The following is a 70,195-nucleotide window of genomic DNA, read 5'->3' as shown; positions in this document are numbered from 1 at the left end:
CCTAAGAGCTTAAAAGAAAGAAGAAAAACAAAAAGCACATTTTTATTGCAGCCAAGCATGAGCACACACACACACACTCACATACATAAATTTCATAAAAATAATGCAGGCTCTTACTATATGTGAGGTACTCTAGTATTCTCTATTTTTATATTGAGTCTTTGATGGAAATCTAACATACCATAATAAAGTGCTCAAATCTCAAAGGTGCCGTTTGAGGGATTTTTTTAGGGCTTGCTAATCTTTTTACACACAGCGTTATTGAGACGGGACTTATGTATCACAGAATTCGCCCATCCAGAGTGAAGGACTCAGGAGTGTTCAGTGTTCTTCCAGAGTCGTGCAGCTATCACCATAGTCAAATTTTGGAACTTTGAGAATTTCCATCAGCCCAAAAATAAGCCTCTTATCCAATATCTGTTCTATTTTATTTGATTTTTTAAAATATATTTTTATTAATTTCAGAGAAAAGAAGGGAGAGGGAGAGAGAGACATACACATCAATGCTGAGAGAGTCATGGATCGGCTGCCTCCTGCACGCCCCTGACTGGGGATCGAGCCCACAACCCAGGCATGTGCCCTGACCGGGAATCGAACCAGGATCTCCTGGATCATAGGTCAAGGACTGAGCCACACTGGCCAGCTATTTTATTTTATTTTATTATGCTGATCACAACCCATCAAATTAATTTCATTAGTGGTCACAACGACAGATGATAAAGCCAGTGTCAGGCGTTTTGCCAGAATATCTTATCCACTCCTCATGAGAGCCCCGAACAACATGTTTACTGTGCCCATGTCCCAGGAGAACCAAGGGGCAGAGTGAGCAGTGGCTCCAAGCTCACAGCACCCTGAGTGACAGGACCCGTCTGGCGGGCTCCCCTCAGAGCATTTCTCATCACACTGTGACAGCAGAGGCCACTGTCCATCCCCTGAAGGGTAAAGGCTGGTCAGGAGGGCAAGACAGGCCCCACACAGAATTCCCCAAATTGCTGGGAGACACTGGGCTTGGTCAGCAGGGTGATTGGAGGGTGGTGGCCATCCTCCCACTGTACATATCCCTGCAATCTCATCAGCACAACTTATTCATCTACCACGGGGTTTGATGGGGAGTAGAGGAGAGCGACAGTCATTAGGAGGAGGAAAGAGTATTAAAAATGAGTTTTCATCCGGCCGGTATGGCTCAGTGGTTGAGTGTTGACCTATGAACCAGGAGATCCTGGCTCGATTCCCGGTCAGGGCACATGCCCTGGTTTCAGGCTCAATCCCCAATAGGGGTCGTGCAGGAGGCAGCTGATCAATGACTCTCATCATTGATGTTTCTGTCTCTCCCTCTCCCTTCTTCTCTCTGAAATCAATAAAAACATATTTAAAAAAATAAAAATAAAAATGTGTTTTCCCCTTCCAATCTAGGCCTCTCCTGGTTGCGGATACCCTTAAGTAACTGAACCAGGAGCCTCGGTTTGCTGTTCTGTAGGCGGAGTGCATTCATCCATTCAATGAGCACATCCTGAACATGTTGAAATTGCCATCAACCGGGGTAGAGAGCACAGAGCTGTTTCATTCTCTGGTAGAAACTCAGCATCTAAGATGTTTACGCACAAACATCACCAGTTTGGATGCTGGGGAAGAACCAAGTTTGGTCCGTGCCCAAGAAAGCCCACAAGAGAGCTCGCACCCTGAGCACGTCTGTGCCTTGGTCTCAGATGAGCCCACCTGCACCCCACAGCCCCAGTTAAAGTCGGGGTCCAGGGCCCCGTGGAAGAGCGGGTGTGCGATGGGGGCCGAGCTGTGGAGGCGGCACTTGCAGGGCCGGCCGCTCTCCATCTCTGAGTCTGGCTTCATCACCCTCTTGCTCTCCGATGGGCTTGACATCTGTTTCATGGCCACAAGGGCTCCTGCTGCAAGAAGCAGTGCAGGGTCATAGGGCACAGCCTGATCCCATAAAACACAGCAGAGCTGGTCCCACTGACACTGACAAGCAGTACAGAGCGGGGGCGCCCAGAGGTCCCCGAACCCTCAGATCCAGGTGCCTTCGCCGCCAGATCTCCCTAGGATATGGGTTCCTTTGAACTTTCAAAGGTATGGAAGAGAGCCGGCTTTTTATGAGCCCTGCTGCAGGCAGAGGAAGCGGCTGTGTGCAGAAAGGTGGCCAATTAGAGGCAAAGGTCCGGAGCTGCTCCCCTGCAGGCTTGCTGCAGCCTGCCTGGGGCCGGGGCCAAGGCTCCAGGGCTCAGCTCCCGGGGGCTGGGGGGCCGGAGCAGGGCCCCTGAGCAAAGGCGAGAAGCCATTGCAAGGTGTCCTGTTTTGGAAGGAGTCTGCCCTCGCCCCCTCCCCCTGCTGAACTCTGGGAGACGGTGGCTTGGCCTGGTTCCCCATTCATTAGGAGTTGTGAGAAATACCGAGTAAGGCCAACAGCCACTCGGTGGTGGGAGGAAATGGCACGGTTATTTCTTCTCGAGCAGGACTGTGTTCCCTCCCTGGTTTCCCTGTCACTCTTTAGAGCCACACAGCCCTCTCTTCTGAGATGAAAGCTGGATGTACCACACCCAGGAGGTGGCCAATCCTCCCTGGCACTGAGCTGTTTCCTGGGACTCAGGACTTTCAGGGCTAAAACCAGGACACATTAGTCACTCTACTCACAGGTCCCTTGTCCCGCCACTGAGAGATAGCTTGTTTCAGCCGGGTACAAGCTAAACGAGTCTCTGTGGACAGAAAGCACCCCTGCAGGACAGACCCAGCCTCTTTGAGGTTAGAGGACAGGACGGATGGAGACATCCAGGCATGTCCCAAACCACACCACCAGCCTCAGCCCGGACCTGAACAGTTTCTGAGAGCAGAGCCTGGCCATTAAGCCTGCCCTTCCTCCCACCCAGCAAGGGCTGTGCCCCTCACCCCCACCAGGTCCCCAGCCCCCTGCAGCAGCTCTGCCCAGGCTGCCCAGGTGCCCAGGGGTCCACAGCACTGCCAGGCCTGTGCATCGAGCTATAGAGAATGTTCTTGTGGGGGTCTAACACTTGCTGGTGTCCTACATACTCGACTGGGTGGAAAGGGATGGTAGGCTGAGAGGCCCGTGGTAATTTTCCTTCCTAGTGACCCAGAGCCCACATGAGGCTTGTAGACGGCATCTGAAAAGTTAGAGGGAAGTAGCAAAGTGTTTGTGTGGCCTCTTCTTAACCTTCCAGTTGCTCAGCCTCTCTAGCTATCCTGGCCCTGCGGGCAGCCCCTGGGCGAGACTCATATTTGCAGGTATCCAGGCCCCAGACACAGGCAGGGAGGGAAAGCAGAGCCCAAGGGAGGGGGAAAGGAGCTGGATGGACAAAGAGAGAAAACAGATCCTTGCAAATAGTCAGGGTGCCCCGAAATCGCCTCGGTGTCCAGTAAGTAAGAATGCCTGGCATCCCCTAAGTGCCTTCAGGGCTCAGATCTCTACTAGCCGCACAGTGACTCTTCCAATGTCCCCATAGGCCACCTGCCCCAGGTAAAAAGCCCCCTCACAGGCGTGTCTGACTGCAAAGCCCTCAACAACTCTAATGCACCACTGTCTGTCTCCTGCAGTGCTGTTTCCCGAAGCTCGCAGGGAGCTCTGTGCCAAGGAAGGCTACTAGCTTCCCAACGGAAAGAGCTATAGGTGCCTGCACCCTTGAACTGGGGAAGAGATGCACCTGCCGGGCACAAACCCTGGCCCGAGAGCTCGGAAACGGCGGCCTGACGCCCCCTGCTGGCCCCTCCAAGAGCTGGTGAAACAACAGGCTGACTACAGGGACCTGGACAACGACGCTTCACAAAGAAACAACAGGGCAGCCATGCTGGGGCCGGCTCTGTGCTTGGAGCGTGTCATTCTGGAGACTAAGAGGGTAGAGGGGAGCATGTAAAACTGAAGGAACACTGAGAGGGTGTTCCTAAAATGCAAAGGGCCCCTCAGGTTGAATTCACAAGGCCTGAATTCAAAGTGCAAAGACGAGCAAGGGGTCTGATCCATGACTAAAAATTAATAAGAACCACACATAGTCATACAGGAAAGGTTAACAAAAACAATATGAGAGCACTTACTATGTGCAAGCACTATTCTGAGAGCTTTGCCTTTATTATCTCATTTCATCTTCACAGTGACCCTATGGGATAACATTATTATTAATTTATTTACCAGATGTGGAAAATGATGCACAGAGATGCAGAGTTACTTGCAGAAGGTCACACAGCCAGGAAGTGGAAGAGAGAGGGTAGAAACAGTGAGCGAAAGACCCGGAGGGGACAGATTATGCGCTTAGGGAACAAATAATTGTGCTCCCCTGCGTGTGCGCAGCGACAGTGTTCCCAGAGCGACAAGGCACTTGGGCCATCCATTGCTCTTTCCTTCAGAGAAACAACACGGCAGCCATGCTGGAGCCGGTTCTGGGTTTGGAGCGTGTCACTCTGGAGACTAAGAGGTTCCCCTGAGAACCAAAACAAAGCACGAGCACGTCAGACAGTCACGGTGGTTCACGTCTGTCCGTGGCAGAGAGGAAGGCCTACCCAGTCCCCTCCTGGAAGCAGACTCACCATGCAAACCTCCCCTGCCCCATGAGCCGAACAGCCCTGGGGAGCAAGGGGGAGCTAAGGAGCCTTAGGCAGAGCTGCTCCGCTATAGCAAGTCACCTCTCACAGTTTCTAAAAGGAATTTGTGTTCCAGGGACAATATAGATGCAAACTGACTGAGGTGCAGAGGCGCCTCTGGAGTCTTCGGCTCCTGAGAGGCCCTCTGAGGTCCTATTTCCGACTCGGTTTTCTTCTAGGCGGTGATGTTGTGCCTACTTGCCTAACAGGAGAGCTAAGTGGGTTCAGGGGGCAAAGCTCACGACAGCTGACCTCGGTGTGACTCCTGGCTCTTTATAAAGTGCAGGGCCTGCTGGAGCTTGGAACTGAAGACAACAGAGAACTACCCACGTGGGTCCTGGGGTCGGTGGTGGGTGGTCTGGCTTTAAAGAGGGGAGCTAAAGACACCCTGAGCCCTGACTTCTGCCCCAGCCGCAGGGACGAGTCGGTGAACTGGGGAGGAGATAGGATGTGGCCACAGGGATCAGCTTTAAATCTTAAAACTGAAAACGTCTTGGGGATGTTTGCGGGGCTCTAGCCACCTCACCTGCCTTCAGGTGAGGGACTCCCAGCTGACCTGGCAGTGTCCCCAGGGTTATGCAAGGGAAGAGCTCAGCATTTGGCAGCACAGTGGACACAGATGTGCCAGGGACATTCTGTTTACAAAGCACAAAGGGTAGAAGGAAGGAACAAGCCATTCTTGTGCCCTGTTCAGAGAGCTCCATTGTGTTTATCCAACGTGACGGAATTGGTTTCATTAAAGGCTCCATCATCGCCACCAGCGTCAAAGTCAGCTTCCTCCCAAGACCGGCCCCAGTCCCAGCACTGGAGGGAGGGCTCCAAGGCTCTGGGGCTCAGCCACCAGGGAGTAAAGCCTGCAGCTCGGATCCCCCTTGGAGCTGGGACAGGGCCGGCCACTGGCCAGACCTCACCCTCTCAAAGAATCACTTCTTTCCACTTGTCTGAGCAGAGTGGAAGCAGGGCCTCCGGAAACCAGCTGGAAGGGAGTTCACTGGGGCCTCCCTGTCACTGATTTATGGAGGCCTTTCAGGGCCAGAATGACACCATCCACCTTCAACCTACCTCCCACTAATTTATATTCTCAGAGCTTTAAATCATGGTGACAGCCCTGCAGGCGTTTGACCAGTCCCGGGCAGCCAGGGGCCTGCGCTCTCCCCTCTCCCCGTGGGCCCTGCACTGCTCACTGCATCCCACCTGCTCCAAACCATGCCCCCAGCTCCTCTCAGGCTCTCTGCTCAGTCAATCAGCAGAAACTACAGAATTCAGAACAAATGATGGATCTTATGACTCACCCTTACCATGTCCTCTTGCTAAGTTTCAAAGCAAACACCTGCTACTGTCAACAGAATGAATGTTAACTCACCAAGATACCTAAATTCTATCTTAAACGGAGTCGACCGCACCACTCAGTCTTGCTGGGCCCGAGGAATTTTCCAATTGCCCAAGGCATCTGAGCGCCCAGTATTTCCACCCCACCTCTCCGGGCTGGACCAAACCTTTGAAGTCTATGGCCTCTTGCAAGAAAAAAGAAATAAAACTCACAGCGCACTATGAAGCCTTATTATTTCTGAGGGCGCCACAGTAGCTCGCTCTCCAGACGGTAGCGATAGTTAAGAGCACAAAAAGCAAAGCAGGTAGAAGCAGAAACTGGGCAGGAAATGAAAACCAGGTTCACTGGAAACTGGAGAAAGGCTTTGGGAAGCGATGTGACAAAGAAAAGGGAAACTCTGGAGACTCCTTCTCTGAGGTCAGAGCCGCTCTCCGCTGCTGAAGATGAGCCTCGCAATGACCAGGCAGCCAGCAAGCATCTATCGTGACGTTGTGTTCGGAACCATTTATCTAGGCTCTTCTAGAAAAAGAAATCCACCCTTATAACTGGAATTCATCCCAACTGCCGCTGTAACCTTTCCTCTCCTGCTTCGGATGACAGGGGGGTTCTGTGTCTGACGCAGGAGGCCAGAGATGAACCGTGATCCCCTGATTCAACTCAAGGGGGGACACCCGGGAGCCTGGGAGCCTGGCCAGGACCCCCTTCTACTTGCTTCACGTCTGATGGGCTGTCAATCACTGTTTTCTCTAGAACCTCAAACAGGGAGTGAGGGTCGTGACCTACTTCCCAGGGTACAGTCGGGGTGCGGGGAACACCCTTCTAGGTTCTGTAGCACTCGGTTGTCCCCTATGGAGTCTGATTTTGAGTTTGATCCTAATATGATCCAAGCAGCAGTTTGGGGGGGGGGGGCTCATTATATAAAAGAGGGTCTGATTAAGACTATCTGAGTGGATATTCTCACTGGGGAAAATATATCTGAATCATTGACAACTCCAAAATTCCAATGATTCTAGGAGCCACCGGAATTGGGACAAGACACATCACACCTAAAGCGATTCAGGGACCAGCTACAGGTGGGGTGGGACTTCAGACACAGCCGAGGTCACATTGAGCAGGACCGGGCTTGGCCTTCTCAGCGGGGGGGGGGGGGGGGGGGGGGGCCGGGCCAGCGTTGGACAGGAAAGGGGGGAAAAGCAAAGGAGCCACGGTCTGGGGCACAATGAACAAGGACACAAAGTGGAAATGAAGCCAACAGGGTCCTGAGGACAGTGAGGCCAGGGAATCTTGCTCGAGGGAGAGGCGGCCGGTGAGGTCAGATGAGGTCCCCGACGGTGTAAGGGTCACTGGAGATCTATGAGGGGGAAATTAAGGTAGTGAAAGAACTATTTTACAAAGATTCATCTGGTACCGAAGTGGAAAGGGCAGAAGGACAGAAAGGAGAGAGGCAGAGCCTCTAGGAAGCCCCCGATGTCGCCCAGACCCGAAGCACTGAGGAGTTGGGGGGGGGGGGGCAGATACTAGAGACGCAACAGCAGAAAAGGCAAGATCGGTGTCCAGGTGACAACAGAAGACCGGAGTGAAGGTGACGGGGAGATTGAGCCTCTGTATTTCCAACTAACATGGTAGGATTTTTCATGGCTCTTCCCTACCTGCCACCGGTGTCGCCTCCAAATTCTGCCTTAAATCGGTCTGATCCTAGACTGAGCTCTGAGGCACAGCGTGCGGGAAACCGGTCTCTCTGGTGGCTGTTTTCATTGGGATAAATTTCAGATGTTCTAACAGAGACCCCAAAATAGTCAGGAACTAATGGAGACACTGACTCCCCTCTCCTGTAACAGTCCACACCTGGGCAGCCCAAGGCGCCCGGGGCAGCCCCACGTGTCTGCGACCGGGTCCCTCCCGTCGGGTGCCCTGCCCTTCCTACAGCCTTGCCCTTGCTGGCCGTCTCCAAAGGGACTTGCTCCACCCCCTGCACGGTCTAGGCCGCAGGAAGGAGCCCCTCAAGGAGCACTGGCTTGGGGCCATTTAGAGACCTGGCACTGAAGCTGAGGGGACAAGACAGGCTTGGAAACCCAGGTGACAGTCACGCTGTCCAGCGGGACTGAGAGGATGAGCCTTATCTGGGACGATCCAGTGGCCTGCAGGCCTAGTACTGTGTGTTCCTAGACTGTCTCAAAAAGGAAGTGTAAATCCACTTTCCATTAGTGTCCCTGGTCCCAAATGGCACTGGCGCTTGACCTTTGGGGATGGGGGGGGGTTCCTTTTGTCAAACTGTTTCAGTTGTATTTGAACACTAGCTTGACAGTGACTTCTCCTTACTAAGTGAGTTGGCATCTCCTTCTTGATGCCAGTCCCTCTTAGGATGTGCGTGCACGTTGGTGGGGGCAAGACAAGAGGAAGGGACACGCTGAGAACTTCCAAGTCCCCCACTGCCACACAAGCTGCCCCTTTCCCTTAGCAATTTTGAGCATCCGGAATTTTTTATCTCCCATTGTTCAGCCGCCCATTTTAAAGTGTTGGGATCAATGCGTAGAATCAGGGGCCAAGTGGACGGGACACCAGCACCTTCACCTGGCAGGAGAGCTGGAGCCCTGGCCAGTGGAGATGAAGTTGGCTCCAGAACATAAAGTGGCTCCTCTTTGCAGGCTGCTGGCGAAGGTCTAGCTAAACTCGGGGCCCAGCCGCCCATCCCGCTAGAAGATGGATGAAGTTTCAGCTGCAGGAGACATGTTCACAGCCGTGGCCAAAAAAAGAGACAGTGCCTAACCCACAAATCTGCAGCAGCCTCTCAGGGTCGCGAGGGTAAGAGCAGTATTTAGACTGGTGACATTCTGAGCATCAAAAGTAGACACTTACATTGAATTATTTCTGTCCTGGGCCAGGGTCAGGACTGTCACAGAGGATGTTTTGATTCACCTGGGGCGCAGGGTGGCCCAACAGTAAATAGTTTGGGTAAGTACAGTCAGCAGATAAGTAAAATAATGCCCATTTTTTATAGCTTTGTGAGCTAATGAGACAGATGTAATAATAAAGAGGCAGCTAATGTCTGTGCTTTCAGCATAGAAGGAAACTAATATTTACTACATATTACATGCAGGCACTTTATGTAAGCTATCTCATTTATCGCCCCAAAAATCCTAGAGATGGAGTTTGTTATTCCTGCCCCACAGATGGGGAACCTGAAGTTCTGAGAGGTTAAGTGACCCGCCCAAGGTCACACAGCTAGTAAGTTGTGGATATGAGTGAATTTTTACAGTGTAAATTCCTTCTGAAGAAAGGTGGTTTAAGGATAACCCATTCTGAATTTATTTCACCGTAATATTTAGGCCCTGTCAATATCCTCATTTTGATAGCGATGGATAATATAAAACGTAGGCCCTGGCCTGTGTGGCTCAGTTGGCTGGGCGTCATCCCAGCACTGAGAGGTCACCAGTGCGATTCTTGGTTGGGGCTCATGCCCAGGTTTCGAGCTCGATCCCTTGTAGGGGACACTCAGGAGGCAGCCGATCAATGTTTCCCTCTCCCTTCTTCTCTCTCTAAAAAAATCAATGAAAACATGTAAAAAAAATAAAAAGATAAAACTTAGAAGTGAGGCATTGGATACCACAGCCTAGGTCGAATGAGAAGCGATAAAAACACACGTTACCTTTGTGCAGACATGAAGAGGAAAGTACGTGTCCGTAAGACATAAAAAGGTGAGGACAATTGAGAGAATAACATACCCAGAATTTTTTATTAGAAAGCGCTGTATAAAATCTTGAAAGTAGGGTGTTTCTGTAAAATGTAGTAACTACAGATTAGAGAGATTAAAAGATCTACTTTAAAAGCAAATGAAATGAAATGGACAAAGTAGAAATACATGTGGCATCAACTTAGCTTATTAAAATAAATACGAAACCTGCCAGAATGACTAAAATTAGAGGACTGAAGAGACCCAAAGTCGTGAAGGGTTTAAAGCAACCGGAACTCTCAGACGCGGCTTGGTTGGAACATTAATTGGGTTTTTGGGAAAAACTGTTTCACGTTATCTGTTAAAGCAGAACATGCCCCTGCATCCTGACCCACGATTCCGCTCTTGGGTAAATGCCCCAAACAAAATAGGAGCACTTGTCCACCGACGCCCGAGCACTCGCACGGGTTTCTTTGCAACAGCCAAACGCTGCGACAACCCAAGTGTCTGGGCATCACATGTGGATATGTTCGATCTCTTGGCTTTAAGGTCCTCCGCGATTTCCTACTGTTTTCCGTTCCTGTGACTTCAAAGCTCACAGCCCCCAACAGGCCAAGTGTCTGCCCAGAGCCGGGTCCCCGCTGCCTGCGGTGGGAAAACGGGAGCATGTTGGTGATTCTGCGCATCGGGCAGCTGGCCGAGGGACAAGGGGCTGAGAACAGGGCTCGGGAGCCAGAGACAGAGAATGAACGGCCCTGGGGAGCTTCGCCGGCATTTAGGTTTCAAAGGGTAATAAACCTGGATTCCGTCCCAAAGGCTGTAACGAGCCCGGGACACCGGGGCTGTGATTTACAGAAGGAAGCAGCCCATCCACCGCAGGGCCAATAAATGTATAAAAATGTCCAGGCTCGCCCACACTTCAAAGGAAACGCGGCCAAACCTGGTGCCGCTGTTTATCAATTTAGCAAAGAGTTTTTAGATTTTTAAATATCAAGTGTTGGAAAAGCAGAGGTGAGTGGCCCCGCACGCCCTGGGTGAAAGGCACTTTGGCAGTAAGACACGCAGTGCCCTGACTCAGGCCACCTCTGTCCCCGTCCAGAGTTATCCAAAGAAACACTAGTGGGTTGGAGCAGAGATCACAGCTCCACGGGCCTCACTCAGGGTAATTTGTGATACAAAAACCTAATAGGAGGTTGGTTAAATAAATTACGGTACACCTATCCATTGGAAACGCTGAAGGGAAATCCTGAATGGCATGAGATGTCCACAATATTTTGCTAAATGAAGCAGCAATTTATAACTTTGTGGATGCACATGTAAATGCTGGGTGGGGAGAGTAGGTTTGCAGCTCTGAGTGCGCAAAACAGAGTTTATTCTTGCATTTTTATTTATTAATTATCGTGTTTTCCATACGAACAAACCTACTTTTGCCCCACCCTGTATATGTACAGAAGATGCACAGGAAAACAGGGGGAAACACTGGAAGACTATGTACCAAGTTGGTGAGAATATAGGATGTTTAAATTTTCTTCCTTCTGCTTACCTAGATTTTTTTTTTTTTACATTTAAAATTTATCTTTATTGTTGAGAGTATTACAGGTATACCATTTTCCCCCACAACTGACCCCCTCCACCTCGCTCCCACCCCCTCCCCAGGCCTTCACCCTGTTATTGACTGTGTCCATGGGTTATGCATATATGCATATAACTTCTTTAGTTAATCTCTTCCCACCCTCCATCCCCCTTCCCTCTTTCCTCTGGAATATGATCATCTGTTGCATGTGTCAATGTCTCTGGATCTATTTACTTCATCAGATTCTTTTGTTCATTAGCTTCTTCTTAAAGAAGACCCTTCAACGTTTCCTGTAGTGCTGGTCGGGTGGTGATGAACTCCTTTAGCTTTTTCCTATCTGTGAAGCTCTTTATCTGACCTTCAGTTCTAAATGATAGCTTTGCTGGGTAGAGCACTCTTGGTTGTAGTTCCATGTTTTCCATCACTTTGAATATTTCTTGCCACTCCCTTCTGGCCTGCAAGGTTTCTGTTGAGAAATCAGCTGACAGTCGTATGGGTGCTCCCTTGTAGGTAACTAACTGCTTTTCTCTTGCTGCTTCTAAGACTCTCTCTTTGTCTTTAACCTTTGGCATTTTAATTATGATGTGTCTTGGTGTGGGCCTCTTTGGGTTCCTCTTCTTTGGGAACCTCTGTGCTTCCTGGACTTGAAAGTCGATTTCTTTTCCCAGGTAGGCTTTGAAGTTTTCTGTCATTATTTTTTCAAATAGGTTTTCAATTTCTTGGTCTCTTTCTTCCCCTTATGGCACCCCAATAATACGAATGTTGGGCCTCTTGAAGTTGTCCCAGAGGCTCCTTATACTATCTTCATATTTCTGGATTCTTTTTTCTTTTTGCTCTTTTGGTTGAGTGTTTTTTGTTTCCTCATGTTCCAAATTGCTGATTTGATTCTCAGCATCCTCTGCTCTACTGTTGATTCCCTGTAAATTATTCTTCATTTCAGTTCCTGTAGCCTTCATTTCAAATTGGTACTTTATTATGTTATCGATTTTCTCGGTTATTTCCCTACAGTCTGCTTAAACATCCTTATAACCAGTATTCTGAACTCTGTATCTGTTAGCTTGCTTGGATCTATTTCATTTAGTTCCTCTTCTAGAGATTTCTTCTGTTCTTTCCTTTGTGACATGTTTCTTTGCCTCCACATTTTGGCTGCTTCCAGGTGTTTGTTTCTATGTATTAGGTAGAGCTGCTATGTCTCCTGGAATCTGTAGAGTGGCTTTGTGTAGTAGGCGTCCTGTAGGGTCCAGTGGCTCAGCCTCCCCAGTCGCCTGAGCTGGGCCTTCTAGGTGCTCCCCTGTGTGGGCCGTGTGCACTGTCCTGTTGTAGTTGATTCTTGGTTGCTGTTGGCGTCACTGGGAGGAACTGACCCCCAGGCCAGTCAGCTGTGAGGACCAGCTGCAATTATAGTTAAAGAGCTGCTGTGCTGGAGACACCCCTGTGGAGCAGGATTTACTTCAGTGGAGCTTTGGTGTTCACCAAGTGCGCCCCTTGAGTGTCACTCGTGGATGTGGTAGGGTTGTGATCCAGCGTGGTCGAGTCTGACCACCGGGTGCACTGTCTCTGGGGCCTCCTGGGAGGTACAGGGTCAGCCTGTGCCAGTGCCTTGCCCAGGGCCCCCCAGCATGAGCTGCACAGCAAACCGTAGTTGGCTGCTCCTTGTGCTGGGCTTGGAGGTGCCCAGGAGAGGCCCAGCTATGAACCAATGCAGCTGCCGCTAGTGCCAGGCCTGGGGCCACTTATCAAGCCGTGTGGGGCCTGCTGCTGCTTGTTTGAGAGATTTTAGGAAAGTCCTAAGCATGAGGCTCGGGAGGCCACTTGCACAGAAAAGCCCCTGGAAATGGCCTGGATGAGCTGCAGGTGGGGGAGGGGAGGGGCCTCCGGGAATCACGGGGCGGGGCCAAGGGTGTGCGTCAGGTGCTGGCGACTCAAACATGGCGCCTGCCCGCCGGCTGTGCGGGGAGGACTCGCCAAGGAGCCACGGCCTCCGCCAGCCCTTCTGCCTGGAGGAAGCCGCCCTCCGCCTCTCGCCCGGATCTCAGGCAGGTTAGTTCCTCCCCTAGTGTCCCGGGTCCTTTCCGGCTGCTCCCGGCGCTGGGCTCAGAGGGAGCGTCCGAGTGAGTCCGTGCCGGGCCCTTTAGAGGAGCTGCTGGGGCTCCCGCAGCCTCCGCGACCCTCAGGGACAGTCCCCGCTGGGTTCACAGCCCGGAGTTGTGGGGACATCTCTTCCCAGCCTGGAGCCCTGGGCTGGGGGCCTGCTGTGGGGCTGGGACCCCTCCCTCCTCCGGGAAAACTCCACCGCCGAGATTCCCTCCCGGGTTTCACCGGGTGTGGGCCGCGGCCGGGTCTCTGTGATTCAGCCCCGACCCTCCCGCGTCTCCGCCCCTCCTGCCGGTCTCGATGCTTCTTCAGCTCCCTGGTTGCGGGGCTTCTGTGCAGCCTGATCTCAGGAGGCTCTGAGTGACGGTGGGTCTGGATTTTAGCTGTAATTTTGATGTGGCTGCGGGAGGCGGCGGGTGCAGCTGTGACCTACGCCGCCAGCTTGTTTTTCCTCTGCTTACTTAGATTTTCTAAGTTTTCTAAAATGAATACTCATCACTGCTGGAGTAAGAAAACCAATAAGTGTTACTGTATTTAATAATATAAAGGCGCCGATTGAGAACTGGGTGCAGCCTGGTGGTCCCCCCACCCCAGGACCTCTGGCCCCCACGCAGCTCCTCCCCCTACTTCCCTGGGGCCCAGGGCACCTCTGGCCTCCTGCCCTCTGGGCTTTTGGGGCCATTAAAGCCTCAAGTCGTCTCTATACAAAGGGGGGAGCTTCTTATGCTCCCAGAAGCTTGGGGGAGGCGGAATGTGACCCCACCACTGTCTGCTGGTCCCCCTCCCCCGTGGTCCCCCCACACTCTGGGCAGGGTTTATAGTGTTAACAGATCAGTTCTCTGTGGGTTAAACGGAGCACGTGAGCCGGCAGCCACCTACCACAAGACGCAGCGTGTTTCAATAAGAGCACACTCGGGGTCCAGACGACGAGCCTCGTAGCACCTCACACACGTGGAAACTGGGAACTGCCCGTGAACGCTCGGTGACGGCGAATTGGGCAGCAACAGGATTCCTGCAGGAAGAACTGCTCTCCGAGGTCCCACTGCCAATGGCCACCTGTGGCTACTGCCCTGGGAACCGGCCCCACGATAGAGGCCCGGAGCCTATGAATAAGGGAGGAGACACATGCTTTGCTTCGTGATAAAGGATTGATGAGAGGACATCCAGCCCATCCACCACCATCCTAACTGCCACCTCATCAGCGACACTTCATGCAACAGTGACACCAGGTGACCCCGATGGAGCTGTGGTCTCAGGAAGCCCTGGGCACTGGCCGGCAAAGCCACCCCACGGTCAGCACCCTAACTAGGAGCAGGGGAGCCCACCGGAGCTGAGCTGTGCTCTCGCCCCTACCCCGCTCCCACCCATTCTCGCAGGGCTGTGACATTTACCTCCAACTGCTGGCTCCCCCCACCCCACCCAAGAGGCTCCGCGGGGCCACTCACCCATGTGGAAATAGAGAAATATTTCTTTTCTCCCCAAGAAGGTAAACGGGACATGAAAGGTGGGTAGCAGTGTGAGCGTGAAGAAGAAAGGAGATGAGATCCTGGGCAGGGGGCCTCTGCCCCCTGCCGGCGCTTGGCATGGCCCCCCACCCAGCCACGTGGATTTCACTTTTTCCAACTGACTGTCAGTTGACTGGTAAATACCTAGGATCTTCATTTCCTTAATTGTTTGATAATAAATAAACCTATACTTACCTGTCATTATCCTAAGAAAACCCCAATTTATCAAAAGAAGGGGAGGAGTCGTTATTTGGCACCTGAAGGAGTCCATGAGGCCTCTTTTAAATATGAATTTGTCTCCTACACCGGGTTCAGCCTGGCTTATTGAGATGAGAGCCCCGGTTAAATCAGGGCCCCTGAATAGTTCTCTAGGGCCTCCCTCCCCCCACACTATTTCCCAACGGCCTTTGTGTCGATCGAGTTTTATGGACACACGGACACCCTCATTTGTTAACTGTTATCACTGGCTGCTCTCGAGCTACAAAAGGCAGAGTCAAGAAGCTGCCGCCAAGTGTCCATCAGCAGGTCAGTGGGTAAAAAGCTGGGGGACATTTACGCAACGGAATACTACTCGGCCATAAAAAAGGATCTCTTACCTTTGCCACAGCACGGAGGGACCTGGAGAGCATTGTGCGAAGTAAAATAAGCCCATCAGAGAAAGACACGTATCATAAGATTTCACTCCTAAGTGGAATCTAATGAACCAAATAAACTAACAAGCAAAATAAAGGCAGACTCCTAGAGAGCAGAACGACAGCTGCCGGGGGCCGGGGAGGGGTCTGCTGGGGCGAGGGGCGTGGAGGGATTGAGCAAAAAAAGAAAAAAAATAATGAAAAAACTCATGGACACCCCAATAAATGCAATAACAAGGAAACACACAAAGTTGCAGCAGAGGCCATAAGGCCTACAAAGTCTAAAGACTTACTACCTGGCCCTTTAGAGAACAGGTTGGCCAGCCCCTGCTCTAGACACTTGGCACCCACCTTGAGCAGGGTCCCCAGCAGCTCTGCCAACACCTGTGTCACAAAAGCCGCCCAGACCTTACAAGGAGAGGTGCAGGGGGCGGGCACTTAGGGGAGAAATGGGGGATTGAGGGAAAAACCATCTAAGATCTTCGGAAAAAGAAAAGGCATCTCCAAAGCTACATAAATTCATAAGGAATTAGAGGTAGAAAATTAGAATCCCGACGTAGAGCTTTCGCTAGCGTCTAAAGCAGAGCACAGCTGCGACAAGCCAGCAGGCGTAACAAACGTCACAGTCATAGGCCACCTTGGATTCCCCGCGTGACTTCCTTCTGGCAAGTTCAAAGCACTTCCTTCTGGTCTCTCCTCCACCCTCGGAGCGTTCATGGGAACTGCTGTTAGGCGTATTTAACAGATGAGAAAACAGATTACGCCAAAGCAAAGCTGAATGTGAGGGGAGGGCTCTCAACTTCCTATGACAATGTAATTTTTCATCTAATAAACGTTTTAGGGAGCAAACGGGGGGGGGGTGCAATTAATAATTACGCTCGGATAACAGGTGGGACCCAGAATTGTCCCGGGCACACTTTAACTCTCACTTTAAAGATTGCATTCCAGAGAGAAACTGGAAAGAGGACACTTCTGTTTATGCGACTTTCATATAATGCCAGCAAACTTATTTCTTGGGGCTTTGGGATGCAGAAGACGAGGCAACAGGTTGTTCGGAAACCTCGGAGGCCCAGGATCCTAGGAAGGGGCTTCGAGGCCCAGTTCCAGGCCTGGGCAGCAAAGCAATTAGCCCATCAACGTGTCGTTGGGACTTGCAAAGGTGGGAGAGCTCCGAGGAGGGGGGTGGGAGGCAGGAAGCAGCACCCGCAGCCAGAGGCCCTCCGAAATCACCCCCAATCCTGACCTCCATGGGGGGTAAGTAGTTGTGACAGAGACTTTCACTATCCGCCTCTTCACAGGAAAAGCTTGGTCCTAATGCAAAAAACTTCAAAGTGTTTTGGGATTTATAAGACATATAAACATACCTGTTCAGGTGTTTGTTTCCTTTGATAATTCTGTGTTTTTCCTGCTTGGTCGTTTCTAGATGGTCTAAAGCATTTGTTTGGGTTGTAGGGTTTGAAATTCTGTGTGTTTGATGGTTTGGTAAATATCCTTTGCTTAAAGGAAGGTTTTTCCTGTTGATATGTGAGGCTGTTCGCTTCTGTATCCAGCATTAAGTGTAAATTTTGGTTGTCCATTAAAAAAAAAAAAGATATGCAGATATAAAATACATATGACAATAACAGCACAGAGGATGGGAGGCAGAGATGCAAGTACACTGTTGTATGGTTCTTTTTATTAATTTTTATTTACTGATTTTAGAGAGAGGGGAAGGAGAGAGAGAGAGAGAGAGGAACATTGACCTGTTGTTCCACTTATTGATGCCTTCACTGATTGCTTCTTATATGTGCCCTGACCGGGGATCAAACCCCAAACCTGTGACTATCAGGATGAAGCTCTAACAAACTGAGCCCCTGGCAGGGCCTGTCGTGCGGCTCCTGCACTATACGGGGAGACTGGTAGTTAAAGATACGTATCGTAGGCCCTAGACAACCACTGAAGGATAACAGTAAAACAAAGGGGCATATTGGGAAAGCCAAGAGCAGAGATCAATAGAATTGTAAAAAGTCTACCATTAATTCAAAAGAAGGCAGGAAAAGGGAAAGCAGAAACAGAACAGATGGGACAGATGGGGGGAAGGTGCGAGATAGTAGATGGAAACCGACAGCCTCAAAAATTACATTAAATAAATGGTCTACACACGTCACTTAAACGGCAGGGATTGTCTGGTAGCTCTTTTCACACAGCAAGCCTCGATGCATGCTGTCCTCAGGAAACTCACGTTAAATATAAAGGCATAAACAGGGTGAAAGTGAAAATAAGATATGCCAGAGAGACAGCACTAATCTAACAAGAGCAGCATCTATTGACAGCGGACAGAGTAGACTTCGGGACAAAGAATGCTGTCGGGGATAAAGATGAACTTCATGTTATGACAAATGAGTCCATTCTTCAAGGACACAGAACAAGGTCAAACGCGTGTCCCCTAATCACAGAGCCTCAAACACAGGAAGCAAATGCTGATAGAAAATAGACAAACGCCCAGCTGCCGTGGGAGACTCCGGCCTTCTGTGGGTAACTGGTAGAACATGTGGACAGACGGTCGGTCAGCAGGAAACAGAAGATTTCAACACCGTCAACCCAACCGACCCGACTGACCCTCACCAAACGCTCCGTCCAGCAACAGAAAACACATTCTGTCCAAGCGCACCTGGGGCGTTCAGCAAGGCAGACTGCATCCCGGCCTGGAAGACAAATCTCAGTCAATTTAAAAGGGCTGAATTCATAAGAAGTATATTTCCTGACCACAATAGAATTAAACTAAAAATCAATAGCAGAAATAAAATGTGACGGCAGGCCATGGATGTGCAGAGTGTAGAGAAACAGCATTCTCCTGCGTTGCTGGCAGGAGCGGGAATTAGCATAACCTTTCTGAAGGTGAGCTTGGCCTCTGGACCAGTTTACAACGTGCATCCCTCTCCCCCAGCTACTCTGTTTGCAGGAGTCACGCATGCGTTTGGCTGCTGTTATTTGGGGAAGGCCTGAAGGCTCTCCAGCGAACAGCAGGGAGGTCAGTTTCCTGAGCTCAAAGAGGCAGTGTCAGCTCTTAAGACGCAGAGTCAGACACTGAGCAGATTTCTGTTCCTATGAGGAGTGAGCCCTACTGCGCCATATCCACAACGTAAACCCACAATGCTAAGTGTATATATAACCTCTCAATAAATAGTAAATGACCCAGTGCTTAATAATCTCCCCCTCCCCGGCACCCTCTCCCTCTCTCCACTCATTCCCGGTGGCTCTAAATACCGGCGAACTACTAAATACTGAAACCTCCAAAATCTGTTTCTCAGGCTGACCTCTCGACTCATCCACCCACCTGCGCACTCAGCATCCCACTCGCACTTTGCAAGTCCTGACTTCTGCACACCCCCCTCGGCGGACCGTATTTTCCAAAGGTGGGCACAATCGCTCCCTCCCCGTGAGCTCCTCTGCACTGAGGTTGACCTCATTTTCAAATAACTCGCACTCACAGGCCCCAGGGGATAGGACTTCAACATACCTTTGGGAGAAGACACAAACTAACCCCCAACACTTTCACAAGCGGTGGGACTGGGCCTACGGTGGGGATCCTGGGCCTGCTCTTGCTTTGCCGCCCGGCGCAGCCTGGGAAACCCGGGTGAAAAGTACATCCAGGCATCCACCAGGGGGCACTGCTTGACCAGAAAATAACAGACACACCTGTGTTTTATTAAATCCCTTAGTGAATTTGGTCCTAAACTTTATTTCTTTAATGAGAAGCTTAAAATGGGACAGCCCAGAGGATTTTCGGATTTTCCACTCACAGGTTTCCCAGCAGCTTTGAAACTCACTTTCCTGCAGGGTGATTGGAGCCTCCCTGTGCTGGGAGATCCTTCAGGAAGGGAGGGAGCAGAGCAGAGTCCTTCCAACAGGGCGCTGCCGGGAAGCCAGGAGAACCAGCTTAGGGGGCAGGCACTCCTGCTGGATCCAAGATTTGTGAGATCACACATCAAAAAATAAGTGGAAACAATAGGATCGCTGACCCTCCAGCACCAGATCAACCTCCTACCTCTCTGGGGTAATTTTGAGCTCTGAAAAGCTGCCGAAGAAGAAAAGGTGATGTTAGGGCACCACGCCCTTGCTGGCCCCATCACCCAGCCCCTCCTTCCCACTCAGACACGTGTCCCACACACTTGCCCCCAAATTCCAGTGCATATCACTTCCCAAAGAACTCCCAAGTTCCAGAACCATATCCCCCACAAACAAAGTTTATGCAAATTTATGTGAAACTCTTTTAGGCTGAGTAAGAAGGCAGTTGGAAAGAAAATCACAGGAGCAGCTTCAGTATAAACCTCCCTGAGTCTGGCTTCCAGAGCGACTCACCTGTTCCTTGGGATCCTGGCTCTACATCTCAACACACATTGTGGGCTCAGCTGAGACGGTTGAGACTCAACATATTCTCAATGGTTATCTTCACTGTTTCCTTACAGGTGGTACCAGTATCTATGTATCCACCCACCCACCCATCCACCCATCCATCCACCTACCCACCCATCCAACCACCCATCCACCCATCTATCCACCCACCCATCCACCCACCTACCCACCCACCCATCCACCCGTCCATCCACCTACCCACCCATCCAACCACCCATCCACCCATCTATCCACCCACCCATCCACCCACCTACCCACCCACCCATCCACCCATCCATCCACCTACCCACCCATCCAACCACCCATCCACCCATCTATCCACCCACCCATCCACCCATCTATCCACCCACCCACCCATCCATCCATCCAACTACCCATCCATCCATCCATCCATCCATCCATCCATCCATCCATCTACCCACCCATCTATCCACCCATACCTATCCATCCATCCATCCATCCATCCATCCATCCATCCATCTACCCATCCATCCACCCACCCATCCATCCACCCATCCATCCACCCACCCACCCATCCAACCACCCACCCACCCATCCATCCACCCACCCATCCACCCACCCACCCATCTATCCATCCACCCACCCACCCATCTATCCATCCATCCACCCACCCACCCACCCATCCAACCACCCACCCACCCATCCATCCACCCACCCATCCACCCACCCACCCATCTATCCATCCATCCATCCATCCATCCATCCATCCATCCATCCATCCATCCACCCACCCACCCACCCATCCATCCACCCATCTATCCATCCATCCAACCACCCATCCACCCATCCATCCACCCACCCATCCACCCACCCACCCATCCATCCACTCATCCACTCATTCCACAAAATTTTGGGACACCTAAAATGTGTCTGTCCCTGGGGCAGGCACTACAAGGGGGAAAAATAAAGGAGAGCAATGACGGGAAGGTCTCTGCCCTCAGAGGGTTTACCTACCGCAGTCAGAGGGCTCCAGCCTCCTTGCCCAGCTAACACTATCGCTAAACTATGGGGATGGGGAGAGTAAAAGGAAGAAACCAAACACCTTGTGCTTTAAGAAGAAAATCAACCATCTCAACAGAGAAAATCCAGGAAAACTCCGCGGGCCAAGTTCCTCCCTAAGAAGGGGGGAGGGTGCCGGGGCGACAGTGAGCCTCAGGAAAGGGGGGGGGGGGTTTGCAAAGCTGCCCTTTCACAGCAGTGTTCGCAGTTGTCCCCTGAATGCAGAGTGTTGGCTGCTTCCCCTGGGTAGAAAGCTCTGGCTGATGGAGTAACAATGAGTCCTGAAGGGGAAGGAAGTGTCCCGCCAAAAAAAATATCTACGGACAGCTTAAAATTCCATAGTGTATTTCTAACCCATCCACTCAGACGTAAAGAGCCTGCCGCTCACTGCATTTAATATTCTACTTGTTTCTGCTTCAACCCAGTCCATTTTCCACAAGCAGCCGGTGCCCGGGACATTTAGGGATAAAACCACTCCCCAGGCCACACAGGGCTTCTCTAAATGGGGAGGCCACCTGCACTGGAAACACCAAGGTGCTTGTTTAAAAACAAAAAAACAAAAAACAAAACCATGGATACCTGGGCTCTGGCCCAGACTTGTGAACCAGGCCGTGCAGAGTTGGGATCCAAAACCCTGTGTTTCTAAGAGGTCCCAGGGGTTCACAGGTGCCCTACGGTCTGAGCGCCTTCAGGGCTCTGCATCTCACCTCTGAGAAGACAGCAGGGCCTGTCCCAAGGAAGGTGTCATTGTGATGCGTTTACTCTTCTGAGGGGCATTTGGTTGATAAAAAGTATGGTGGGTCGCCCGGCCTGTGTGGCTCAGTGGCTGAGCACTGACCTATGATCTACGAGGGTCCCGGTTCAATTCCTGGTCAGGGCACATGCCCAGGTTGTGGGCTCGATCCCCAGTAGGGGGCTTGCAGGAGGCAGCCGGTCAATGACTCTCTCATCACTGAGAGAGTCTCCCTTCCTCTCTCCAAAATCAATAAAATCATATATTATTTTAAAAGCGTTGTAGGGTTGACTTCTGCCTGGCCCCCCAAACTCATATGTTGAAGTCCTAACCCAGGACCTCAGAAAAGGGCCTTATTTAGAAATAAGGTTGTTGCAGATGTGACTGGGAAGAGGTGGGTCCTTAGGGGGGGCCTTAGTCCACTCTGACTGGTGCCCCTATGACAAGGAGACATGCCAACAGAGATGCGCACACGGGAGGCCACGTGAAGGCAGGGATCAGGGTGATGTTCTTAGGAACCCCAGGCACTGCCAGGGAGCCACCAGGAGCTAGGAGAGAGGCAGGGAACCCATCCTCCCTCCGGGCCCTCAGAAGGAACCAGCCCCCCGACACCTTCGTCCTGACCTTCCAGCCGCAGGACCGGGAGACGGTGCCTGCGTGCCGTTCGAGCCACCCAGCCTGCGGTGCTTGGTCGCCGCAGCCCCGGAAGGCTCCCGGAGGGAGGTGGGAGGGTGCAAACGCTGCACGTCTGCCGGCCAGGCCACACCGCGTCAGGGAAAGGAAGGGAGATCCGACCGACTCTGACCTAAGTCTCTGTCCTGTGAAGTCAGAGGCGGCGTCGAGAGACCCAGCAAGGGCCTTCTGTTGGGTCCCATGCGGCTCCCATCAAAGGCACGTTTCAGCAAGCCGATGGAGGGAAAGGGTACTTACTGGCCTCTGTTTGGGCCCAAATAAAGGGCTGGCGGCTAACGCAGGCGGACTCTGGAAGAGGGAGAAAGGAGGCAGGAGGTCTGGGGACACAGGGCACCGTGGGTGCTCCTCGCAGGGGGAGACCCCCCCCCCAAGCTCCCGGAACATACTGTGTTTTCCTAAGTGACAGCCAACAACCTCCCTCCTAAACCCAGCCCACGGAGGACTGCCAAGGGGCACGCAGGGGCTTTGGAGGGTGATCTAAAAGGCGGTTGTGGTTGTTAGGCGACTGTGTAATTTGTCAAAATTCATAGAATTGTACACTTAAAACTGGTGAATTTGGTTGCATGCAAATTATACCTCAATAAAGCTGATTACAGTGAAAGAGATCAGCCCACAAAGAAAATTCTGGTTAACTGTGTTTGGTTTGGTGGTTTTTCAGGGGGAAACTTTAAAAAGAAAGAAAAAAGCCTATATATATATATGTGTATATATATATATATATATATATATATATATATATATATATATTTAACAAAAAACAGGCTAAAAGTAGACCATTTGATTTGAAACAGTATAGGAAAAAATAGAAAAATAAAAGAAATGTAATTCTATGGTACTTTTATCACAAAATGAGAAGAAAACACATATATTTTAGTATCCTCAGTGGGGTAATCTGATATGCGAAATATAATAAAAAGAGGAACCAGAAAACTCATTTTTTCCAAAAACAGGACCGATGACATGCTGTCCAGTGTGGACTTAAGCTGAGAAGTGTCCTCCTGAGAACTAATGGGAGCTCTGCTGGGAGCTGAAATGGAAAGGTGAAGTGGGGCACTACGGCGTCACCGACCTGGGCCGCGTGTCCCCAGCTCTGACCCTGCCTCACCACTGTGCACCCAGAGCAGGTGGGGCACAGGCCCGTCAGGTGCGCAAGAGCCGGTGTGTTTCAGGAGCAAATTCAAAGCCTTGAGTTTCGCCTTGGAGCCTGGATGCTGACGCCAGTGTGATTCCCTCTCGGGGCAAGCCCGAGCTCCCGCTTCGCTTACGGGGTGCGCTGGGAATTGCCGCACCCACGGGCAGTTCTCACCCACATCCCTGTGCTCACGGAGCATCGGAGGGCAGTGAAGGGCCGTGGTCTGGTCCATCCCGGACTGGAGGGACATGAGGAGAGGTACCTGGTCGGGTGACGTGAGGGTCAAGGGAGGTGACGTAAGGCACCCAGAACGGGGCTCGGCTCTAAAGGGCATTATTTTCTTTAGGTTCTATTCCATTAAACAATTTGCTGCCCTTTGAAGCCACACCTCTGTGTTTTAGATGTTTTATACCGGATTTTTCCCCCCTCATATACATTATAGATGCAGAGGTGTCTAGCTTTGTTTGGCTTTAGAGAGAAAAAAAATCCCACCATTGAGCCATACTAACCAGGAGAACTGGGGCAAAATATAAGCCATCTAGACCTCAGTTTCTTCATCTACAAAATGGGATGATACCTTCCTCCTGAGTCTGTTGTAAGGATTAGGGTTTATGAGACAGGTAAAGCCCTTAGCTCTATATCTAGTGTTTATCACACTAGTATTAGATGATACTTTTAAATGGTTTTATTACAGCCTTTCTACAATTATATGGTGGCATATAAAAGATGAACTTTTAAATTTCTCATAAATCAGCAGGTTTAAAATTAAGTTCATTACATAATTAAGTCCATATTAAATAGAGAGCTGCTGAGTTTTATTTCACTCAGTCAACAACTATTTCATTCACTCAGTCAACAACTATTTAATTATTGAGGGTTTACATTCAACAACTATTTAATTATTGAGGGTTTGCTATTTTAGGCATGGGGATAGAGCAGAGGATAAGACAGATACGACCCCTTCCCTTATGGAGTTTATAATCTAGAAGGGAGCAGACAACATACAAATAGTCAGTATATGTGTTAGGTGGTGGTTTAATGCTACGGGGTGGGGGGGCCAAAGTAGTGGTTGTATGAAGCGCTGGGAGGAGTGGGATTGCTGTTTTATTTCTGAAAGGCTGCCTCACTGATGAGACACCACATGAGCAGAAACCATGAAGAATGTGAGGGAGCTACATGTAGACGCCTGGGGCAAGACCACTCCAAGCAGACGAAAAAGCATGTGCAAAGGTCCTGAGGCCCAAACCTGCTTGATGTGCTTAAGACACCAGAAGGCCTATATGACTAGAGCCAAGCGAGTAAGGTGGAGGGGGAAGGAGGGAAGTCAGAGGGAGGCAGACCGTGGGGATCTTACAGGCCATAGTAAGTGAGATGAGGCACTTTGAGCAGAGAGTAGCATGATGGGACTTATATTACACTCCCCCCACCTCCAACACTGGCTGCTTTAAAAGAGAACTGTTATTTTTGTTATCGTATATTTACATTTCAATAGGCTCACTCTAGCAGCTGTTGAGAAATTTGGGTGTTTGGTTTTTATTTTATTAGTATTAAGCAGCCTAGCAGGCATTCAAGTGGAAATATCGAGTAAGCGACTGTATATAGAAGCCTGGGCAAGAGAGAAGTTTAGAAAGCATCATCTTTAGATGGCATTTAGAGGGGCACGGACTGAGCTCAGGGTCAGAGACAGGACGCACCAGCACTCTGAGCTGGGAATAGGGAGGCAGAGAGGTAACCAGAGTCCTCAGGGCCCAGTAAGGAGCAGACAGAGCTGTGCAGAGAGAGAGCGCCAGGATTTCCTTTTCTAGTTGAGATATTTGGCTTTTATATCCGCAAACTAAATGATTTCTTTGGGTGGCTCTTCCAAAACAGTCTTTCCCAAAGGCCTATGTAAGTCTTCGTTCCACAGAATAGAAAACTGCTCTCGGCTTTGAAACAGCAGCTTGATTTTTATTTCCATCACCCTGTCCAGGTTTCAGAGATCTCGGGGTCCAGTTTCGGTCAATAACCCAAGGGATCCTATAACCCCATGATACCTTTCTTATCCACAGGAGTTTCTGGTAGAAAGAAAACTGGAGTCTAAATAATGGGATCCCTGTCTTTCTTCTGAAATAGTTTTAATCAGAATCAGTCCGCTCTGCTCTGGAGCGTCGGCCAAGCTAAGGTGCAGGAAGCCAAATAAAAAGCAATCAAGTATCTGAGCCACTGAACAAGAAATACAAAGTTACAACTCCCGCAGCGTTTCAGCAAGGGGCCTGCCCTGTGGTTAGAAAGCAAGGACATTCATTTGCTATTAGAACCAGAAATGAAAAATAAACTGTAGGGCCAAGGAGCCACTGGAGAAGGAGAAACAGCCTCAGGGAAGATCTGATGTCCATTTACGTGGAGAACGGAACCGAACGGACCTGGGGGAAAAAAATGTACTTGCTGGCATTTCCCCCACAGCCCACGTCACTCGGGAACCCAGCCAAGGCGTATTTTTAGCATTCCGCTGTGTCTTCTGAACAAGGCTGAGTCTCATGAGCTATGACGCGACCCTGACGGCGCTCAGATGAAGCAGACTCCCGACCACAATGTCCCGCCCGGTAGTAAGTGCGCATCTCTGCGCTTCCAACCCAAGGGGACCCCGAGTTCAGGTTCGGGCTCCTAACCTCGGCAGTGCATCCAGCGGAGGGCCAGGGCAGCCTCCCGCCACCAGCCAGGGCCCCGGGGTGGGGCGCACGGGGCCCCTCGGCGCCCGCGGTTTTTGCAGACTCGGGCTCGGCGCGCCCCGGGGCCCCGGGGGCGGGGGAGCCCGCGCGGCCGCCCGCCCCCCGGTTACACCGTAACCGCGGTCCCGCGCGGACCGTGCCAGCTGGAAGCGCGTCCCGTCCCGGCTGAGAGCCGCACGGGGCGCCCCCCGCCCCCCGTCCTCTCCAAGGCGCGTCTGCCCCGCGAGCGCGGGAACGCGGCGCCCCCGCCCTGGTTTGGAGACGTGGAGCTAACCACGTGCCGCGGGGGAAATTCTGGAGGGGAGTTTGCTGCACCTGAGCGCCACCAGGGTCACGTGTTAAAAGACACAGTTGATTAGGAGCCTGCCCGCAGCCCCCCACCAAGCGCGGCGCTGCGGCGCCCGCCCCAGCCCCCGCCCCCCGCGCCGCCCGGGCTGCGTGCGCATGCGCGGGCTCGGGGGCGGGGCCTCGCGCGGCCCCTTCCGCCCCGCCCCCTCCGCCGCCGCCTCTTCCCGGGCCGTCCCGCCGGCGCGGGGCCCAGTGCGCCTGCGCGGAGCCGGCAGTCCGGCAGGGCCGCAGCCGCTGGGAGGCCGGCGGTTGCCGTGGGGACCGCGGCCCCTCCCTCCTCCGGTCCCCGCCCCACGCCGTTCGCCACCGAGACGCGGCGGACGACCCCGGCCCCTCCCGCCCCGCCGGAGCTGCAGCCGCGACCCGCAGGAGGCGGTGCCGCTCCCAAGATGTCGCAGACGGCCATGTCCGAGACCTACGGTAGGCGGCGGGCGGCCGGGGCCCACGGAGGGCGGGCGCGGTCGGCTTGAACAAGTTTCTTCGTCTCCGCGCGTCGCCCCCCTCCCCTCCCCGGGGCGGTTCCTCTAAGTCCGGTTTCGGTGGCTCGGGGTCCGGGGAGGCCGCGCGAGCCTCAGTTTCCTCCGCGGCATTGTCCCCGCGCGGGATGCGGGGCACCTCGGGCGACGCCCGCACGTCGCCGCGGGCCCGGGACGGCCCGCTCCTGCCGCCCTTCCCGGGCTGGGGTGCCTTTCTTTGCGCCCGGTGACGGGGAGCCGTCGGTAGACGGGTCGGTTCCTCCCCGAGACTCGTGCCCCCTCCCCCCCTCCCCCTTTCTAGTTGCATTATGACTGTTTACAAATGTGTCTTTTTAAAACCACAACCGCCTTGGAGGCTTAGTCCTGTGTTTGATCTTTGCTTCCCCTACGAGCACCCACATTTGGAGGGGCCCGCAGGTTTTTTTAATTTCTTTTTTTTTTTTTTGAATAAACAAGCGCCTTCCCGATCCATATGCTGAGCTGCTCTGCTCGGGCTTCAGCCCTGCGTGGCGAGCGCGAGCCGCACGGTCCACCCCGGCGTCCTGTCGGGGTTCAGGAGGTGTTACCCGTCTCAGTCGCTCTTTCAGACGAGCGGGGCCCGGCGGGGAGACTGATTGGGAGTTTTACGGGCCCGGGGACAAGCTCAGATTGGGGAGGATGCCCCCCAGGGCCGGGCCGCCGCGCCCGCGTTTGTGCTGGCGGCCGCCCTGCCCCCGGCGCGTGTGCGCAAGGGCATCTGGAGCCCGCGCGGCGGAGGGCGCGCGCGGCTGGCACAGCCCGGCCCTCGGAGCTGTGGGGGATACAGTGTTAATCCCGTTGTGACACTAATGAATGGTTAAAAACCCTGGTCTGTAGGAATGTGGTCCTTGAAAGTATGTTACAAAGAAACCTAACCCAGCCTGGGGGCCGGGGAGACGTGAGGGGGTGAGCACAGCAGAGCCGCACATGCCCAGGCCCTGGAGGAGGTGGAGTTAGAGTAAGAGGCCTGTGGTCGAGGCTCCACAGCCCGTGGGTGGGGGTGAGGCAGAGAGGACCTGGGGGTCCCAAAAGGTCGCAGTGCATTTGCTTCGTGTTGAGCCACTCCTGTGATGGGTCCCTGCTTGGTGACACTGGGGGGCAGGGTGTGTGTTTCCTAGAAGGCTTTGGCGATCCCCCACGAAGTTGCTGCCTGCCTAGGGACCAGTGTTGTCAAAGGTGCAAATGCTCTGTAGCACATTGCGCCCACGTGGTCTGGTTTTCTCTGTAGAGAATCGCAATCTGATTTGTAAAGAAAATACATTCCCCTAGCAATTTTTGGTTCTGCTCTAGCTTTTGTTTATTTTCAAGTGCTCCTTACCCTACCCCTTTTTTCTTTCACCTGGAGGAGGTTAACAGGGAGGGGTTATGAGTGAGAAGAAATGGCTGAAAGAGCTCAGGAAATAGAGCTCTTATGTTTCATTTGTCTTGTGTGAAATGGTAACCTCGATAAAATGTAGCATAACTTTGGCATCTCTACTTCCCTTCAGAGTTCATTGAACTTTTGAGCATCACAGTAACTGATTCAGTTCTGATCATAAGTCTTTGATCATTAGGATTCTTGTTTCATGGTACCTTCCAAACATGTTTTTACTTCTTAACAACAGAATTTAATCTTTTTCTCTAATAGAAGAAATTAGAGGAAACTACTAGAAAATTAATTTTAGAAAGAGCAAGTGTGACAGTTGAAAGTGTCAACCTAAAATTAAAAAGCACCCCAGACCAAGTCCTAAAGCTGTCACCTTCTCTTATCATTGACCATATTTGCACAGCATGGTTCCCCAAAAGTAAAACAATCAAGCGCCCTCCTTCCAGACGTTGCTTCTTCAGTAGCTGGTAAAAAAATATTTGCCTAACCTTTAAACTCCTTACTGCTCTGGGCTCATTTTCTCTCTCCTGGAAAAGAAGGTTCTGTGGACCTTACCCGGGATAAAATGAAAAATAAAGAGCTAGCGCTTACAGTGTTAATGAACTGTATCTACCTGCTTTTTAGCATGTTAAAGCAATATTTCACTTTTCATGGACTGAATAGGGGTCACATTTTGGTGGCTTTGAAATCACTAATCACAGGAAAACTATGTACTTTATATAATATTGTAATACAAAATTACCATCTTAAATACATAGGTTTCAGGTGGAAACCCTCAATCTGAATTGCCCTAAACTGAAACAGTCTTTCCCAAACATTGTTAGATTCACAGCATTCTTAAAATCCTGGCCAGTTAGTGCGGCTTGGGGCTTCCCCAGGAACTCCAGCCATCTGAGACTTGAAAGATCGCAAATTGACTTTAAAGTCATTTCTGATACCAAGATTTGTGAGACAGACTAACAAATCAAATAGGTAGTACCAAGCAATGATGTTCAGAAAGGAGCCAAGAAGTATTAGTGCAGCCCTGGCCGGTTGGCTCAGGTGGCTGGGGAGGATCCTGTGCACCAAAGGGTTGCTGGTTGGGTTCCTGGTCAGGCCCGTGCCGGCAGGACGCAGCAGCCTGTTGATGCTTCACTCACACTGAGCTTCTCTCCCGCTCCCTCCCTCTCTTTCTAAAATCAATTTAAAAATTTTTTTTAAGTATAAGTTGTGCAGAAAATGCTACCAAAAAAAATAGTTTAGGGCTGAGGCAGTTTGAAGAGAGGAAAAATCTAAGACAAATCTCCATACATTGGAGTTTATTCTTTCTACAGTGAAAATACTTTATGAAACGAACACAAATTGTTGGTTCTATGCTAATAATTATTATAATATTCTCAATATTTTTATTTTATGCTTTATCTTGAAAGTAGTATTTACCACATAATTTTGAGAATTATTGGGAAATATATATATATAATTATAGGCTGTTGTGGGTTGAATTATGTTCCCCCAAAAGATAAGTTCAGATTCGAACCCCAGGTACCAAATACCTGTTTTTTGTGACTGTGGCCTTATTTGGAAATAGGGACTTTGCATATGTAATCAGGTTAAGATGAGTTCACATTGGATTAGGTGGGCTGTAATTCAGTGACCGGCATCCTTTTAAAATGAGAGGAATGTGGTCACAGACACATGCATGGAGAATGTGATATGAAGACAGAGCCTGAGATTGGAGTGACGTGTCTACAAGCCAGGGTCACCGAGGATGGCTGGCAGCCACTAGGAGCTAATATAGGAGGCAAGGAAGGGTCCTTCCCTAGTCTTCAGAGAGAGCATGGGTCCTACCAACATCTTGACTTTGAACTTCTAGCCTCTAGAACTGAGAGACAGTAAATTTCTCTTTTAAGCCATCTACTGTTTTTTCCAGGTACTCATTCGCCTAAGAGGGAAAGTTAGAACCTTTTCCCCCCTCCCTTTCTCTCCTGGAGGCCCAGGCGTCCAGCCAGGCATTCGAGATCATCGCACATACCTCTCCCTTCACAGCCGCATCCAGAGGTGGTCGAGTCCTGGGTTCTTCCTTCTAAGTAGCTCTCGCCTCTGCCGACCCTCTCCTGCCCACGGCACCCGCCTTGCGCCCTGCCACCCCACCCCTCACATCTGCAGCATCCTCCCTGCCTACCTCCACCCACGCTTCCCATCCACCTACCACATGGCACCAAAGCTAGAACCCATTTTCTATCCAGTGTTCTGATCTCCAGAGTCCAGTTGGTTTCTGAGTCTTTAAAACTGACCTCTTCACATAGTTCAGGTTACTGTTTACCCCAGAAGAGTCAAGGGAAGGTTAGGTTGAGGCCGGTTTAGTGGATTATAAAGCAAGGAAACCCAGCACCCCAAAGTTCATAGCCGCAGCTTGAGCTCACTGCACGGCCCGCACAGCACCTGGTCCGCAGCCTCTCGCTCCTGTGTGCAGGGAGGCGAGACGGCTGCCTGGCGAGGGTGACGGTGACGGTGAGCTGGAAGGGGACTTGGAAAAATTTATTTTAGGGTTCAGGCTGCTGGGACTTGTGCCAGAGCTTCACGGAAAAATCGGGATAAGTTCATGGCCTTTCCAAAGCTGTTAGGTCTCCTTGAAAAACAGTTTCGTGTAAGCACAGGTGTGAACTTCTAGCTGTAGTAATGGTATTATCTCTTCTGCTACTGATCATATCACCAGCGGTCTTTAGGACACGCCTCGCCGTTTGGGCCCCTTTCTGTAGAGGCGCCATAACAATTCTTCCACAAGGTTCAGTACCCCAGCGATCACTCTGACCAGATGTGACCCAGCAAGTGTGTGGATGGTCTTTGCTCTGGATATTTCTTCAGAATGAGAAGAAAGCTGATGTTGTTTCTTGGATTTTTTCCCTTAAATCACCACGGAGATTGATCAGACTGATGTTAGGTTTTCCCCCATCCCTAATAACTCCGCTAGAATACTTGCCAGTGGAAATAGTTTGAGGGAAAACCTTGGAATCCTCCACATCCTGTGACACTTGTCTTTGTTAACCCTCAGCCAAGGATACTTGTTTCATTGATATTTAGAGAGAGTGAAGGGGGGGGAGAAGGTGAGAGAAGCATTGATGTGAGAGAGATACATCGATTGGTTGCCTCCTGCACACGCCCCGACCTGGCCTAGGAACCAACCTGCAGCCGAGGTAGTGCCCTCGGCCGGGAGTCGAACCCAAGACCCTTCGGTGCTTGTGAGCAGCGCCAGCCGGGACTGTAACACTGGTGTTTGAATGTCACCCTCCCCTGCCAGTCTAGCCTCGGTCGGGGACTGTGCTCCTTTTATTTGATGAATACTTGACTTTTGCCTCCCGCTAGCCTTGACTTTTGCCTCCCGCTAGCCTTGAGTGTGGAGTAAAGCTCGTGGTGCGCGGGCCGCTGTGTAAGGGCGGGTGCAGCCTCAGGCGCGAGCCCAGCAACCCAGGCAGGCCACCCTGTGTCCGCACGTCTCCCTCCCCGGCGACCCCCTCACGGCTTTCCAGACAAAAGCCAGTTTATGTTGGGAGAGATTTGGCCAGTAAACCCATCCCTGGGAGTGATGGACACGGGACCTGGAGGAATAAAGCCACAGGCGGTCCCAACGCGCTCCCCGTGGGAAAGGGGAACCCTCTGCGACAGCACTTAGTGACCTTCGTCTGTCAGTTCTCACTGCTTCTCTTCCGTGCTGTGTTTTTGGCACTTAAGTCTTGAAAAGCAGCTAATTATTTAGATATGGGGAGGACAATATTCATAAAGTGCTAATAAATTATGAATGAGTGTATTTTAGAGGGAGGTTTGTCATTTTCAGATGAATTTTTAATCATGCAAGAAAGAAACTGGGGACTTAAAAACACAGCATCTCTCTTCCTTGTTACAATTAAAAATGTTATTATCTTAGTGTCCTCGGTTTTTATACTGTTTCTCTTGTTTGCCGTTTGCACTGGTTGTCACGGTATCCTCAGCAAACGCCCGGCCCCGCTTCCCACTGCCTGGGGCAGTTTGCAGTTCTGTTCTTCAGTTCAGGCAACTCTCGATTGTGACAAAGCAGATCTTTCATGACCAGGTGGTAAGCTCTGTGCGAGCCGGGGACTGAGCCGGGGGACTGAGCGGGGGACTGAGCCGGGGGACTGAGCCAGGGGACTGAGCGGGGGACTGAGTGGGGGACTGACCCGGGGGACTGACCCGGGGGACTGAGCGGGGGACTGACCCGGGGGACTGACCTGGGGGACTGAGGCGGGGGGGCTGAGCGGGGGGGCTGAGTGGGGGGCTGCTGAGGTGGCTCCCTGGGTCACGCGGTGCAGTTCCTGAGCCCGGCCTCAGGGAGCGCCACAGCCCGATTTGATCCCGTTTGGGGTGGTGCATTTTCCCCTCCGTTACAGACTGGGAGCAAAAGGCCAGGACAGGGGAAGTCTAACAGCCTTTCACATTGTAATCATATAAATGCAGCTCTGAGAGGACCTCTTCAACAGGCAGCACTGTCTGGATTAAAGGGGGCGCACAGGGCGCCCTTAAGGAAACAGTCCGGGTCTGAATCAGCTCAGTGCGTCCAGCGCTGCGAAGGTGCTTGCTCTCCGGAGCTGCAGGGCTCGGCTGCTGCCCAGCTGAGTGCGATTTTGTACCTGGAGAGAGAACGTGATGGTCAAATGGAAGCTGGTCGGCCATGGAGGTAAAAGATGGAAAAGACGGGCTTCAGCGTATCCATCACGCACCGCTGTGGGGACCGGTGCTGAGCCCAGACAGAGCCTGGGGCCCCCCACGGGCCACATATTGTGGTGACAGATGCATCAGGGGATCTGAATCTGTGGTCACTAAACATTCAGATGCCTGACATTTGGTAGTGAAGTGACATTAGGTGGACGAGCTCCCTAGTCCTAAATCCATGCTTACTTACCAGCCTCTAATTGACTAGGGGATCAAAAATAAATATTATGCTTAATGGAAAATTTCTGCGTAGTAGCTAATCGATTATTAACTCTTTCAGTCATTTATTCAGGTAGAATGCTTCCAACTGCAGTTGGTAAAAAACCCAACTGAAAATCCTGTAGGTAGAAAAATGAATTTTTTCAAATAAGCATAGATGAGGCTCCAGCGCTGGCTGATTCAGTTCTAAATGTTAACAACTGTAAAAGTTCAAAGTGGCCCATCTCTTTAATTCTGCTGGTGTATGTTATTTAGTAATAAGTTTAATTTTCCTTAGTTATGTTTTCCCAAGAACAGTGTAATTTCTAACTGTCTGTGACTAAAGAAGCCTTCAGGTCAACAGCCTTGAGCGTGTACTGATGGGAGGTTTTCTGGCATTAACCTGTTGTTTCCATTGTTGTCCCAGGAAATCTTTCCTCATTGAAAAGCCACTGGTGTGTCTAGGCAGGGTGATAACCCCAGCCTCGAGACCAGGGGAGGTTAGCACTCTGTCGTGTCTGATCCTCTCGGCAGTGCCGGGCAAACATGGGACCCATCTGTGGGGAACCGGGAAGGCCGGGCTCTCCCCGCCGTCCCAGAGCCTAGGGGTGGTGGGGCCGGAATTTGAACTCGGGTACGTCTTGCCTCACGTTGTCAAGGGTGGTCAGGTTCTTTCCTTTTCTGTTCAGAAATCATCTCCATAAAATCTCTGAGTGCTGGCCCGGATTAAACATCCTTCCTGGATCTCATTGCTCTGGTGCATGTTGTAGACAAACATTGGGTGTTTGATACGAGTCAGGTCTGTTCTGAACTCGGGGTGAGATTGGGCATGGGGTGGGGACCGCAGCTGGTGCCTTTATACAAAGACCTTCAGCGCTGGCGAGGGCGCGGGCACGGATCTGTGTGATGTAAAACTGCACGTTCTGTTGTGGGTCAGGTCTTGCTCCAAACACAGTCCAGAAAGACATGTTTCCCATCCATAGTCTCAAGGAATTAACTGTTCGCTTTTCCTCTTTTTATTACAGTAGCTGGAGTGTTCTGTGAAACATTTTGACAAGGCTTGTCCTAGTTTCTTTGTAGTGGTTTGTCTTCTCATGTACCGAAATAAAATTTCACATCCACCCTTCAAAGTTTCCAAGACTTGCTTCCTGGTCAAGGGTGACTTTGTATTGGGTCCCCCCGTTTCTGTCTGTTGCACTGGCCGCTGACTTCCTCTTCTGGGCGTTTTTCCACGTTAGGAGATACTTTCTTTTTTAACATATTAGCACATCCAGTAGAAAGCAGCTAAGAGCTTCTGGCTTCGATGCTGGGTGGCTGGCTGGGCCCACTCACCTGCTGCCTGACCTGTGTCCACACAGCAGGCCCACAGTGGTCAGATCCAAATGAGCACTTCAGCAAAGTTACAGGTCCTGCCCCGGCCCCTGAGCGCTCACTGGAGAGTCTGTGCTGCAAACACTCAGTCCACAGAAGTCCCGATTCCCTGTGCTGACCGGCATTGAACTTGGGCTCAGGCACCACGGAGGCCTGAGTTGCCCCCGCTCGTTCCTCCCCCTTCTTATTTCACCTGCCTCCAGGGTCACGTGCTCTCCCACTGCCTGGCCTCCCTTCCCTCCTGCGCCAGCATCCCCCCGGCTTCTGCTGCTTCGTTCCTCCCTGACCAGCATCACCTTCCGCTCTGTGCTCTGCTGCCGCCCCCTCCCTGCTGTTACCTGATGGCCTTGGGGTCATTCCTTATTCTGCAGGGTCAGCTGGCTCACAGCCTTGCTCTCCACCCCAGCTCCTCCCTGGCCCTGGTGACTGCAGCGGGTCAGTCAACAGCTAGCTGCCCAGCCATGACTTCAGCTCTGTCACCTCCTCTCGCCTCTTCTGCCCCCGCTGAGGCCTCACCTCCCTGGCTGCTCCCTGGACACATGTCCCGTTCTGATCACACCGTCCAGTTCTCCCTTGAAGGGCTCCAGGCTCCTGGTCGCCCCCCTTTTCAGGCAGCGAGCTGCTCCCTCTCCAGGTGTGACGCCCACGCCCCTCCTCCTGCCTCCGCCAAGCGCATCAGCTTTGCAGATTCCAACCCCAGCTTCCCAGCCGCCTGCCTTAGCTGCAGCCCTTTTTAGCTGGAGGTCGCTGGAGACTAGGATCTCCGCTTCCGCTGGGTCCCGAGTGGCACTTAGCAGCCCTCTCCCTTATCCTGGCCATCTCCCCCTTCCTCTGCATCAGCACTTTTAAACCTTCACTAACCTCCTCCAGCCCTTTATCTCACTTTCAGCTGGTGGCAGGGAGGAAAAAGACACCACACTGAAGACACTCTCCCCCCCCCTCCGGCCAGTAAACTGTCTACCTCCCCGCGTATCCTCACCCTGCTCCCCTTGTCTGAGACTGACCCCTGCCTGCTGCTGCCGCCTGGGACCTCCTCCTGCAGGCTTCAGGGACCCGCACACCAATCAGCCGTCCCTCTTTCTACTGGGGGCTTCCTGTCCGTCTGCCTCCCACTCTGCACCCTCCCCCAGCGCCCCTGCCTCTTCTCTCCGTCCCAGCCAAGCTTGCAGGAGTCTTCAGTACTTTTCATCTGCAGCGCCTTCCTTCATTCTTCAGCTGACTGCTTTTGCCCCACCTCGAGGGAAGCTGGTTTCACCTGGGTGCTGGTGGTGAGACTCCGCAGGCACCCTGCAGCCTCTGAGAGCTTCTCTCCTCGGAGTCAGCCCTCACCGCTTCCCGTCTCCACCCGGCTGGCTCACGGGCACCTTGAGTGTGACCTCCCTGCCTGCATCTGTACTGTTATTTTGCCACATGGCTTCCTCCTCAGAATCTAGTATTTCTTGTCTCAGTTGCTGGTATCACGTGCCAGCTGGCTCCCGAAGCCTTCTCAGTGGAGGCCATGCCCCTTTGCTTCCTGTCTGACCTTTGAACCCTTAAAGGCAAAAGCCAGTGGGAGCAGGTAGGGAGGCAGCGGTCATCTCATCCCTCACTGCTTCGTTTTGTTTTTCTTTTTTCTTTTTCTTTTTTTAAATATATCTTTATTGATTACAGAGAGAGGAAAGGAGTGGGAGAGAGACAGAAACATCAATGATGAGAGTCATTGATCAGGCCCGCAACCGGGCATGTGCCCTGACCGGGAATGGAACCCCAATCTCCTGGATCCTGGGTCGATGCTCAACCGCTGAGCCACGCCCGGCCGGGCTGTGCTTCATTCCCTTGAAGAGCCAAGGTCATCACGGACTCGGCAGTTACAGCCACTTCCCGGCTCCTTTCCTGCGTCTCCTGCCGTCTGAGGTTGATGTCATTGGGCCTGCAGCTCACAGTCCTCCTGTGGTCTGTGCTTTCATCTGCTCTGGTCTGGGAATGTAGAGGTCACTTGAAATGACTGAAAACAAGTCAGTGAGTTTCAAATGAGGTTTCTCCTGCAGAGCTGTCCTTCGGCTCTGTGTTGCTCTCAGGGTCCTGGGGGCCTTTCTCCTGAACAGTATTTGGTCTGCTCCTGAATGGCTGACTTTTCTCAAGACTGACTTCTAATTAGTTGACACCTTTCCTATTGTTAGCAGCACATTAGTAGCACCTGCCCATTTTAGATCTTCTGCTCTGCTACGTGATCTTTCCCCACCTTCAAGCTTATTCATTCTGGTGTAACCCTCACCAGGTGACTGTGATTGTCATGAATTGGATGCAGTACATTTCTCTGTGATTTTGAGCCCACAAATTAACACCCAATATAATAAAACATCAAATCTAATTAAAGTAGACATAATTACTTAACTAGTCTAAGTAAGTTATGCAGCCTAACTGGGCATTTTCCCTTTGTTAATTACTTTGTAATACGTAAAGCCTTTCTCGGAGCTGTTACGCATGGTGCACCTGACATACCAAACACTGGCATGTGCAACGTGATGTCATTCACCTTCTAGCAAGGAAAGAAAAAGAAAAAAACCCCACCGATTATAAAAGCAAGATAAGTTAGTAAAACCAGTGCAAATTCTATCATCCCCACGGGTAAGGGGGGGACACCGAGGACACCACCAGGCTGTTCCCGGCCTCCAGGTTTGTAGCTGGCTGACTGCAGGGGGCTCCCACCTGGAGCTCAGCTACAAGGAGGTGTGTGAAATCCCGTCCCCTTGTAGTCCCTGAAACTCCTCAGGGAGTTGGATGCTTCTCACCCACAGGGAATAATTCGTCGCCCATTGTGGTACTTGGTTTTATGCGTGTGAATTAAACACAGACATCTCCAGACAGGAGATGCTGGGCAGTTCGGCCGCTTACCTGACGTCCGTCCTTCCTGAAGCACACCCTCTGGGGTTCCTCAGTTTAGGACTGTGCACAGTAGACTGAGAGTTATCTGATATTACCTATTTTATTTTTAATATGTTTTTATTGATTTCAGAGAGAGAGAAAGGGAGAGGGAGAGAAACATCAATGATGAGAGTCATTGATCAGCTGCCTCCTGCACGACCCCTGCTGGAAAGTGAGCCTGCAACCCGGGCATTTGTCCTGACCGGGAATTGAACTGTGACCTGGTTCATGGGTTGACGCTCAACAACTGAGCCACACTGGCCAGGCTACCTATTTTATTTTTTTATAAAACTTTTAATTTTGAGATAATTATAGGTTCACAGACAGTTTTCAGAAAAAAATAGAGATCTCATATCCCCTTGACCCTGTCTCCCCAATGGTGACATCTCACAAAACTAAGATCTCACACTCAGGATGCAGATGTCCGCACAGCTGCAGACACCCCGCGTTGTCACCACAAATAGTGCCCTGGGGCCCCTTCATAGGCACCCGCTCTTCCCACCCCGCCCCTCCACTCCCATTCCTCTCACCCTGTCACTTCAGGAGTGTCGTATAAATGGAATCATACGGTGTGGTCTTTTGGGGTTGACTTTTCCACTCAGTATAATTCTCTGCAGATTCACCCAGGTTGTTGCGTATGTCAGGTTCACTGCTTCGTATTGCTGAGTAGTAGTCCTTGGTTAACCATTCACCTGTGGAAGAGCGTCTGGGTGGTTTCCAGTTTTTTTGCTTTTACGAGTGAAGCTACTGTAAACATTCGTGTACAGGGGTTCGTGTAAACATATGTCTGTATCGCATGCCTGGGATCAGTGCCTGGGACTGCAGTTGCTGAGTTGCATGTTTAGTTTCTGAAGAAGCTTCCCAACTATTTTCCAGAGTAGCTCTGCTCTGCCATTTCCCCTTCCCCCCGGCAGTGTGAGTGCTCGGCTCCCGTGCATCCTCACCAGCATTTGGTGGGCCGCTGTCTCTTATGTCAGCCATCTGATAGGTGTGTAGTGATGCCTCATTGTGGCTTTAATTTGCATTTTCCTAATTATTGTCTAATGATGTTAAAAATATCTTTGAATCGTGGCTAGCAAAGGGACAAATTTTTATCATAAGAGCAGTTTTCAAACTTCAACCAAGAAAATTGTCCCAAAAGCATAATCTAAAAGAACCACTGAATTAGCATGTAAGCCAACTATCCAAAAGGTAAGTGTACATATTTACTGATGTTTTCACAAAATATTGTTTCGTTATATTAACAACTAAGATGTCATTAAATTTTATGGTTGTAGTCTAAGAATAAATTTATAGCACCTGTTTTAAATTTATTTTTCACGGTCTCCTTTTGTTTTTCAGATTTTTTATTTAAATTCCTGGTTATTGGAAATGCAGGAACTGGCAAGTCGTGCTTACTTCATCAGTTTATTGAAAAGAAATGTAAGTGGCCTCAGACGTCAGTGTTCACGTGTGTCTTCTACGAGCTCTCTCGCTCACGCATTTACAGCCAAACTTCAGGGAGAAGTCAGAGTTTAAAATGTTTGAAAATAACATTAAGGATTTGTTATTAAACTTTTTATAATATGACCGAGTTTTTATTATGTTAGCATTTCAGTTTATAGTGGTTCATTGTTCAGTGTCCTGTACATTTTCCAGATAGTGACGTACAATATGATGATGTGGCGGCAGACAGCAGGGTGAACTAGTAACGTCTGCGCCCCGGTGGCCTCGTGTTATAGTTAAGGCAGTGGTCGTTGATTCTGTTTTACAGGCAAAGAAACAGGCTTAGGGAAGTTGGTGTGTGCTCTTGGGATGGGCACCTAGTAATTGGTCCCCTAGGAACAGCCTTTTGACCACAGAACCCATCTTTGCCATTGACTTGCCCTGTTTTGGAAAGGGAGGGTGAATGTTTTATTCAGACTATGCACGAAGCTGCAGGTTTGAAAGGCCTTTATGAACAGTGCTTTTATAGTAGTGATTGGAGAGAATTGTGGCGAACGACCTGTCTGTTCAGTGGCAGTCAGGTAAAGGCATGAAAACAGAATTCGTTTCACTGAATAAAGTGTCTCTTAAGCTGGTGTGTACAGGGTGGGGCGAAAGTAGGTTTACAGTTGTGAGTACGCGAAACGGTTTATTCTTGCCTTACTGCTTATTAATTATCGTGTTATTTCCCATATGAACGACTGTAAGCCTGCTTTTGCCCACCCTGTGTATGAGACCCCTGGGGCGATGGGTGGAGTGGAGGGAGAGAGGCAACACGGAGCGTCTTGCAAAGACCTCTGAGGAATGAAACTCTAGGAGTGTGTTGTGCTCCTTCCATCTCATCAACCAAGGGTTGGTTGGAGCCTCTGTTGAGTGGCCTGGACCGCGTGGGCGAGTCACGGGGCCAGTGTTTGCTGACTTGCACTGAGTGACCTGGTTTCCTTACCATGTGCTAAGACACTGCATTGTTCTGTCTCAGGAAAAACGCCCGGAAGACATAGGGCCAGGCACCTGGCCTGCTCCTGCCCGGATGCCCCGACGGTGGTAGGCACCGTGGTCTGTGGCAGTGACCTAACAAGTTTCCACTGTGTTTCTCCTGTGGCCACGTTGAAATCAGGGTGCCCTTGGCCTTGAGTCTTCACCCCTTGAAGGCTTTTCCCCGAGGTTTGCCTGGTAGCTTAATTCTAGCGAACGTCCGTATTAGTTTTGCAGCGACTGGGCATGAGACCAACCGGTAGAGTCACTACTAACCTTTTATGCCCCACACTCCAGGAAAGAACAAACACACCATCACACGGTGTCCCTGATTTCTGGTACAATTGTATGTCTTGCAGCTATAAATATAGTCAGTGGACTGTATGGCCAAGGTAGCTTTTCGCTTATCCTTTCATCATAAATTTTCCTTTTCGAGCAGCTTATTGCAGTTGGGTTTAGCAAACTACTGATTTGGCCTGCTTCCCTGCCCACCCAGGCGGTGTGGATTTCCCGAACAGATCCTTTCCACACGGTTGCCACACAGTACTGAGACTCATGAAGACTCAACAGCTGTAACGTGCACAGAGTTTTGATTTGGGGCTGGTTTGTTTTATTTACTCTTATCTTTTCCTCTTAACCTTTGGTCTCCATCAAGCTGCTTTGGGGGGCTTTTTTCTCTTAGAGTATTTATCCACTCAAATAGTTGAAACTCTCACTCCCTCGTTATTGACTGAGTCGCAGGTCTGTGCCCCCTGGGCAGAAAGTCCCGGGTATCTCGTGCAGCCTCCACTGTGAGCACTCAGCGGCCGACGGGGCACCCGGCTCCCATTTGGCACGGCCCCTCCGCACTTAGGCTTTAAAACGCATGGTTTGTTTTAGGGGTTTTTGAGAAAAAGCTTAATTTTCTCTTTAAGAATAGGGACTGTGTGTGTTGTGTGTGAAACAGTGTTTATAGGCTGCCTGCTGGAGAAATGAACGGCTGCAGTAAGGGCCATTTCCCACTGATTTCAGGGTGGCTTGCTCACATCTATAAGCCTGTTTCCTTAATGTTCTAAAATTAAACGTCTTGCTCTTTTCCCTTTTCAGTCAAAGACGACTCGAATCATACAATAGGAGTGGAATTTGGTTCAAAGATAATAAATGTTGGTGGCAAATACGTAAAGCTACAGATATGGGACACCGCCGGCCAAGAACGATTCAGGTATTTTTATCACATTAGAGAAAAAGCTATTTGAAAATTGCATTTAAAATGATCAATTACAAGTAGTTGTCTACGATTATTAGTAGTCTCTTAATATATGTGGCCCCTCAGCCCCCTCGCACAGATGTTAGAAACTTCGCCTCTGGAAGCTTTAAGAGAAGCTAAAAGCCAGTTTCTCTCCACACAGCATCAGTTTCCTAAAGAGTCCAATACTGTGTTTGCAGTGTACCTTTTAGAGAATATACTTGTTCCAGCCTAATGTCCCCACCTCCCATCGTCTCTGTGACCCAATTTCAGACAGAACAGCTCCTCAGATATATATTTAGATGTCTTTGAATCGTGTCTCTTTTAAAGCAGCATCTGGCTGTGTTGTTTGCAAAACCAAAACGGGTGCTTCTGTGCAGGAAGGTGGTGCTCAGGAGTGAAGGCTCTCGATTGGCCGAAAGTAAAAGCAGTGTAACTCTTTCAGGTCTGTGACCAGAAGCTATTACAGAGGCGCTGCAGGGGCTCTCCTCGTCTATGACATCACCAGGTAATGCAGCTCCCCCCCAGCCCCTTGAGAGAGGCGGCCGCTGCCCCCTGAAGTCCGCCTGGTCCAGGCGCCCCTGCGCAGTGTGTGCTGTGTCCAGCGGGCCGCGTGGCTGGGAGTCAGGAAGCCCCTCCGCCCTTTCATTGGGATCTTGGAGGTTTTGAACCAGCCCCGGCCACGGCTTTGCCATGTAAAGAAATATGTTCGTCAGGGTTTTGGTGAGCGTCATTATATTTCTTAACGTGATGCTTTGACACTTTCCCGAAGGTTCACAAAGTGAAGCTTAATACTCAGCATTGACCGAGGTTGGGGCGCAGGCTATGGGCTTACGTCGCTTGGCTGCAAATCCCGCTTCTGGGTTAGCAGCCATGTGCTGTCCTCAGGCGGGCTCCAGCTGTCAGGACTTTAGTCTCCTTGTCTGGGAAATGATGATCATGTGGTACTCGTGCGGTCACTGGGCAGTTAAAATTAGTTAATATAAAGCTCTGGGCACATTATAAGGGTCTAAGTCTGCACTGTCCTATGTGTGGCTGTCATCCACATCACAGTTAAATGACATTAACATTCAGTCCCTTGGTGTCACTTGCTCCATTTCAGATGCTCAGGAGCCACACTGGTTCGGGTTTTAGAACTTACCTGTCCTGCAAAAATCCTATCAGATGGTTCTAGCCTTGGTGTTTGTTAGCACAGCCTTAGAAACCTATCATCGAAACCACACCCTTTGGGGCTCTTTCTGGGTAGGAAGTTGTCCCACTAGAGGGTGTCTCTCTGTCTTTGTGTTGGAATGAGGCGCTCTGGAAAGAGGTGCACGACTCCCGCCCAGACCCACCCCACTTACCAGGTAGTGAAGGCTCAGCTTGCTCAAGTGTGGGGTGACGAGGCCATCAGAGTGTGTCAGGAGAGGGAGTTTGTCCCCATATACATGAGGGCTGGAAATAGCAGGTCTCAGAGTTTGTCTTGAAGTCAGAAAAGGCTTGGTCAAGTGCTGGCTCAGCCACTGGCCACTGTGTGACTTTGGGTAACTTAGTTTATCTCTCTGAGCCTCGGTTTCTCATGGAAAAGGCGGATAATAAGAGTCCTTATAAAGAGACAGTGTGATAAATTCCCGCCTGCTGCATGGATTTGTTAAATGGCAACAATTAGCTGTTAGTTCTTGTTTACCAGAGTGTTCCCGTGAGCTCACTGAACATTTGTAAAATGAGTGAAGGAACTTTATTTCCTTATGCATCTTTATTGGGCAAACAGAAAACAAGAACATCTGACTTGTCTCATTTTCCTGGAAACAAAATAAAACAAACCCTTTGGGTGTGGTGTATACTTGGGGTGTTTGGGTGCCTGGGTTAAAGGTCGCTGGCATTACCCTGAGATGTTTAAAAGCAGTGTGAATGGTGTGAATGACTGGAAAGAGTTGCTAGTTTTATAAAATACATGTATTATTTTCACAATCTTATATTACGCAGCCGAGAAACCTACAATGCGCTTACTAATTGGTTAACAGATGCCCGAATGCTAGCAAGTCAGAACATCGTGATAATCCTCTGCGGGAACAAGAAGGACCTGGACGCAGACCGGGAAGTTACCTTCTTAGAAGCCTCCAGATTTGCTCAGGAAAATGGCAAGTGACCTTTGACCTATTGTGGTTTTTCTAACAGCAGATTTGGGGGTAATCAAATTGCTTTCGGCTTAGCATAGCTACTGGAGTTTTAAGATTAAACTGTATTTAGGAAACGTAGACCTGTGTACTGTAGCCTGAGACTGACTTAGCATATTCTCACGATATTGCATTCTGCCTGTAAAAGAGTTACTATAATGATAAAATCAAATGTATTAGTGCTTTACAGTGACTTTTCAGTCTAGGATCTTGGAACGTTACAGGTCTTGGTTTGAAGTGAAATTGATAACAAAATTCTTAACGGCTCCAATCGGGTGATGGCATCTTTTTTATGTAGTTCGAAGCTCAGATGGTGAAATAATTAGATCTAGATAAAAAGAAGCTGTAGAAGAAAAATTGGGCTTTGTCTTTGTCACATGAGACTGAAGTCATTTGGTTATAGATGCCTTTGAAATGTCTCTGAATTTCCATGTAGAATACATGAGATTTGCACATAAAATTAATGGTTGCTTATAGGTAACAGAATGGTAGGAATTCAGACATTTTAAGTAACTAACTTTTAGGACCAATCAAGAACTAGAATATTCTAATACCCATTTTCAGTTCGACTCTAGGACTATCAGATTATATTCTTACACATTGACTGGTTTTCTGCTAAGAAAATAAAACATGAGGGAAAAGCATAAGCCATCACGAGTTTGTAAAGAAGCTATTTAGAAATACAGAAGCCTAGAATGTTGAGGCTCAGAAGGCATTTAGAAGTCATTGGAATGCACCCCATTTTTACAAGGGAGGAAATGAGGGCTCTAGAGGTTGAGGTTCACCTACAGGAGCATGAAGCTGGCCTTTCTGCTGGCCCAGCGACTGCTCTGTGGAGGAGACAAGTGGGAAGTCATATAAGACCTGTTCCTGGTCAGAATGACAAAGTGCAGGCTAGTGCTTTTCAGAAGAGGTTAGGCTGCTTCTAACATGTAAAATGTGTGTGTGTATGGGGGGGGGGGGAGGGCGGAGAGATTGATTTACTGACTTTATATTTACAGAAATACATGGTTTTAAGTAATAGACTGCATCCCGCCTGCTACCCTAGGAAAATGCTAAACAGGCTGTTAGTAATTGAATGACGACTGTCGTCTAATACGAATCTGTTTTGTCTGATGTCCACTTTAGAGCTGATGTTCCTGGAAACAAGTGCACTGACGGGAGAGAATGTAGAAGAAGCCTTTGTACAATGTGCCAGGAAAATACTTAACAAAATCGAATCGGGTAAACCTCATTTATTGACACTAGCCTACTTTGGACCTTTGGGTTGGTGCCAGTATTTTGCTGTCACAGATAATGCTGCAGTAAATAACCTCTTATAAGTCATTTCACGTGTGTGAATGTATGTGTGGGATAAATTTCCAGGAGTGGACTTGCTGGGTCAAAGAACATAGGCATTTGGAACATAGGTAAGGCTGTCCAGCCCCTCCTCCAGGGTGGCAGCAGCCTGTCTTCCCCAGCAGTGAGCTGCCCGTCGCCAAAGCCCTGCCCACGGGGCATATTGTCATGTCTGGGTGTATTTCACCACTCTGATAAGTGAAAAGTGGCATCTTTGTAGTTTAATTCTACATTAATTTACCTTTGTGTACATAATATAGTCACATAATTCTAAATTCAAAAAGTATAAAAGAAAAGATACAGTGAAAGTCGCCTTCCAGTACCTCCGCCCCGTCCCCTAGCCACCTGAGCTCCTTGGAGTCATCCATTTTTATTAGCTCTTTATGTGTCTTTCAGGGATACTTTGTGCCTGTGCAAGCAAACGTATATTTTTTTCCCCTCTTTATTAAAAGCAGTGGTGTATATACACAGTGTTCTGCACATTGTTTTTTGGGTTTTTCACTTAATATATTTTGGGGATCACAGGAACATAAAAACTTTTTTTAAAAGACTTGCTTTTCCTCAGGTGAGCTGGACCCAGAGAGAATGGGCTCAGGTATTCAGTATGGAGATGCTGCCTTGAGACAGCTGCGGTCACCGCGTCGCTCACAGGCCCCCAGCGCTCAGGAGTGTGGCTGTTAGAAGCAGCGTGGGAGAGCAGAGGTATGTGCTCACATCACTGTATATCTGCCGGCCCTTCAACCCTGTACTCTGTCACTACCTGGAGTTCCACGCATGCTTAATGTAGAGACTATTGACTGCTTTTTGCAGCTATATTATGAAGAAGAGGGGCAACTGCATAATTAAATGTTATATAGTCTCAGCAGTGGAACACCCACTCTTCTCAAGCTCACCTGGAACATTCACCAAGATAGACCACATTCTGTGCTGGAAAACACACCTTACACATTTAAAAGAACACATCATACAGTGTCTGTGCTCGGACCACAATGGATAAACTAGAAATCAGTAACAGAAGGATAACTGGGAAATCCAAAATACATGGAGAGTAAACAACATACTTCTAAATAAGTCATGAGTTCAAGAAGAAATCTCAAGGAAATTTTAAAATATTTTAAATGAAATATAAATCAAAACATATCAAAATTTGGGGGGATACAGCAAAAGTGGTGCTTAGAGCACAATTGATAGCATTGAATGCCTGTATTAGAAAAGAAGAAAGGTCTAGATACAGTCACCTGTGTGTACACCGTAGAAAAGTTGGAAAAAAGCAAATTAAATCCAAAGTAGGCAGAAGAAAAGAAATAATAAGAATTAGAACAGAAATTAATGAAATTAAAACTAAAAAAATCAGTAGAGAAAAAAATAACAAAACCAAAGCTGGTTCTTTGAAAAGATCAATAAAATCAACAAGCCTCTAGCCAGGCTAAAAAAAAAAGACTGCAAATTACAAAAATCAACAGTGAAAGAGGGAACATCACTAAGGAGATCCTGTGGACATTAAAAGGGTAATAAAGGAACACTATGAACAACTCTAAATCCACAAATTTGATAGGCTAGACGAAATAGGCCAATTCCTTGAAAGACAATTTGTCAAAACTCATACAAGAAGAAATAGACAATTAGAATAGACCCGTGTCTATTAAAGAAGTTGAACCAATAATTAATAACCTTCCAAAACAGCACCAGGCCCAGATGGGGTCACTGGTGAATTCTACCAAACATTTAAGGAAGAAATTACACTGATTTTCTACAATCTCTTTCGTAGGACAGATGCAGATGAAATACTTCCTAACTCATTCTATGAAGCCAGCATTACCCTAATTCCAAAACCAGACAAAGACATTACAAGAAAATTACACACCAGTATCTCTTGTGAACAGAGATGCACAAATCCTCAAAAAAAATTAGCAAATCTAATCCAACACTATGAAAAGAATTATATACCACCTCTAAGTGGGATTTTCCCAGGTGTGCAAGGCTAGTTCAGCATCCCCAGATCTACGGGAAATCCTTATGCGCCTGCTCGGGAAGGAAGGGAGGAAGGAGGGAGGGAGGGAGGGAGGACGTAGTTGATGGGAGTGACCAAGGGAGGGTCTCTCTCTTCGTGTCAGTGAGGAGGCCTCTGGGCTCATGGAAGTTGTGAATATGCCTGTTGCCAAGTAGGAGGCTCACTGAAAACATTCACATGTGGAGATTTTAACTTTTTAAAGCTTCCTTTCTTGTCCTACTTCCCACAGTGGACTTTTTATGTATTATCTAATCGGCGTAAGCGTAAACGTCGGAAGTCTTCACTCCTCCCTTTGGGATTTTAAGCCATGCTTATTTGTACACCGAGAGTCATGCGTGTTTCTGAATTGTTCTTCATATTTCTTAGGTGATCGCACAGTGATGTTTGGGACACAGTTGTTGGAGCTTGAAGAAGTTTTTCACCATCACCTTCTACTCTATACAGAAGTAGATCTTTGTGCGGGAGGGAAAGCGCCTTGGGTGTTACGTAAACTAGTGAATGGGGCACCACGAACCACGCGGTGAACCTGAGTCAGTGGACAGTACGTCAGGTGTGTACACGTATGTAAAGTTTGCTGTTCCGTAGTTGCCCCTCCTCCTTTGGTTAAGTCCTGGCTCTGTACTGTATATATCGAGCCCACGCCATCTCTGCAGCATGGTATCTGATGTATGATATAATAGAACGTTACACTAAACGCGGTCCAATATTTTATTTTTTTTAATCATATGAACTAAAACCTGTTGACGTGCGGTGTGCGCTGATCATGTTATGCACGGTGGTTTAACTCATGACCTGCTCCTCAGACTCTGGCTTCAGGCCAGTGCAGTGCTTGTTTCATTCCATTTGCCGTAGCCCACGAGGCGGTTACGTGACCCACGCTGGAAACACTAGATCAGTAGTTATCTCATACCGAAATAAAATCACAATGGAGTTTTTCTATGAACTTGACTCTGTCCAGCACTCTGTTGATTTTAAAGCATCTTCATGCAGATCAGTGCGGGAAGGGTGGCCTGAGCACTGCTGTCTTAGGCGCTGGGATCAACACCAGGACTCTGGGACCTTGAACCAAACTTACCAGGCAGCTGATTCTGCTCTCGGCTGTTGTTGATGCCACAGAGCCTGGAACCTTGGGCTGCACACCTGTCCCCGGGCTGCTGATCTGTCTGGTCTTCCTGCTAGAAAACACCGTTTGCGACTGTGCTGTTTCTGGGATTCGGTATTATAGCATCACTGCCTCTTTTTTAAGCCTTTTATTATTTTGTGTTCCTTTTAAGGAAACCCACTAAAGCAAGTCAATATTAAAGGGATACCACTAAGAAATTCCTGTATAGCTTTTGCCGAATTCTTAATTGCCTTAGTACAGTTACTAAGTCAACAAGTTTTTAATTCATCTGAGGTTTACTGTATAATGTATATTATATTGCAAAGACTTGTTCTGATATTTTAAAATGTCAATGCAAAAAATATATAAGAACTTTCCTTTTGAGTTGAAATACAGCGTTACTTAAGGCTGGAGAGATGACAAGCACTTCGCCTTGTATCTGTTCTTCACCTGGTGTGTTAGTTACAGGCTGACGGGTGAGTCTCACTTGACCAGGCAGCTGCCCACTGCTCCGGTCATTTTATTTTAATCAACAGAGCACAGTGGCACTCCCAACTCTGGGAAGTAACTTGGATAAAAATATCAGTATCTTTTAGATAATTTAATTTTGCTCTTTAAAAACCTTGAATATTTTACCTTGTAAAGTTGGAATATGTAGCAGATTCTCTGACTGGACAAATACTTGGGCCGACCTGGCTGGAAGATGCCTCTTTCGGGGTCCCCTTTCTGGTCGCTTTGCAGGCGGCTCCTTTTGAATGGCTTCTTGCCTGGGCAGGAGCGTGTCCATTCCACACATCCTTTCACTCAGAACAGAAACTTTTAAAATAATGTCAGTGTTAAGCTGGTTTATAAACGAGCCTGTTAACTAGCCGAAGGTGCTGCGTATGCATTCCACGTCTTCTGACCAATAAAAGTTGCTGGAGAAGCAGACCGGTGTTCTTCGTGAACGCCTCTGGGAACATGGAGAGGGGAGACGGCTCGGCACCGGCCAGCGCAGCGCGTTCCAACCCACCAAGCAGTCCTCTGGTTCTCCAGACACCAGCAGTGTGTCCCCAGTTGTTCAGTTCTAACCGTGTCCACCTGCAGACAGTATCCGATCCCACGGGTGGAGGGCTTGGTCGCACACACGCCCCTACTTTAGGTGCCGATCACAACTCCAGGTTGTTACCTGTGCTGACCAACTGGCCATAAACCCGAGGTCCGTCCCCCCCCCCCCCCCCCCCCCCGCGGGTTCCATTAATTTGCTGGAGCAGTTCACAGAAACTTACCAGTTTCAGGAAGACAGTCGCTGGGTAAGCTGTCGGCCGTCACTCTTGAATTAGAAAATACTGCTAACGTTAGAAAACTGCTCAGGGAATCTACACTCAGGTTCTTTTCAGGATTTTGGTTTGGAGGCTTTCAAACATACACAAGTATGAAGAAAATAACAGTGAGCCACTGTAGCTGCCGCCTTCCACAGTGGTCTGCATTGTGCCAGCCTGGTTTCGCCTGCCTTTGCCCCTGTGTTTTCATGTCAGAACATTTGGGAACATCCAAGACACCTATCATTTCACCTAAAGTAATTCATTTGCATCTCTGACAATACTGTATTAGATTTTGTGTAGTCACCGTATAGTTACAAAGCTAAGAAGGTTACTCTTTGTTCTGTATCTTGCAGTTACATTAAGTTTTTCTCACGTGTTGAAAGCCAAATGCAGTTCTGATGCAGTGCGATGGGAGATTGCCCAGCGCGGGGCCAGCTGTGCCAGAGGACTGCCCCTCGGCCCAGGGCAGTCGTACCGGCAGGGCCATGGCAGCCAGGCTGCCACCACGGCCAGCGCAGCTTCCGGGCGGAGAGCCGGTGCCCTGGCCGCGCTGGTCGGGAAGTGTCTTAGCGTCACCCCTGCCAGTGTGACAGCACAAGGGACATGATTTCAGTCATCTCCCCGTGCCTGTAGCCCACATGCCGCGTTTAACTTGGACAGGTGCGTCTCTGGAAGGCAGGCCACCAAGTACGAGGCGGGCGAGCCCCATCGAACACCTGCAGTCACCTCGGTGAGCTCCTCGCGGGAGGACGGTGTCCTTACACCTCTGGGGACAAAGAAAAACAAGCCTGTTCTCTCTCAGCTCCTTTCTCTCACTTCTCGATGTGTGTAAATTTTCTTTTGAAGAAAACTAGCATGAAGAAAACAAACTTGCTGAATTTTACATCTCCAAATAGCATGGAAGGACCTACTACAGATGAGAGTAAAATGCTGGTTTCTCTATGTTGGGTGGGGAGCCCTCAAGTCATTTTACGTTGACTAGATTTTGTAATGTGGTTAACTCGGGGTAAGTCTACTGTATCTTCCCTTTTCCAGAAAAGTCCTCATAGTGCTTTCTGTGGCCAAAAATTACATCGCATCCCTTCACACTAGGCCCATTTTGGGGGGGAATGGTGCTTGGCATTTCTCTGGATGCCCCTTGCTTTCCATGGCCTCTGCCTTCAGCCGGGCCCTGTGTCCCCCTCGCCTGGGGTGCACCTGCTGCTCTAAGTGTAGGGGGCAGGGGGACATTCCTGCTGGGAGCTGCACCCTCCACCCTGCACCTACACAAACGCTCTGCTCCTGTCCCAGCTGACCCTTCTTTTGGCCTTGATCACATTGATCCATACATTGTCCTTACTTGTCCTCTCTGGGCTAAGACCTCCCTAGGACAGGGCTGCCTTCTGTGTGCCCCATGCCTGGCACATAACAGGGACTCCAGTGCTCGTGGGAAGGACAGGTGTGAGTCAGTTGTGTCCCCAAGTCTTTCTAAAGTACCTGATATCCAGCCTACTCACTCCAGGATCCCTTTTGGCCAAATCCCCCAAAGGTGGCCTATGATCCTGCTCAATCCCCTCCTCTCTGGGAAGGAGCTTCGTAACATCCGGGTGAGCTCACCAAGTCAGCGAAACAGGAGACCCCAGCCGCTGTCTCCCCACAAAGATCAACAATAGGACAGCTCTCCAGAAACAAAAACATCTGGGAGAGCTCAGGGGTCCACTGAAACTTCAGCAGCACAAAGCACCTGAGAAGAATGACAGAAAGGGAAGGAAGAACAGCTTCATTGTGCCTGCACCGCCCGGCCCCCCATGTCCCTCAGGTCGGCCCTGCTGACGTGACACCAAGAGGGAACCCCCAGCTAGAAAGACCCGCTCACTGGGAAACGAGAGGGGCGAGCGACCAGCTTCCCAGCCTTTCCAGGCACCACATGGACCTGCTTCAGTTTCACCCCAGCCAGAGACCAAAGCTGAGACTACGGAGATGGCCAGGAACAAAGAAGGGAGGAGGTATCGCCACGCAGTGGGAGCCACCGTGGTTGCCAGTAACCTGCTCTGCGGAGCCCCGGCAGTGTTCCCCACTGAAGGAGTCAATGGCCAGCACCTGCTACGGACCCGCTGCAGATCTCACCAGGGACACTCCCCTCTGCGGACACCAGCCACCTGCAGCCCTCCCCACGCCCTCCCCCTGCCCCCACCTGAGCCCTGGATCTGCACTGGCAGCCGGCCCAGGCCTCTGCAGCTACAAGAGTGCAAGATGCCAGCCTAGGCCCCACGGCTGCCCCCCCTGCCACGGGCACCCTTGTGGCTACACCTTCCAGCTACGCACTTGCAGGCTGCCAGCCTGACATCGCTGGCCTACCCTGCAGTCATGGGTGTGCACACGGACAGCCCGGCCCCCGTGGCTGCTTGTGGGCCTGGCCCTGGCCCTATCTCCAGTCACTGGCCTGCACACTTGACTCCGTTGCACCCCCCTCCTCCTGGCTGTGCCTCTGCATGCCCCCAGCCTGACCCCCATCACCAGCCTCTGCTGTTGTGCACACGCCCTTGGGGAGACTGCAGACATGAGAGCACAGCAACAGCCAGGACCCCTGTGGCTCCCGTGGGCCCGCAGCTGACCCAGGCCCCTGCTGGCTTTGTCCTGCGCCTCTACGTGTGTCTGCAGCCAGTCCCTGCCACTACACAGGGCCGAGCGTGTGCTCTGGCAACGCTGTTGCCTGCCCTGGTCCCTGGCCACGACTGGAGGCACCCCGAGGACCCCACAGTCTCGCCAAGGACCACACGGCTGGTGCTGTGGGCCTCAGTGGCCTGAACCAGTGACACGCGCCACCCCCCCCAAGACCTGGAACCACCATGTGCCCCTGCACCCGTCCTGGGATCACAGCAGGCTCCCGCGTGCCCCCACCCCCAGGTGGAGGCCTTTCCTTACCAGTCAGCCCACAGTCTGGAACGGGGCTGCTTCTCAGGGCCGCAGGGATCACAAAGAACCAGGCAAACGACCCCACCCAAGGAACACGTCAGCTTCCAGAAACTGACCCCAAAGAAACGGAGGCACGTGAATTGCTGACCAAACGTTCAAAATAACTGTTCTAAAGATGCTCAGAGAGCTACAAGAGAGCGCAGCTTAACAAAGTCAAGAAAACAATATTCTCAATTTAACAAAATGAGTTCAACAAAGATACAGAAAACGTGAAACAGAACCAAACAAACCGGAGCTGAAGAATACAGAGACCGAGCTCGACAGAGCGCGTAGCCGTGGAGAAAGTGCCCTTTCATTCTGTAAACAGCAGCCGGCACAGGCCGGGAGGGAGCACGGCGGTGATGACGCAGCCGGGTCGCCACGGGAACCCCTGGGGACGTCAGTCCTGCGGGAGGAAAGGGGAGCAGCCGGTGTGTCCTCACGGAGGCGCGAGCACGCCGGTGGCCCTGGCCTACTTAGGAGCCGGGCCCTTGTCATAAAACTTAATGAGCTTCAGCTGCTTTTATTGTTGGTTTAACAGACACGTGAAAATTTTATTCCCAGAAGAGGTTAGTCTTTTTAGTGAAATTTCAAGATTCATACCTTACTAGCCAAAAATGTCAGCATTTTAAGTGTGGCAAGGTGCAGGTTCAAGACCAGGGCCGGTGCAGCAGCCAGGCTCCTCTACCCCCGGCCCCATCCCCAAGTCCAGGGGGCCACAGGAGGTTGTGTTCCTCAGCCCGGCTCACGAAACACACAGCTTAGAGTCTTCAGGGGGGACATACATTTTAAGAGCGGGTATTGATGTTCGAGTTTTCTCTAGGATTTTAACAAAACAACTAATAGATTCTTATGGTTCAAAAATCAAAGGTCTCCTTCCCCGCATCACTCCCCCCCCCCCCCCCCCCCGGGGACCACTGTTAGCTTACGGTCCTTCCAGAGCTGCTGGGTGTAGATACAGAGCTTCGATTACACAAAAGGCAGCGTGTACACAGGGCCTTTTTCCGTCGACACTGTACCTTGGAGCCCTCTGCACACCGCGGCTCCTTGCTCAGGGTCCATCCAGTGAGGTTTTCCTTACGTTGTAGTATCTTCAGCTGTAGTGTCTTCACTTGGTTCCAGCGTTATTCCGAGGGTGTTGGCTCCAGTGTCGGCTCGGCTCTCAAAGCCTTCGCCGAGCCATTTGGATCAGTCCCCCGTGTAGGCCGCCCCCGGTCAGTCCGGGACCTTGGCCCGGCTCAGGCCACGGCCACGGCCACGGCCACGGCCACGCGTGATCAGGACCCACCCCGCAGGGAGTGAGCACAGGTGAGCGGGGCGGTGGTGAACCGGAGCTCGGTGAGGAAACCGTGTGCAGCTGCGTCCCTGGGCTCCTCCCTCTCGGCGCTCTCCAGCACTTGCTGGTTCCTCGGGACTCCCCATTTTTGGTCCCGTTTCTGTCACTGAGCCATGTCTTTCAGAGAAAAAAAGGCAGAAGTTCCTCCCTCATACTCAGGCTCCTGGCAGCCACAGGATGGCCTGGGGGCGCCAGCAGGAAAAACGGGGGGGGGGGGGGGGGGGGGCACTTCCCCACTGTCTCTGGGTGTTCACAGTTCCTTTCTGTCCCTCAAGCCAGACTTCGAAGGACCCTGCACCGCCGAGCCCACTGCTGTGTTGTCCCCAGGCTGGGAGCCACCAAGTTGTTTTTATAAAGGTACAGCCGCCCCCTCGGCCGCTCCTGGTTCTCGGGTGCTCCTCCCGGGTCAAGCTGGCGTTTGCTCCTCAGAGTCCAGGTTCTCTGGCTGTGTCCAGTGAGAGCAAGACGGGGGTGTTGACTCCACCTCCCCTGGAACCGGAACCTTCCCCAAGATCTTCAGCGAGAACTTACGGAATGCGTATGGCGTTCACCCCCACTTCTGCAAAAATAGGGCACGTGCACCTCCACAGAGAAGCGCTTGGGCAACGATCCGGAAGCTTATGCACCAAACTAGCACCGGTTTCCTCCAGGCAGGGGCACGGAATTTTAAAGAGAGGGTGCTACTGGAGGGAAATGTCTTTATACTTACTTTTTAATTACTTTAACCATAAACTACTTTTTTTAAAAAGTCCTCACCTTAGGATATGTTTATTGATTATTAGAGAGAGGACGGGGAGAGAGGGGGGAGAGAGGAACAGTGATCGGCTGCCTCCCCTACTCACCCCGACGGGATCGAACCCACAACCTAGGCATGTGCCCCGACTAGGAATCGGACCCACCACCTTTGGGTGCACAGGGTGACTTCCAACCACCCGAGCCACCCAGGCAGGGCCCTACAGGACTACCTCTGCAGTTTTCGAAACAAGAGGAAGGTGTGAGGTAACAGTGGGAAAATGCAGAGCTGGACTCGACACGTTCATGGAGCACGTGACGTGTTCATGGAGCGTGTGACGTGTGACATGTTCATGGAGCGTGTGACGTGTGACGTAGCCGCGTTTCCCCGATGCCAGCCCCCCAGGAGTCACTGCGACCGCACATCTTCTCCGACGCCGACGTACTGATCCCAAGTGATGCCCACAAAAGAGAAGTTCCAGCCTGTAATATTAACTGAGTTTATTCACATTTTTTCCAAGTAACTGTGATACTAAATATAAGCAAAAAGCAATACACAGATCTTACAAAACACAACCCCAAACCCCCACTGCCCGAGCTTTGGGATTGTAAGTGCCCAGACTTTTTGCTTCGGAATCTCGGCGAACGCAGGCCTCACAAGGACCTCAGGACACGGGGAATTCTGCTGATTATTTTTCTTAAATCCAAAAGGAAGCTTCTGAAGTCTTCCTTCAGGTGTCTTGCCTTTCAAAATGGAAATAAGTACTGAAGGAGCCGCTGTTTCCCATCTCACAGGAGCAGGCTTGAAGGGGGCAGATCTGGGCCTAAGTCCAGACGTAGCTCCTTGCACAGAATTTGGTACTAAGCGTACGTTACACTGAATAACCCCGACTCCTCCTAGTGTACAAAATCCATTTCAAATGCAAACATTTTGAAATGGGTCGTATTTTTAGGCGTTAGCAGTTTGATAACCAACACAGAATCAGGCTTTATAAATATTAGCACCATTTTAACGAATCCAGTGAAATGTAAAATTACCCTCTAAACAAGTTTTTATCGAAGCAGTCAACGAGAAAAGGTTTTATTTCTAGGATACGCTTCACCTCACTCCCTCTTTGTCAATAATACTTCCGAACATTTTAAATATCAGGCACTGTAACGTTCCGCGTATAAAGTTTATGCCCAGGACAGCATTACCCATTTAAAGGAGGGACAACGCTAGAGTTATTTTTTTTAAAAACCAGCAAACTGTGCAGTTTCTGTTTTGGATGTTATGATTTCCAATAACCTGAACAGCCGCCATTCTTCCGTGTCATTCAGCTGAGTTTCCTGGCATAAAAATGACAAAGCTGTCACATATAAAGCGGCATAAACAAGTGCCTGCCTCCTCAAGATGAGCAGTTAAGATCAACTATACCCTCTCGTGCCTTTAGTAAACTTTAAAAATGTTGATGTGCTTAGAAATTTTCCGGGAAGGGGTGGTATACATTAACCAGAGGCACCACGTAAGAGCAGGGGTTTAGGTTTAAAAATACGTATAAAAAGCATTCATTCCAACTTACTGGTCTTCCACGTGGGCCCAGCAGAGCGAAATGCTGCTCAGGAGCCTGTTGCTTCCCTCAGTGAAAGCCGCACAGGAACTGGGCAGGTTGTTCTAATTAAGAGCTTCAAACCAGCATTTTGAAAAGAGTCTGTACAGCAATGACTTTATTCCGTATTTTAAATATCACTGGATTCTCAGAGCAATTTTAAACCATCTCACTGTCTTGCAAGTTGTCCCAGAATTAAAAACATGATTAACACATGAATCTCTAGACCATCAAACTGTTACAACTTAAACAAATTCATAGGCTCAAAAGTTAACTTTCACCCCTACAGAGAAAGGAAGGAACCCAAACCTACCGACTTAGACACAGGGAAGGGGACCCCCGATTAATTCATGATTTCTTCACTGCTCCTGCATGTTACAAGTACTTTAAAAACCATGTTCACTTGTCCTTTATTTAAAAAGGGGGGAAAGGCCAATATTGCCTTCTCGGTTTCCCAGACCTCCACCTGGGGGTCTCTAAATAGGGGCCTGTTTTCCAAAGGCGGGGGTGCGGCTGGTTCGAGCCTGGAGGCAACCGGGTCCCTAAGGCGGCCGTCAGGGCCGGGCCTGCACTACCCCAGGCTCTCCTCCTGCGATTGTCAGATGCAACATGAGCTGGAAGTGGTTCGAAAGGACTGTTCACAATCAGCCACACCACCCAATGACCACATTAATTTCCTCTCTCGGGTACTTGCAATGTTTAAGGACTTAACAACAGCAAAAGTCACCGGAATTACTGGTGAGGTGGTTCGGGACAACGCACAGGACTTCCTCTTATTAAATACACATCTCAGTGATTAGGAGGAGAGCTCTTTCTCTAAAATAAGTCACCTCAAAACAATGCAAAATATTTAAAAAGTCTGTTTTTAAAAAGCTCATGATTCTTCAGTATGAATCTTCAAAGCTTGATCCAGTTGTAAGTGGACGTTATGTGAAGACTTTATGTGGAATAAAACAGTTGTGTCCTAAAAAGTGACCATACTTATTTAAGGGAAAAAATAAACAAAAAAAAGCCCTGCCTGCGTGGCTCAGTGGTGGAGCATCAGCCTAGGATCCAGGAGGTCGCGGTTCGATTACAGGTCAGGGCACATGCCCGGGTTGGGGCTTGATCCCCAGTGTCGGAGGCAACTGATCAAAGACTCATCATTGATGTCTCTCTCTCCCTCTCCCTTCCTCTCTCTGAAATCAATAAAGATATATTTAAAAAAAAAGTGACTACTTCAAAGACCCAGAGTACAACCATCAAGGAAACGCTCCCGCCCCCGCCCACGGCCAGCTCTTCATTCCCGCCCCTCAGGGCCAAGTTCCCTCGCGCAGAATCCAGCGCTCCTCCCTCCTGTGGGTTCCCGGCTCCTCTGGGTGGAAACTGGTGTTTCCTGAAACCACGTTTTCTGCCCCAAAAGCAAGTGGACCCAGAGGAGTTCTTCATCCGTGCGCATCCTTACTTGGCACCTGCACACAACCGTCTCTCGCACCAGGCCCCACATCAGGCCCACGGGCCGGGGCTGCATCCCAGCGAGAAGTCTGCGAATGTCCGTCACCAAGGCTTTGCTACCGGGGAGTCTGCGGGGCATCAGCAGAGAAGGGAGGGGAGGGTGGGAGACTCTAACGGGCCTCGGACTGTCCCCCCCCCCCCCCCCCCCCCGTGAGCAGGCAAGACAGTCCCAGTTCCATTCAATGGCATTTCAGCAAGTTCTGATTGTCACTGCCGACCGCGACAGGAGACAAACAGCAGCCCGTGACCGAGTCCTCCTCATGTGCTCTTAAGAAAAATCTCACCGTGAAAAGCAAAGCGACACGACCGTCTTTCACTCAAAGGAAATGTCCCTCCTCCTCGGAACACTGCACGGGCGCTTTTTATTGGAATGCACTTGAACGGTTTAAACTATTAAATAAGTGCCTAGATGATGATTTTTAAAGACAAAGGATGACCCTCACCCAGCCTGGGTAACTCTTAAATATCACAGTCTGCACGAAGGGCTGGGCTGAGATGCAGTTAAGCTCAACTGTTCAGAAGCTACCGGAGCTCTAGCTTCACTACACGGCACCTCGGTCGGCGCTGAAACCCACGGGCCACTCGAGACTCTCTCACGAAACGACGCACAGCGGAAAGGAGTCTTATGCTGAGGCTGGAGTGACCTTCCTGGCTGTGGAATCTGGAAAGTTCTTCGGGACAGAAGTAGGCTCGGCCTACACGTATGGAAGGAAAATACTGAACGTTAAGCATCTGCAGCCGTTTAAAGGCATTTGGTGTCGGTGTCTTAAAAGACTAAGATGCTCTCAGACAAAAGCCCTGACAAGAATATCAAAGGCTGAGGGAGTCCTCTTTATAAAACAAGCAAACGCCTATGGCTTCCCCGTGACCCTGCCGCTGCGGCAGGTGCCCGGGATCATCGAGGGAGAACCATCTTTCGGGCCTTCCCTTAGAAGAACGCGCAGTCAGATGGTTTCCTAAACCTGCGTCCAGCCCCTCTGGGTGCTGTCCTGCCGGACGGTCCCCTTTGATTTTCACCCGCACTTCTCCACGGAGCCCGCCAGGCGGCCGGTGCCTCACGCGCGGGCCGAGTAGCAGCGCATGTACTCCGTGACCCAGGGGCTCTCCGCGGGGCCCGGCCTGAGCCTCCTGCCCTTCTCCGCCTCCGCCGAGTGCGCCCGCTGCCGCTGAGCAACCAGTCTCCTCTTTTCCACCTGCCTCCTGTTCTTGGCTCGTAAGGCCGATTCGTGAATCTGCGGGGAGGGCGGAAACAAAAGCAGAATGACTTCAGTGGCTTCTGAGCTGGTTTGCGAGGACATCTGCAATGAGGCCGGCCGGGTCACCTGGGGCGCAGCGAGCCCAGCCCTTCGTTCCCAGTTCTCCTGCTCACAGAGGCTGCTCCGGAGAGCCACTGCCTCTGGGTCCTGCGGTAGCCACGGTCAGCGAGAGAGAAACCAGGCCCCCGAAAATGCCCACTGGGCTAAACCTCAGCTGTAAATGGTAAGCAACTCATCTGCATGTGTCTCTAGAAATTGGCTCCGGAAAATTTTTGGATCTGGTTGGCATTAAGCATGGATACGTATCCCATTAAAGGACTTTAAATGTTTTATAGCAAAATAGATAGATAAATGATAGATAAAAATCTTGCCCTGGCCAGTGTGGCTCAGTTGGCTGGGGTTGTCCTATGCACAGAGAGGTCGCTGGGTGGACTCCCAGTCTGGGCACGTATCCAGGCTGTGGGCTCGACCCCCAGCAGGAGGCAGCTGATCAGTGTTACTCTCTCTCCCTCTCCCTTCCTCTCTCTAAAAATATATTTTAACATATATATTTTTTAATCATACGAGATTTTACCACCTCAAACATTTTAGAGCATAGATAAACCCCAGGGTTAAGCTTAACAGGGTTTATCTATAGTATAAAATAGGTCTTTTGTTAAACCACAGCTTTGCTGTCTCAAATATCACTCCAACTAACACCATCTGCTGGGGCCGCCCAGTGAAACTGTGATCGTGGTTTTTAATCAGAATCCAAACAGTCTGCACTTTCTGCTCTGCATTCATTCTTTGCTTTAGGCTAGAGCAGGGGTGGGGAACCTTTCTTCTGCCAAGGGCCATTTTGATATTTATAACAACATTCGAGGGCTGTACAAAATTATCAACTTAAAAACTAGCTATGAAAAAAAGCTCCTAGATTTACTGAATTTCGAGTCCTGCCTGGGGTTGCCTTGGCAGGGCCAGGCCAAATGATTTCGCCGGCCATACATTCCCCACCCCTGGGCTGTAGTAATAACAGTAACACTAACACGAGTAATTGTTTTGTGGCTCTACCCGCAAGGACCCTCCCGTCTGACGTTCTCGGGACGTTGAACAGAGACAAGCAAGGCCTCAGTTAGAGGAAACACACTGTTTCCCAGTGTGTCTGAGCAGGGGAAACACCATCGTTCGAATTTAATCCAAAGAGCAAAGGGCGTCTATGGCCGACGGCCAGAGCTACAGGGAAAGCGACCTAACGGACAAACCAGTGACAAAGGAACCGAGGAAACCCCAGTCGGCAAAGCCGAGGGGACTGGAAACCTCTCCAGACGCCCCTGGCAAATCTGGATGGGCAGCCGCCAGCCCTGGTGTGCGCTTTGTCCACACCTCCTGGCCCCCCAGGAACTGCAGAACCCAGACTCCACCAGGCTCAGTGCGGTCGGTAAACCGGGTCAGGCCCCGGGACCTCCTGCAAAATCCCTCATCTCCAGGCAGCCAGCAGCCAGCACCCTCCTGTTTGCTACTCAGCTGCCCAGCTCTCACTTTCCCTGGCACCACACCATCTCCTAAGGTCTGCCATGACCCCAGCGCATCCCAGGGACCACGGGGTGTGACACCCAATGACGGGACTGCAGCCCCGGCCCACCCCCCGAAGAAGCAGAGAAGGGGCTGAACGCACACGCAGACACACGCACACACACGCAGACACACACACACACACACGCAGACACACGCACACGCGCGCGCACACACGCAGACACGCACACACGCGCACATACTCGCAGACACGCACACACGCGCACACACGCAGACACGCACACACGCGCAGACACGCACACATGCAGACACGCACACACACGCACACACACACCCCTGCACACACCTCGTGCACGGGAGCAGAAGCGCAGACGTTGTGAGTTTTCTGGCTTCCTGTGTCCGTCTGTCTCTCCCCCCACCCATACAGAGCAAACGGATGCTTCTTTTCTCGTATTTTGCTTGAGGACCTCGGAGGACTTCTCCCCGCCTTCCGGCTTCCTCTGGCAAACAAGGCGCTGGGCTGCTGTCGAGGTTTGACGCCGCCCGGCAGTCCTTCGGCCTCTGTTGTTCCGATCTCTTGTTCGGGTTTTTCTTTTCCGTCTTTTACTGGCAGTTCTTTTTTAAAAAAGAGACAAAACAAGACAAAAATGCTTTAAAGTCAGGTCTACACAGAATTCCTTTAAATACCTGGGTCCCAGAATACGTTACGCTTAATCGAGGCACTAACATTCTCACTTCTAGTCCAATGCACGAGCCTCACTGAAAGCAGAAACGCAGGAACGGGCCAGTACGATCATTTTCTGACAGTCTACCCCATTTTTAAATCAAGAGCAAATACAGCAAGGCCAAGCCAAGCCCATCCAAAAGCACCTACTGTCACTCACACTCTGAGATTCAATATTAAAAGAGCTCTCTGGGGCCTAACGGCTTTTTCCAAACTCCCAAGAGAGACCTACGGTCTCCACGCCTGGCTTCAGGGGAGATCTGGATTTGTGGGAACCACCCAGCAGCTGCCCGAGGTTAGTGTTTAAGTTACTCGACTCAAGTTCCAGGATCCCATTACACCTGATGTCCCCAAATTATGGGAAATGCTCCGTAAGGCTCTTACACGCTCCTTGTAAGACACGGCGGGTGACCTCAGTTTGAAGGGCCCCAGTCACAACAGGGTGCGGTTTCCACAGCTGCTCGCCAGGCACACGGCCTCGCATCCCAGGGTGAGGCTCTAGAGACGAGAGCCCGAGTTTTCAGGGGGGCTTCCCTTCCGCTTGCAACAGAAATGCCTCGGTGACAACCAAGAGAGGGCCCAGCAGCGCCGGGCGAGCCTCACAGGTGATCGGGGAAAGAAGACGGGATGCGGACACTGGGGGGCAAACTACAGCCCCCGCAGGGGGTGGGCGTGGGTGCCCTGGCAGCCCGCAAAGGCTGCGAAAGGGGTGCTTGGCGCCTCGGGTGTGAGATGCCCCTGGAACCACCAAGCAGGCGGCAGCTGGGCCCTCAGCCAGGGGCTCTAGAGGGCAGCTGGCGCTGGAGCGGAGGCTGGGAGCCCGCCGGCGGGCGCCGAGGCTCAGATGGGGACCAGGTCGCCCCGAAGAAGGGCAGAGTCGGGGACAGGAGAGAGGCGGGCCCTGGGGACATCAGTCACGGAACAGGCGGGCAATGGCAGAAGCGTCCAGCCAGGAGGGGGACAGAAAGAAGAGCTAGAAAGTAGGAAGGGTAACGGGGGGGGGGGAGCAGTTCATTAACAGTGAATGCCAAGGAGAAGGCGGCAGGGTGGGCACTCGGGCTCGCGCTGGGCAGCCAGGCGGCTCACGGGGCACACGGGGGAAGGGGCATGGGGGGGGCAGAGCCCAGCGGGCTGCCAAGCGAACGGGATGGAGACCCCCCTCCGGTAACGGTGGGCCGCCGGACCAGCCCTCCCACCGCGGATAACTACAGGGTGCCATGAAAAACCAAGTGTCCGCCAAACGCAGGAAACTAAAGCCTCTGGGGACCATAGGCCTCAAATTATTCCTACAAGGAGCTTTTATTTTTGTTGTTGTTAACCCTCACCTGAGGATATTTTTCCACTGAATTTTAGAGAGAGTGGAAATGAGGGAGGAAGGGGGAGGGAGAGAAATATCGATGTGAGAGAGACACATCCGATGGTTGCCTCCTGCACATGCCCCAACCAGGGCCAGGGATCGAACCTGCAACCCAGGTATGTGCCCCTGATGGGGAATCGAACCCGAGACCCTTTGGTCTGTGGCCCGACGCTCTAACCACTGAACCACACTGGCCAGGGCGTTCTTACAAATAATTTCTCAAACACCATCGTGTGTGTCCTACAAGAGGACCAGGCACACAAGGGGAGGAGACAACAGGAAGGACCAGCAGGAGCAACAGACTCGAGACATGGAATTATCATTTACAGACCATGAGATAACTGTGTTGACCCCTCTGTGCTTAAAGAGAAAACACAAGCTCAAAAATACCTGCAACAGCAGGAAACAAAAGACAGAAGACAAAAGAGACAGAACTTACCATTACAACATTAATACTTATAAAACTATCGACATAGTGCCTGGGACAAGATACGTGCGTATGTTTCAAAATTCTATTCAAAAGAATGAAGTTTAAAATAAAGACATTTTCAGACAGACAAAAGCAGTGTCCACCACGGTTATGGCGGAAACGATAACACCCCTTCTCGGTAAGCAATAGACCACTCAAACAAATATAAATTCGGTCTTCATTTAGGACTGTGCTGTCCAGTATAAAAGCTACAAACCACATGTGGCTGTTAAACATAAGTTTAAATTAATTAAAATTAAATAAAAGTAAAGATTCAGTATCTCAGTTGCACCAGTCAGCGTTCAAGTGCTCAGTAATCCCGTGTGGCTAGTGGCTGCCTTGTTGGATGGTGGAAATAGAGGACGTGTCCATCCGCACAGAAATTTTTGTTCAGCAGTCTGATTTTTTAAAGTATCTGAACAATAGAATTTAACACATTTGACCTAATGGATGTAGGTAGGTAGGTAGATAGACAGACGGACAGACAGATAAAACAGTTCACCCAACAACTGCAGAATATACCATCTTTTCATGCACAAACACTTAAAAAAAATTTACATATCCAAGACCATAAAACAAATCTTAGTGAATTTACAAAACTGAAATCATATAGAATGCATTCTCTAATTATAGTGTAAAACAAATCATATGGTTGCACAAAACGTGAATACACTCAATGCCACAGAACTGTACACTTAAAAATGATTAAAACGGTAAATTGTATTATGTATCTTTTACCACAATTTTTTAAAATTAAAAAAAAGAGTAGTCGTGATGGTGAGCATTCCTTTCTTAATCCTGACCTTATTAGAAATATTTCTAAATTTCCCTCATTAAGCTCAATGTTAGTAGTAGATTTTTGGTATTTGGGCTGTTTCTAAAAGATAAGCATGTTTCCGTATTTGTATATTATACATAGTTAAACTTTATAAATTTTTTCTGTATTTAAAAAGTCATAATGAAAATTAGAAAATGTGCTTAACTGAATAAAGACACTATGTAATAAAACTTGCATGATACAGCTAAAGCAGTAATCAGAGGGAAATTTATAGCCTTAAAATCAATACTATATCAAAAAAGAAAGGCAGGGCAAAAAAAAAAAAAATCAATGATCAGCATCCATCTTAAAAAGTCAGAAAAATAAGCTCAAAGAAAATTAAGGGAAAAAAGATCATGAATTAATGAAAACATAATAAACAAAGAAGACCAAATATGAGCCAGAGATTGACCCCATAAAAGAAGCCATAGGCACTGAGTCCCCAGGAGCTGAGCAGGGCTACTGAGGACAGGACACTGTGGACATCACTCACTCATAGGGTCACCAGGAGTCAGAGCAGACTCAACATCACGTAACACACATAATAAAGAAAACCTACATAACCAACAGTTAGTTTGGGAAAAAACTAATAGAATTCACAAACTTCAGGGAAAATATAAATAACAAAGAAAATGTAATCAGAATGGACTACATGGCTCACCTACAAATACTATTTACACAGCCATGGAAACTCAAACACAGAACAATGCTGTAAAAGTAGTCTTATAGTTCACATTGTGGGACAAAACAGGCCTGGGGGTGGGATGGCAGAACTATGATCTCGGGCTAAATCATCTCCCACATGGGGAGTCAATATATAATATAAAAAAATTTAAAAGCCAACAATTAAGTCTAAATGGGAGGAGGGTGCCCAATGCTGAACAAGAAGCTAAAAGGAGCTGGAAGGAGCGCCCCAGGGGCGCGGTGGCAAGTGGGTCAGGAGGACTTCTTTTTATTTTCAATGGTTTTTTAAATCACACATAGGTATAAATTTGCTAAGTTAAAATAAATTTTAATTTTGAAAGAAATGTAAATACGAAGAAAGCAAATGAGACAGTCTAGACTGCTCTTCAGAACATGTTGGCTGTGGGAGGAAAGGAATCCACAGTTAACAAGCACCCCACCCACACCCCACCCCACCCAGGGAACCCCATGCAGCCTGTCAATGCCCATCTCTTAACTAGAACAAGCCGCCAACAATCAACGGACATGAGAAAACTCCCCAACGTGAAATACAGGATTATAGGGAGAGGGGTGGGGAAACAGAGACTATGCTGAAGAAACACGCAGAGAGAAGAAAGTGAATGAAAAAGCTCCTAGTAATATTCTCAGGATAAGAGAAGATGCTGTATCCGTGCCTCAGGAACAGAATTCTGTTTTTAAGGAAAGAGGAAGGGGCCTGGCCAGGGTGGCTCAGCTGGTTGGAGCTTCATCTCGCGTCACACACCAAAAGGTTTCACGCCCGAGTCCCGGTGGGGTGAGTACAGGAGGCGACCGGCTGATGTTTCTCTCTCTCTCTCTCAAATCAATAAAAACATATCCTTGCATGAGGATTAATTTTTTAAAAAAAAAGAGGGAGAAAGGCCCAGAAAACAATTCCAAGAGCTCTTAATAAACAGCAGCCCACAAATGAAAATGTAGCAGGAGAGTTGGAAGATACGATTGAGAATATTGCCCAGAAACATGGAAGACGACAGATGGAAAGTGGGAGCGGGGTGGGGGTAGAAAAATTAAAGAATAAATTCATGAAGTCTAACATCCAATTAAGGGGTTCAGGGAGGGGCGGGGGAGAGAGAAACAATTCAAGGAAAGTTCCCAGAATTACAAGACATTAGCTCAACGGCGAGGACCCACCGAGCACGCTGGAGGAAAACAGATCTAGAGCAAGGAAAAGTTTCAGAACACAAAAGACAAAGACAAGAGGCTCCCCGGCTCCCAGGAGGGGAAGGTGTTATCTGCAAAGCATCAAGAATGAGAGTGACACGAAACTGCGATGGCGACATCAGACGTTGCAACACAATCCGGCGATGCCTCCCGATTTTGAGACAATTACTTCCAACCTAGAATTCCGGGCCCAGCCACGGCCTCACTGAATTGCGGGGGTAGAATAAAGCTCTCTTTTGGCAAGGCAAGGTCTCAAGAAAATCAACCCCTCACGACACCCGTGCTCAGGCGGCTACTGGAAGATAAGCTCCACCAGGAGGCGCTAAACCAAGAAAGAAGAGCACCCGAAAGCCACCCAACAGAGGCTCCTACCCAAGAAAGAAGCCAAGGAGTCCCAGGGTGGTGGCCAAGGGCCCTCCCAAGACACAGCCAGGCACCAGCTGCCAAGAGCAGCCACCAGGCCAGATGGAAGTAGGTCAGAGGCCCTGGGAGGGATGTCTTAAGATGTCTAGAGTGATAGTGAACCTGACGTGCGGGCTGCTCTGTGAAAGAAAAGGGAAGAAAGAAAGGGGAATGATAGCAAACAATGTAGCGCAGCTCTGACCCGCATTTGCACCGGCACAGCGCTGTGGACACTCATTGTGAAGCCAACAAACCCCATGACGCCTGTACCTGGCGGGTGTGGGGATGGGCCGTGTGCATGGGCTAGGACAGGGGTAGGAGGGGAGCCAAGAGAGACTGTTAAACACGTAAAACACTCAAGGCATGTCAGTGAAAGCAATGTCACACGGAGTAATAGAAATAACCACCAAAGGAAAAGCCGGGGGAGCCGTAAGTGGTCGCCCGAGGAACAGCACAATGGGGGGGGGGTGGCGGGCGCTGCTCTTTGTCATAAGCCCTACAGACCTGTATGATTCTACCTGTGCCTGTGGCTTCAGTAAAAACAAGAATTAAATGTTTGCATTTTGCAGAAATTCAAGAGTGCTCTACATTCTGGTTTATAAAACCATCCACTTAAAAACCAGGATTTCCAGTCGCACCAGACACAGGCATCCACGGGAGCTGTGACAGGCAGGAGCAAAGCGAGTGGGAGTCCTGAAAGCAGGGATCCTCCTGCCTCCTCCCTGGCGCTTAACCCAGACATACCGGCAGAAACCACTGACCTAAGCCACTGGGAAGAGTCGGTGTCTCTAAGGAAACCAAACTGAACCATGAACTCAGGCAAACGCAGGCTCCATCCATACGACAACGCTACCTAAAAACTGTCTTTTCATACCCAGGAAAATAATTGGCAGCTCTTTGCAACGCATGCAAGGGAAGAGAGTCGGGGAGAGAGAAAAGCCCATTCGGCCTGATAGAGCGCATCTCTTCACTGAAGGGTAGATCAGTGCCCACAGGAATAAACTGGAAGGCATGTCCCCTACCCCCTCCGCCCTCTGATATCCGAATTTCTAGCACAGGTCACTGTTATCTGGCTTCCAGATGGTCCCGAATCTGTGGGGATCCACAGGTAACATGAGGATGGAGAGGCAGCTGGACCACACGTGCCCGAGGCCGTGTGACAAGAGCAAAGTCGCCGGGCTCGTGGGCAGATTTCCTCCCCTCCTCGGCCTCGAGGAGTCTGACAGTTTGACGAGCGCTCACAGCGTGGTGAGCAAACAAAACGCCACTGTTCGCGCCACTCTTCCACCGCCTCATCCATAAAATTGGGATAGAAATTATGGTTCCTACCTCTTACGAGTGTTCTGAGCCTTGAATGAGAAATTACATATCCTAAGGCAGTGCCTGGAAGTGTATTATGCTCTCGGGACATTTTAGTTACTTTTCTCACCAGGGCCTCTTTAAAATGGAGCGGCCCTCGCCAGGAGCCGCTGGTTACTGTAGCCGAGGCTTTGCACCTGGCCCTGAGCGCCAGCGAGCATCCGCCCCGCCTCCCGCTCCGAGTCCCCAACCCTGCAGCCCTCCGGGCAGGGAAGGAGGTGCAGGGCCGGGGCTGGGACGGCAGAGGCGCAGCACCCAAGGGCCACGCTCCGGCCGCTGCTGCCCCCGCGCGCCCCGGCCGCCGGAGGAAGCGCGCCTTTTGCGCAGCCGGTGCGAGGGGCGCGGAGGGGGCGCCGCGCGGGCGGGGCGCACGCCCGCCCCGCCCCAGGTACGCAGCTGTCCGCGTAAACAAATGCCCAGCGCGCCCGGGGCCAGCGCGGCGAGGGCCGGGGGCGCACAGGGGAGACGACAGCCCCATTCACAGCACAGAGAGCTGAGCTCGGCGGTTCTTGGCCTCTTGGGGACACGTCTGAGAAGCTGATGAAAGCTGGGCTCCTCTCATTAAAAAATGGGCGCTTAGAAATAAACACATGGGGGTTCGCCGGCTCCCCAAGGCCGCCTCGGCCCTCGGGAGAAGACCCAAACCTCGCCAAGGGCGCTTCAATGGAGTTGGCAGCTGGCTCAAGCCACCTGATTAGGGAAATAAAAGGGGGAGCGGGGGTGGGGCTGAGATCGTCTTCATTTAGGTCTAGGGGGGCCGATTCTCCGTCCAGAAAAACAAAACAGAGAAAGCGGCTGATCGCAGCGAGAAGCCGGCGGGGCGGTTGAGACGCCACGAGCACGTCAGTCCTCCGAGCAGCCCCCCTCCCGGGCCCGGTACCTGGCAGAGGCTCGTCCTTCGCGTCCCCGGCCTCCGCGTCCCGGGCCACCGAGTCCCTGGCCTTCGCGGCCTCCGCGGCCGGCTCCTCCGGGGACCCGCACGCCCGCGGTCCCGGCCCCTCCCTCACGGCGGGCTCCGCGGGCGGCGGCGGCGAGGCCGGGGCGCGGCGGGGCGCGGGGCTCCCGGCGGCCGACGACGCCGACGACCCCGAGTCGTCCGAGGAGCCCGCGGGGCCCCAGTCGTCCCAGAGCCAGGGCGCGTGCGCCTGCTCCAGCAGCCGGCGGCCCAGGCGGTAGTGCAGCAGCTCGCGGTAGCAGGGCGCGTACTCGTCCCAGCGCGGCTCGCGGTAGCGCTTCATGTACTCGCTCTTCACCCCGCTGCCCGGGGACATGGTGCCGCGCGCCGGGCGCAGCGCGCGCCGCTCCGCTCCGCGCCGCCGCCGGGGTCCCGGGACACGACACAGAGGCCGCCGAGCCCTCCGGCCGCTGGGCCCGCCGCGACGTTTAAATCCGGAGCCCCGCCCGGACGGGGCAGGCGGGGCGGGGGCGGGGCGCGGAGAGCCGGGGCGGGGCCGGGGGCGGGGCGTGAGAGGCTCGGTGAGGGCGGGGCCGGGGGCGGGGCGCGGAGAGGCGGGGCCGGGCCGGGGGCGGGGCGTGAGAGGCTCGGTGAGGGCGGGGCGCGGGGCCGGGGGCGGGGCGCGGGCGGGGGAGAGGGACGGGGCGCGGGTGGCGGGCCTCGGGAAAGGGCGGGGTCCTAGGGGCACCTGCCCGAGAGGCTTCTCTCCGAGGGACCCAGTCCTAAGAGCCGGGTGGGGTCGCAGGCGGGAGGGCGGGGCAGCCGGGGCTGCGGGGGTGGGGGTCACCTCGGAAGGCGGCCCCCGAGCTCGGAAGCCAGAGGCCGCGGGCCGCGCGAGAGGGCGGCGGGAGGCCGGGATGGGGGGGAGGGGGAGGAGGCCGAGGAGCTGCGGGGAGCGGGAGCGGGGGCGGGGCTGGAGGGCCGGGGAGCGGAGGGGCCTCCGCGTCCTCCGAGCGCCCTCCGGGGAGGGCCTCACCTCCTTCTCGCCGCGCCGGCCGGTCCCCCGCGCGCGTGGCGCAGCAGCCAGGAGCGGCCCGCGGTCCCCGCGCTTTCCTCCCGAGCAAGATGTCGCCGACGGCGCAGCGGCCCGCGCTCCCGCGCAGCCGGCTGGCGGAGACGCCGCCTCAGTCCCCGGAGCAGACGCCTCCCCCGCGCGCTCCCGGCCCCGGCTCCGTGGGGGCGGCTGCTGCAGCGCGGGGCGCGGGGCGCGGGGATGCAGGCGGGTGGGCCGGCGGGGCGCAGGCCCCGGCCCCCGCACGCCCGTCCGACCCGGCGCCCAGGCGCCCGCCGCTGCGGGAGGGTCCCTCGGGGTCTGCAGTCGCTGCCCGTCCGGCGAACCAGCCGGCGCCCCGCGCCCCGTCCCCACACCTGCGCCGGCCGCGCCTCCCAGAAGCACCCCAAGGCCACCCGCTGGCTCTTGGCTCCTTCCTCTCCGTTCACACCCGTCACTCTCGCTTTAACCCGTTTTTACGTTTCAGTCTAACTCCTTGTGCACACCGCAAACATTGGAAAGCTGTTTGTTAACACCGCCACTCCGCCCTCCAGAGACCCACTGACACGCGTGAACTTGACGTTCAGCTGCGTTGCGCAGAGGTGCACAACGTTGCCGCGCTTGTTTCCGTTTCTACAGCGGCCCCACACGGATTCCTCCCCCTGTTTAAAGGAGCCTTGGTACATTAGTTACAAAGAGACTTAAAGAAAAGTGTGGAAAACCGAAACATTTAGCAGTTGAAGAGTAAGCCGGGGCCGTGCGGGAGCCACTTTTCCAGCTTCCATGCTGGGATTTCTCTACTTCACCAACTATTTTTTATTCCTCCGAGTCCTGCCCTGCCCTCAGCGTAGCTAAAGGATCCCCAGGGAAGACACCTGCCGGTGCGACCCCGCCCGTTGGACTGCCCCGAGAACCTGAAGTTGGCGGTCATTAGCGCTGGATTGTTAAGGGCAGTTTTCTGGAGAGACGCTCCATGCCCCGCTGGCTGTTGACAGCCCCACAGTGGCCCTGACCTCTGCCCCCCCTCAACTTGATCTTCTGTTCCTTGAGATAACCCCCACCCAAACTTCCTCATGCCTTTCCCCTTTGCTTAAGCTGGCGGGGTTAGTGTCCCGTGGCTGCAACCAGAGGAGCCCTGATGCTGTGCCAGTACATGAAACAAGCAGGACACAATCTGCTCTCAATGAGCTCTCGCTGGATAATTTACCACCCCAGCGCTTCGGGGTTCAAAACAAATAAGTTTCTTATCTCTCATGATTCTGCGGGTGTAGAGTCACTGACACGGCACATTCGGCGAGAAGGAGAGCTGGGCTGGAAGGTTCCAGATTGCCTGCTGTCAGCCA

At 51.1% G+C, this 70,195-nt stretch overlaps 2 protein-coding genes across 3 annotated transcripts; one reads left to right on the top strand and one right to left on the bottom strand.

Moving 5' to 3' along the window:
- Window positions 1–26,709: 26,709 nt before the first annotated feature.
- On the top strand, window positions 26,710–47,578 carry RAB4A (RAB4A, member RAS oncogene family). 2 transcript variants are annotated; one of them, XM_087829034.1, is made up of 8 exons: window positions 26,710–26,849; window positions 38,808–38,888; window positions 40,992–41,106; window positions 41,576–41,638; window positions 43,096–43,250; window positions 44,415–44,510; window positions 45,190–45,326; window positions 47,002–47,578. In XM_087829034.1, exons 1-7 carry the CDS (start codon window positions 26,819–26,821, stop codon window positions 45,303–45,305), a joined length of 657 nt encoding a protein of 218 aa, XP_087685160.1. In that variant the 5' UTR covers window positions 26,710–26,818; the 3' UTR covers window positions 45,306–45,326; window positions 47,002–47,578. The 2 variants fall into 2 exon arrangements, with proteins under 2 accessions (XP_087685160.1, XP_016051522.1); XM_016196036.2 differs by lacking the exons at window positions 26,710–26,849; window positions 38,808–38,888 and having other exon boundaries at window positions 41,018–41,106; window positions 43,134–43,250.
- Window positions 47,579–57,270: 9,692 nt separating this feature from the next.
- Window positions 57,271–68,230, bottom strand: CCSAP (centriole, cilia and spindle associated protein). Its single transcript, XM_016196056.2, has 3 exons — window positions 67,787–68,230; window positions 60,241–60,509; window positions 57,271–58,358 (listed from the first exon to the last, which is right to left on the bottom strand). The coding sequence occupies exons 1-3, from the start codon at window positions 68,175–68,177 to the stop codon at window positions 58,182–58,184; spliced, it is 837 nt and encodes a 278-aa protein (XP_016051542.2). The 5' UTR covers window positions 68,178–68,230; the 3' UTR covers window positions 57,271–58,181.
- Between the last annotated feature and the right edge of the window lie 1,965 nt (window positions 68,231–70,195).

This window comes from Miniopterus natalensis, chromosome 21 (assembly GCF_054644295.1).
Source record: "Miniopterus natalensis isolate mMinNat1 chromosome 21, mMinNat1.hap1, whole genome shotgun sequence".
Taxonomy (NCBI): Eukaryota; Metazoa; Chordata; class Mammalia; order Chiroptera; family Miniopteridae; genus Miniopterus; species Miniopterus natalensis.
This window is presented reverse-complemented; position numbering and strand designations above follow the sequence as displayed.

What these genes read in the sequence shown, in the direction of transcription:
- RAB4A (XM_087829034.1), top strand. Translation starts at nt 26,819, where the DNA reads ATGTCGCAGACGGCCATGTCCGAGACCTACG. An exon ending in TCAGTTTATTGAAAAGAAAT is followed by an intron (nt 38,889 to 40,991) that starts GTAAGTGGCCTC and finishes TTCCCTTTTCAG; the next exon opens with TCAAAGACGACTCGAATCAT. An exon ending in GCCGGCCAAGAACGATTCAG is followed by an intron (nt 41,107 to 41,575) that starts GTATTTTTATCA and finishes TAACTCTTTCAG; the next exon opens with GTCTGTGACCAGAAGCTATT.
- CCSAP (XM_016196056.2), bottom strand. Translation starts at nt 68,177, where the DNA reads ATGTCCCCGGGCAGCGGGGTGAAGAGCGAGTACATGAAGCGCTACCGC. An exon ending in GAAGGACGAGCCTCTGCCAG is followed by an intron (nt 60,510 to 67,786) that starts GTACCGGGCCCG and finishes TTTTTAAAAAAG; the next exon opens with AACTGCCAGTAAAAGACGGA. An exon ending in CTTCTGCTCCCGTGCACGAG is followed by an intron (nt 58,359 to 60,240) that starts GTGTGTGCAGGG and finishes CCCTCCCCGCAG; the next exon opens with ATTCACGAATCGGCCTTACG.